This window comes from Camellia sinensis, chromosome 5 (genome assembly GCF_055761805.1).
Source record: "Camellia sinensis isolate YWXY chromosome 5, ASM5576180v1, whole genome shotgun sequence".
In the NCBI taxonomy this organism is placed as follows: domain Eukaryota; kingdom Viridiplantae; phylum Streptophyta; class Magnoliopsida; order Ericales; family Theaceae; genus Camellia; species Camellia sinensis.
In genome coordinates this window covers 125,211,529-125,283,617 of record NC_138965.1, presented here as the reverse complement: position 1 = coordinate 125,283,617, position 72,089 = coordinate 125,211,529, and the positions used below count along the sequence as shown (strand labels likewise).

Below are 72,089 nucleotides of genomic sequence, written 5' to 3'. Positions count from 1 at the left end.
TAAGCATGGTTATGTTCCCCATCATGTATTGAACTCAGGGAAGCATGGCCCTCGATCCTCGAGCCATCAATTGTGCATGATAGCCCAAGAGATCAAGCTTGCCATTTGATGTAAAAATTCATGCAACACACAAATGAGGACCGAGACCCTATCATGTCGAAGTCAAAGGCCCCGGTGACCGAGAGTTAAGGCACGTTGCATCACTTATAGTATGAACGCTCCTTAACCCTCACACTTGGTTTGACACCCCAAACCAAGTAATGCAATGCATGTTATGCAAACATGACTCAAAAAAAAAAGAAAAAAAGAAACAACATGAGATTAAGATGCAAGGCATGCCAAATGCCATGCAACTACTATGGCAAGTATGCAATGCTAGGCATGCAAGATGCAAATGCAATGCAAACATGGACGATTTAAGCAATAGGATCATCATGTTACAACACCTAATGAAGCAATCATGCAACAAACATGAAATAAGCATGCAATGGTGGACTTAAACCATAAAGGGGTTGACCTCAATCCACCCCAAAACAGTGGCCAAAAGTGCCCAAAATGATGGACAAACACTCATGCCAACATGCAAGCCAATGGACCTAAGGCTAAGGCACAAAAAGGGGCAGTTTACTTCTACCAATATGACCATTCATGGCATGAATTAGATAAGTAAAAACAGAATTTTAACATGCAAAAATGGACTTCAAAACCCACTAATATGGCAACTTAAGTGGCTCCAATGAGATGCATGCACCAAAACTCATTTCTAGGCATAAAATGGTACACCCTCAAAGCATGAAAGAGGTCACATATGCAAGCAGACAAACATGATTTATGGACTGAAATACGATCCTAAATGATGCCAAATCATGAGGATGGTCTAAGCTACGCATGCTAGAGGCCAACATACTCAAGGCTTACAAGCCAAAACACAAAGAGAGGACACCAAACATGGCAAGCATGACTAAAACAGATGGCCAACAGGTCTTAAACATGGTAAAGTAATGCCAATACCTTCATGAAATTAGGCTAATACATGCAAGAATCATGACCTAAACACAAGATGTATTTCTAGGCCAAATAGAGGAATGTAAAGCAAGTATATTAAGCATGCAAAAGGGCACAAATCCGACCAAAAACAGATATAATATGTGACCTAAAGACACCCAAAAAGCTCTGAAATAGGGCCTAAATCAATCAAGCATACATGTTGCCCTTTTAGCCAAAAGGCAAGGAAATGAGGCAATTAAGGGAGAGGGGTGTCCCTCCCCTATACAAGACTTCAAACCACCTTCCTCACCACTGAAAATCCACTGGTTTTCAGTGGTGAGAAGACCAAGACACTCAAGCAAACAAAGCCTCACAAATGAGGCACCAAAAAGGCCAAATAAGGCCTAAGAGGGTGAGTTTGAATTCAAACCACAAAACACCCTCAATGAAAGTTCTTAAGCATGAAAATATAAGATTTTTTTATGTTATACACAAAACTTAAATCAGCAAGCAAGATAGGTAAAAAACTAGTGCAAGTTTGGGGAAACTAAAGCAAAGTGATTACCCTTGAAAAACCTTTGAAGAACAGTTGGTCCAGCCCTCTTTTCTTGATCAAAATCAGTCCAAAAACTCAAGAATCAACCCTCAAAGTGACTCAATCTCGGAGCAAGGTGTAATGGTGAGTGTATTAGTGCAAAAATAAGGTAAAAATACACTTTTGGGCTACCAAACACATACTAAGGAAGGAGAGAGAGGGAAATATACAGAGATGATGTATCTATATGTATAAGCTCTGGTTTTCCCTTCAAACTTGCCAACCTAGAACAAGGAGAAGACCTTTCCTCTTATAAAAGTCCCCCTTGCAAAGCTTATAAAACAAGCTTGCTTAGGGGGAAATCCCTCCATACACGTGTATGGAGGGGAACAGAGTGGGTGCCAGCTATCACAGCTGGCCCAAAATATCTACATAAAGTAGATGAACAGTAGTAGGCTGCTCAAAATTGCCATTTTGACAAAATGGAGTGCCGACCGGCAGCAAGGAATGCCGACTGGCAATATACATTGCCGATGGCAACAAAATACCAGCCGGTAGCCTCTGGCCATGGCCGGTGATGTGTGGGGATGCCTCACAAGGCATTCCCTGCCCCTCTAGGGCAAAACACAAGTGTTTGGTGCAAAACCAGTCACTAAACAGTCGAGTCGAGAGATCCTGAGGCAAGGCGCGCAAGCCGAGACCTCCGGGAACTCAAGACGAACACAAACATGGATGATCACCGGGTGTTCAAACGGTGACGTCCAAGTCTTGAGGACGGTCAAAAATGGGGTGTCTACAGTTGCCCCTCTTTGACAGAACTCGAAAGTCATAACAATGACGGGAGTGAATGTCAAAGCCCAGAGACGACTCATTTTTGACAAGGCCGAAGACTTAGACAAACATGCAAGACAGGCAAGATATGCGCCCGAGGGCAGGGGCAAAATGCAAGACAATGCACAAAGCCGAACATAACTTATGATCATGCAAAGAAAGCTGTAACGAAGCACACATGCAACATTTTTAAGCTAGCATACACCAAACTACACTACAATGCAGAAAGGATGTAATAGAATTATGTAATTCTCGATACGTCTCACTCGAAGGATACAATACCTGTGTGGCTCGTCTGGTCGCACCAACCTCAAATGAACCGTACATACAATATCGTGCCTGTAAAGAAAACAAACTTAACAGGTGCAATTATCGTTAGCAATATGCATAATAGTGTACTCGAAATGCGTGACAACACAAAGCAAATGGGAAGCATAACGATGCTGTGAAGGTATAGACATGTAAGTGGAGCATACGGTCTACGCAGGCATCGAAATTGATCATAAGCATGCGGTCTGTGCAAGTAATGAAATTGAATGTAAGAATGCGGTCTACGCAAGTAAGACATACGGTCTACGCAAGCAATGAAATTGATTACAAATATGTGGTCTACGCAAGCAAAACATGCGGTCTATGCAAGTAATGAAATTGAACAAACATGCGGTCTACGCAAGTAAAACATGCGGTCCACGCAAGTAATGAAATTGATTAAAAACATGCGGTCTACGCAGGCAAAACATGCGGTCTACGCAAGTAATGAATTTGAACAAACATGCGGTCTACGCAAGCAAAACATGCGGTCTACGCAAGTAATGAATTTGAACAAACATGCGGTCTACGCAAGCAAAACATGCGGTCTACGCAAGTAATGAATTGAACAAACATACGGTCTACGCAGGTAGTGTAATTAAACAAACATGCGGTCTACGCAAGCAAAACATGCGGTCTACGCAAGTAATGAATTGAACAAACATACGGTCTACGCAGGTAGTGTAATTAAACAAACATGCGGTCTACGCAATCAAAAGATGCGGTCTACGCCAGTAATGAAATTTGAATAATCATGCGGTCCATGCAATCAAAACATGCGGTCTACGCAAGGAAAACATGCGATCTACGCAAGGAAGACATGCGGTCTACGCAGGTAATGAAATTGAACAAGCATGCGGTCTACGCAAGCAAAACATGCGGTCTACGCAAGTAATGAAATTAAACAAACATGCGGTCTACGTAATCAAAACATACGGTCTACGCAGGTAATGAAATTGAACGTACATGCGGTCTACGCAAGTAATGAAATTGAACGTACGTGCGGTCTACGCAAGCAAAACATGCGGTCTACGCAAGTAATGAATTGAACAAATATGCGGTCTACGCAAGCAAAACATGCGGTCTACGCAAGTAATGAATTGAACAAATATGCGGTCTACGCAAGCAAAACATGCGGTTTATGCAAGTAATGAATTAAACAAATATGCGGTCCACGTAAGTAAAACATGCGGTCTACGCAAGTAATGAATTGAACAAATATGCGGTCTACGCAAGCAGTACATGCGGTCTACGCAAGTAGTAAATTGAACAAATATGCGGTCTGCACAAGCAATACATGCGGTCTACGCAAGTAGTGAATTGAGAAGAGTTGAATGTACACATGTAAGTAAAACATGTTATTCACGATGCTGGAATGTAAAGTGCTGTAACACAGCATAATTGAAACAATTTTGTGGAATTCACAAGACATGAAAAGGATACGGGACGGGACGTTCCTCGTACGTATCGAGCATTGCTCGCAGAAGTTGTGGCCTGAGGTCAACTCGAAGGTTCTCGTTTCAAAAGTGTGCTTTCCCGCATTGTCTCAAGTGATGAAGGTGCCAAACTGTGTAGTTAACCCGAACAAAGGTGCGGAAGGTGCGTTGATCGCAAGGGGAGTTTTATTGGTATCAGTTCCGACACTTTGCTACCCTGCCATTCTATGCTTTACTTTCCTTTTTACTTGTAGTTTAAGCACATTGCACTGCCTCGGGCAGGTTTTAGTTCTTTCTCAAAATTTCATATTTTGCAAAACACGTGACGGGAATGAAACAACCATTTTGTTCAAAAGATGTTGCATTTGTAAATGTTCTATGCATCGCATCGCAAGGTACCACACCACAATGTGAACGAAACTGAACCTATTTTGAACACTGAATATTTGCATCGTAATAATCAGGTAGTGAACCGACTTACAACTCAATAAGCAAAACAAAGACATGATATAACCAAACAAGTGTGGGTGCAACTCGATAAACAAATCAAAAACTCAAAGAGAGTGAAATACAACTCGATAAGCAAATGTTCAATGACTTGATAAGCAGACAGGTGTGACCCCGCAAGAATCGATCACCGGGGGAGGGATCGGAGGTGGTGGAGTTCCCCAATCCCTAGCATAAACAGCTCAGGGAACCAGGAGGAAGCCCATCAGTTAGGGGTAGAGGCCATCGGCCGCAAGGAATGGCCACCGGCCATAAAATTGTTCGGTCGGCAAAAGATAATGGTCGGTCGGCAGAATATTTGGCCGGCCGGCTGTTAATGAGGGAATCACCAGAATGTTGACACCTGTCCTCCACCCAACCTTATCTCCTACAAAAGACCCCAGCTTCGTAGTTTTTCTCAATTCCACACTGATTTGCTCTAATGGAAGAGTTTCTTGCTCGAAATCTCATAGTTTGGATTGCTAGCTTGGATGGCTCGGAAAAGCTGAATTTCCGGGGTTTCGGCATAAATGCACTATTCACTCTGGGTCGTACCCCATTGCACCTCCCGTTTCTTCATGCCGCGGAAAGGTTTTGGAATCCGGTGACGCATGTCTTTAGCTTCGCTGGGCAAGAGATATGTCCTACCTTTGAAGATTTCCGAGCCCTAATGGAGTCCGAGCGCGACGAGGAGCTCCTGCCCCAACTTAATTTTGGCCATGCCCAATCCTTAGGGCGAATGTGTGGACTCAGTATGCGTGACGCTCGGTCTCTGATTTGTGACGGGATGCTGGATATTCTGAGTTTGATCGATCGGTTTTCTGTTGCCGGTGATCGCAACAACCATCATTGGCAAGGCTTCCGGCGACACGCCCTCTGTTTGTACATGCTATCTCATTGTCTATTCGTCTCAGGCTCCGCAGGGTCTAGTGTCCAGCTGACCGAGGTTGCCCAAAGCTTGAAGGAGGGCAAGAGCTGTATTGCCATGACTCTGGCTGAGACGTTGATGGGCTTAGACGCCTTTTATCGTCATGAGACGACCAGATTAGCAGGGAGTCCACTATTACTGCAGGTAATGTTTCCTACCCAATCTCACATTTGTATTGCTTACATCACTCGGCCCTCAAGCTCGGTCTTTTCTTACAAAACCCTATTCTCACTTTTCTCTCCTCGTACATCTCTCTATTCTTTATTCTCTCATTTTTCATCCCTCCCCAGGTATGGTTGATGGACAAACTGCAAGTTGTGGACTCTTGCCCAGCGTATTCAGCTCGCGGCTACTTCTTCCGACACCGTCTAGTCAATGCCCTGGATGAGGGATGGTGGTTCGCTTGGATGTGCCGCTTGTCCACAGACCGTATTGCTTGGCGGTGCCCTTGGCTGAGCCTTCCGGCAATGAGTTACAATATGCCCCGGCAGACTGGGATTCAATTGATTGGTCTCACTCACTGGGTATTCTACTTCCCATTTTAGATTCGACGCCAACTCGGCCATGATCAGACTTGCCCACCAGAGGGGATAGAGTATCCTGCTGCATTCCCAGCCCGAGGCGCACAGCTTGCTTGGCAGGCCACTACGTGGAGGACGAGAGAACTCCTGGCCCCCGCTCCTACTTTCAGTTGCACTTTGTCTGATGAGTGCTTGGATTGGCTTAATGAGGAGGCACAGGTCGGGCCCACCTTGGCATCAGAGGCTTCGACCAGCTCTGGGAGGGGGCGCAGGAGCACCTGACTTGACTATGCCCCGGATTTATTACTTTATTAGTACTTTCAAGTTTTCTTTATGAATGTAATAAAAAGCAACTTTGATTGTATGCAAGAGCAGGAGGACTCTGTTTTGAAATCAATGAAATTGAAGGTTGTGGTACTGAAAATTTTCCGCTTTGGTCCAAAAATGGTCAAAGTTGTAAAAAGATTATTTTGAACAAAGTCAGCTTTTATTAAAACTTCTCAAAATCATTTTCGATGTGGATCAGAACTGGACACGCCTGAGATCTGTCACCGAGATGCACAACCCCGGATCCCTCCAACTGGAAAGTTGCCCCTAGTCTGAAGAGTACCGCGGCACTGCATGGCAACGGAAAGTTGCCCCTAGTCTGAAGAGCATTGCACTAGAGATCATAACCAAACCCTTGAATGCTGAATAGACAAAGATGACCGAGATGATCAAATGGACAAAGTTGATCGGGGAAAAAGGTTATGGCTGAACTCCAGGATGAAGTTGCCTACGTATCCCAAAGATGGGAATCAAGCCTTACGTAGTTCAGGCTTAGGTTCGCTCGAGTATTTTTACTCTCCTTTTACGCTCTAACTTTTGCCAAGGTCGCCCTTTGCGGGTTTTCAACCTTGCGAGCTCAGTTTTTATATTTTCCAATTTTTTTATGCTCTAACTTTTGCCTAGGTCGCCCTTTCGGGTTTTCGGCCTAGCGAGCCTCTCAGGGGTAATATTTCTTCAACTTGTCCATGTTAATCGGTTGGGAAAATTCCAGGCCATCTAGGTCCATCAGAACCACAGCTCCACCTGACCAGATAGCTTTGATGATGTAGGGACCAGTCTAATTAGGTCTGAACTTGCCCCTTGGGTCGTGGATGGGAGCTCGGTTGTCCTTGAGCACCAAATCTCCTTCCTTTAGATTCCTGGACTTAACTTTCTTGTTGAAAGCCCGGGCAATTCTGCGTTGATAACTTTGAACATGGTACAATGCTTTCAATCTTCTCTCATCAAAGAGCATGAGTTCCTCAAACCTGCTCTGCTGCCAATCTGCTTCGGCTATTTGACACTCAGCCAATACTCGTAATGACGGAACCTCAACTTCGATAGGTAGAACGGCCTCCATCCCATAAACTAATGAATACGGAGTCGCTCCGGTAGAAGTTCTAATTGAAGTCCTGTAGCCCCACAGAGCAAACAGCAGCTTATCTGGCCAATCCTGGTAGGTTTCCACCATCTTCCGTAGTATATGCTTGATGTTCTTATTGGCGGCCTCAACTGCTCCGTTGGTTTGCGGCCGGTATGTGGATGACTTATGAAAAGCCACATTATATTTCTCCAACAAGTCAATTACTTCCTTCTTAAAGTGGGAACCATTGTCCGAAATAATCTCGTTCGGGACCCCGTAGCGACAGATGATGTTGTTTCTGATAAACTTTGCAACGTGCGACGCCTTCAACACGGCATATGATTGGGCCTTGACCCACTTTGTGAAATAATCTATTGCGACCAAAATAAACTCATGCCCATTCGACCCTTTTGGAGTAACAGCCCTGATCACATCAATTCTCCAAACTGAAAATGGCCATGGCGAAGTCATGCTATACAGTTTTGACAGCGGGATGTTCATGCGGTTCGCATGGATTTGACACTTGTGGCATCGCCGAACAAAACTGATGCAATCCTCCTCCATGGTGGACCAGTAGTAACCCTGTCTGAGGATTTTCCGTGCTAGCATTACTCCGTTCATCTGCGCACCGCACTCTCCCCCATGGATGGCCTCCATCAGGCGCTTCGATTCTTCGGCTTCGACACATAGCTTGTGCATTCCCAGATGGCCTCTCTTATACAGCTTACCCCCACAGATGATGAACTGAACGGCCATTCTTCTGATTTCCCTTTTACCCTTGGCATTTACCCCTGGCGGATATGCTTCCTTCTCCAAGAAGTTCCAAATGTCCTAATACGAGGAGTTTTCGTCCTGAACTTCATCTATGGCGGAAATTGACTCATATGCTGGTGCAAACTTCTAGTCTATAATGACTGGACGCATCCGGACTCCGGACGGGATGTCTATCATGGAAGATAGAGTTGCTAGTGAATCTGCGAACCTGTTGTTCTCCCTCACTAGGTGGGTGAAATTTAGCTTCTCAAACCGAGGAATTAACAAGTCCAAGGTCTGGTGGTAAATTATCATTTTCTCCTCTTTGACTTTCCAATCTCCTTTTGCTTGAGACACAACAAGGTTTGAGTCCCCAATGACGTCCAACCGCCTTGCCCCTAGTTCTAGGGCTGCTTCTAGGCCGGCAATGCATGCCTCATATTCTGCTTCATTGTTCGAGACTTTGAACCGGAGCTTGAATGCTAAGGGGATACGGGAATCGTCAGGCGCTATCAGTAACACTCCTATCCCATACCCGTACTGGTTTGACGCTCTGTCAAAGTACATCGTCCAAGTTTCATCTTCGACGTGCAGAATGGCTTCATCTGGGAACAGGTACTCAACCGCCTCATCCCCTTCAACCGGGTGGTTGGCAAGGAACTCCGCTACCGCTCTTCCTTTTACTGACTTGCGTGTCACATACTTCAGATCAAATTCAGAAAGCAACAGCAGCCAACGACCTAGCCTACCCGTAAGTACCGGTTTCTCGAAAAGATATTTGATGGGATCCAAGCGTGAAACCAACATTACGAAGTGAGCTAACAGGTAGTGCCGTAGTTTCCTGGTAGCCCATACCAAGGCCAAACAAGCCTTCTCCAGCGGAGTGTAGCGGGTCTCGTAATCCAGCATCTTCTTGCTTAGATAGTAGATGCCCCTTTCCACTTTGTCCTCTGACTCTTGTGCGAGCATGCAGCCCATGGTAGTCTCAGTTACTGAAAGGTACAATATCAACGGTCTCCCCTGCTCTGGTGGTGACAACACGGGCGGGTTCTGTAAATATTCTTTGATCTGTTCAAAAGCTGCTTGACATCGGCCGTCCCATTGGAATTTACTTCCTTTCTTCAGGAGACCAAAGAGTGGTTCACAAGCCAAGGTTAATTTGGAAATAAACCGTCTTATGAATTTCACTTTACCTAGAAAGCCTCGCACCTCCTTTTCAGTCCTTGGTGGCGGCATTTCTAAGATGGCCTTAATTTTGGAAGGGTCGACTTCGATGCCCCTTTGTGTAATCAGAAACCCCAGCATTTTTCCCGCTGTAACACCGAACGTACACTTCTGAGGATTTAGCCGCAACCGAAATTCTCTGATCCTTTGGAAAAACTTTTGCAAGGCGGTGTAGTGGCCTTCTCTTTCTTTGGACTTGACAATCATGTCATCCACGTACACCTCAACCTCTTTGTGGATCATATCGTGCAGTATTGTGGTCGCAGCCCGTTGATATGTGGCTCCAGCATTCTTCAACCCAAACAGCATCACTCTGTAACAGTATGTCCCCCACGGGGTGGTGAAACCAGTCTTCTCCCGGTCTTCGGGTGCCATCACTATCTGATTGTAACCTGAGAAGCTATCCATGAACGAAAGCAAAGCGTGCCCCGCTGTAAAATCCACCAACTCATCAATATGCTGCAGGGGAAAGTCGTCCTTCGGACTAGCTCTATTCAAATCCCTGAAATCCACGTATACTCGGATCTTGCCATCCTTCTTTGGCACTGGAACAATATTGGCCAACCAAGTCAGGTATTCGGATACCAACAGGAAGCCTGCATCAATTTGCTTGGTGACCTCTTCCTTAATTTTGATGGCCCAGTCCGGACGAATCCTTTTGAGCTTCTGTTTGATCGGTCGGGCCTCGGGGTCGAGAGGGATCCGGTGATGTACAATCTCAGGATCGATTCTAGGCATGTCTTCGTAGGACCACGTGAAAACATCTTTGAAATCTTTTAATAAAGCGACTAAGCTCTCGCGTTCCTCCGAAGACAACGTGGACCCGATCTGGACCAGCTGCGGGTCCTTCTCAGTACCAACATTCACAGTAGTGATTTCATCCATTAAGGGTTTAACAAATCTTTCCTGCTCTTGATCAATTAATCGTTGCAAAACTGGAGGAATTTCTTCCTCGTCGTTTTCATCAAAATTTTGAAAATCCTGATTTAAGCAATAAATCAAAGGCACAGAAAAAACTCAGAAACCACATCCACATCATTCTCATTAAATACTTTCAAGCCGTCCAATTCTTCTGTTACAACAAACTCAAAAGAGAAAGAAAAAGACGACCTAGACAGGACTGTGGCATCCGGGTTATCACTCCTAGGAATACCGGACTCAGACTTAGTTGAGCTAGAACCTGATTCCGACTCACAAGACTCGGTGGAATCAGATTCCGGCTCACTACCTGACTCGGTGCTGCTTGATAAAAATCCCTCTTCATATTGCCAGACGAGAGAGGGTGCGATGGATGCATCCAAAATAGTTGACGGCAGGCCCGCAGCCGTTTCATTCCCAATCATGCATACCGGGAAGCTGTCCCCCAAGCACATCTGTTCGATCGGAGGATCTAAAAGTAGACATGCCAGCGCTACCCCCATTTCATTTTCAGCGTCCTCGGACGGCACTTCCTTGCTCTGTTCAGCCTCAGCCGATAGATCTGCCTGCTCTTCGGCAATGTCATTCTCAGGTAACTGCAGGTCAAAGAAAATCTCAAACCCCAGTACACGCTTCCTCTCCACGTTCAACCACGGCTCTGGGAAGCCACAGAACGGAAAGTCCTCCCCCTCCTGGACGAAGCGTCCGTTCAGGGTACCCTGAATAGGCCGGTGCATTAAGTCAAAGGGCTTCCCCATCTGTTTCGCTCTGGCTCTTCTGGCCATTTCCTTTCCTTTCCTTATCCAGTCCTCTTTGGTGGGTAGATAACCCAATCCAAAGGTATGGGGGTTGTGTGGCACTTCGGCCAATGCTGCGATGCTCTTCCGGCCGCTCTTTCCCAATCCCATCCCGGGGATGTGTTGGAGCTTGTTCATGAGGTAGACCGCTTGAGCACTGACATATACTCCTTCATTAGCTGCCATGATGTCCTGTACAACCCGAGCCTCAGCCAAGGTAAAACCTGATATGAACACATCTTCCATACCGTGCTCGATTTCCAGAACAGGCGTAGATACCTCCGGCGGTGGATGAATTGATGAATTTCCAAAAACAATGGCTACTCCCTTCCCATAGGGGTATTTCACCACTTGATGCAGGGTGGAGGAGACTGCCTTTACCTGATGCAGCCACGGCCGCCCCAAAAGCAGGTTGAACGTTGCAGGAACCTCCAAGACATGGAAATCTATCTCATGCTCTCCTGGCCCAACCTTTGTTTGAATCTTAACTGTTCCCATTACTTCCCGGCTCGTGTTATCATACGCCCAGATCACCTGGGCCGTTGGCACAAAATTCACGATTTTCAAACCGATCGCGTAGGCTGTCCTTGCCGGACAGACGTTGATGGTGGACCCTGTGTCGACAAGCACCACAGGTATCCATTTATCTCTGCACTCCACGGAGATGTAGAGTGGCTTGTTATGGTTCGCACTCTCGGGTGGTAGTTCTTTGTCAGAAAAGGTCAGCATCGGGGTAGCTCCTCCCGAAAAGACTAGGCCCACCAGCTGTTCAGGCGTGGTGCCTATAGAAAGCTTGGCTTTGTCCATGGCTGAAAGGATAGCCTGCCTATGTACTCGAGAAGCCATAAGCAGCCCCCAGATGGAGATGTCTGCTTGTATCTTCTTCAATTGTCTCAATACGACCTCATCCTCAAGTTGCTTTTCCTTTTGCTTTTCTGCCTCCCTATCTTTTCCAGACGCCTCTGGTTGATCTAGGTGTGGAGGCTTGAAATACCGTCCACTCCTAGTCATGTGATCGACTTCACCGATATACCAGGTATCATCTGGTTGGTTACTCTCCCAATCTTCGTCTGTGTGGGCAAGACATAGATCATCGTCTTCCCACCACATTCCATCTGCAGCCGACAGGCACCTGTCCGGTTCTGGCATGACTATTCTCATACTCGCAGTACCTTCTATCCCTATGCTCACGGCATTTTCCATTTCTGTGTTTATAGCAGTCTCAGTCCCCACATGGGCTTTTGCCTTCCTGATTCTCTCAGAATCTTTGAATCTTTCCTGTCCCGACTGTGTCAATGCAGCCGACTGTTCAATAATCCCCGTACTCGAAATGCTCCAATCCCGAGCGAAATTCTCGACACCGGCGCTCTCCGGCGATGCACTCTTTCTTCAACCCTTCCGGCTGTCACTGATATTCTTGCCCCTGCCGGGCCTTGTTGTGGCTGAAACTCTTCCACCACATCTGGTTGATCGTCTAACCATCTCGTAGCCTTTGTTGATTCCTCATAATCAAACCAGTTGACGGCTAAGTCCTCTGGATCTTGGTTACTGTAAAACTGGAGCTTGGCAAGGTCTTCTTCCACAGCCGTTACATCATCCGTTCCTTGTCCTGGACTGTCCCCTTGGATCACACACAGCTCCCCCTCTATTGGTAGTTCCATATCTGGCCTGTCCTGGTCTATTGACAAAATGTAGTCACTCAGACTATAAGCATTCCCAACACCACTCCCAAATTCCGCAGACTCTGGCTCAACAACCCCCTTCTCCTTTGGAGTCTTCTCTCTCATGTTCTCAATAGTCACCACCGTTGGCTTAGGTTGGGCTAGGGAGATGTCCATCATGCACAAATCGGTGCAATCGGGAAGGAACACTTTCGGCTTGGGCAAGTGGGAAGGGGTGATATAGATGCTAGGATCGTAAGGCATGACCCCAGCTTGGATGAAGTTGACTCTTTTGGGTGGTGGAGTTTGGTTATGTGTGGGGAGAGGGTTTGTAGTAACGTTGGGTTTCTCAGGAGGCAAAATCACCCCGTTATCGATGAGATCTTGAATCTCATGACGCAATCGGAAGCACAGGTCGGTGTCATGACCGTGCTGTTGGTGAAATGCACAATATTTGGCAGGGTTGTGGGTAGCGGGGAGTCTTTCTGGTAAGGGCCGCGGCTCTAGGGGCTTCAGATGCCCCTTTCTGATTAAGACCCCCAAAGCTTTGGACAGGGGCATATAAAGTGGAGCGAAGGTTCTGGTGTTTTTGGGTGGGTATTTGACTATTTGTGGGTTACTTCCGGACGCACCGGAGAATGGTGCGGCTGCCATAGTTCTTGGGGGAGGGTTGGTGGTGACCATACTTACTTCGGAGGTCCTGGTAGTTGTAATGCCACTTGGGCCTGCATTAGTGTTACGATTGAAAGTTCTACAGGGTTGCTCCCGGTCATTATCAATCAATCCTTGCTTTAAGGCATCCTCAATCTGCACCCCCATTTCATGTAAATCAGAAAAGGTAGGGAAGGGAAGTACAATCATCTTTTGCATCAACTTCGGCTGAAGATTGCGCACAATCATCTGAATCTGGTCTTTGTCTGTGGGCCTTAAGGTCATCATCAAAGCCTTGGCCCACCATCTGGTTACGAATTCTGAGAAGCTCTCTTTGGGTTCTTGCCTCGTTGTCTCGAGATCCCGGGTTGTAATCTCGATTTGTGTATTGTATGAGTACTGCAAGATGAAGGCCTCAGCCATCTCGTCCCAACTTCTCTTGACGTCATCCTCCAATTTGGCATACCATATGGCCGCTACACCCGATAGGGTCCGGCCAAATAGAGACAGCTTCTGCAGTCTCGTGAGGCCCATTGGCCTTAGGATGTCTAAAAACAATCTTAGGTGCACCATGGGGTCTCCAGACCCATCAAATCGATCAATGTGCGGCATCTTGAATCTGTCAGGCAGCGTCACGGCTGCGTCGGTATACCCATCTTCGATGTCAGGGATGGTCTTGACTCCCTGGGATCTTTTGAACAGCTTTTCGAGTTTGCTCAGCTTCAATGCTGTGGGATCTGTCTCGAACTCGAAAGGAGAGTCCGGTGGGTTGGTGGGTGTTTTGGATAACTGGGGTTGGATTTGGGGTAGGATCGGGGGTGGAGGTGGTCCAATGGGAATGTCCGTATCATTCTGAACAATAGTTGTCTCCCCGAGGGTAGGCATTCCTGGCAGGGGAGGAACTTGTTGCGAAGCAGATGCTCCGTTTTGCTGTTGTAACCTCGTGATTAACTCTGCTTGTTCGCTCACAACCGTGGCCTGCTGCTTGGCGAACTCTGCCTGCCGAACAGCATCCTGCTGCATCATTTTCATGCTCTCTTGGAGTTGGCGCACCATCTCCTCTAAGCTAGCCATACTATTCTGCTCTGGTTGAATTATTGGTATATGTTCCGTCTCTGTAGGTGAAACAGGACCCTGATCCCTACTGAACTCAGGTGGGGTAGATAAGGCCCTCTGAACTGACTGTTGAACTGATGCCCTCTGCCTAGCTGTCCTCCGTCTAGTAACCGGGGGTAGGGAGTGGTACACTAGTTGTTCGTCTACCAGATCCTCAGATCGATGGAGCCGACGACCTCTAATCCAGAGTGCTTGGGGAATATCTACCGGGTTGGAAGCAATGGTGCTAAGCTACCTAGTAAAAAGATAAATAAAGCAGTAAATAAACAAACAATCGGACAGCATAACGGCATAAAATAAACACATACAACGCGCAGTTGGGTATTCGTAATACACAGATGGTAAGCCGAACACACTGTTCGTTGATACTGATCACTGTTCCCCAGAATCACTGTTCCCAAAAATTGAACCTGATACCCGCAGATAACTGATTCTCAAAACACTGAACTGGTGCCCGCAAGCCTGATGCCCAAACTCGCAAACTGATACATGCACCCTGTAGAGACACACTCTAACAACACATAACAAATAATTGAGAGCCAAAACACCCCTATGGAGGGGTAAGGTTTCCCTGTCCTATTTTGTCAGGAGCTAGGGTTTCACTACACACGTAGCGGTTTTTCAAACAACCTAACATCGGGTAAGCAACCTGTCCTAGCTTGGAATGGTCACTATGGATTTCGATATGCACTAGGTCGAATGGTCAAAAAGGGTGCCCCGGTAAAACTGGGGTTTGTGTTCCCATGCTGTCAGAGCCCATAACCGGTCAGCCTTATGGTCATGCCTTGACAAGACAAGCCTCCGGCAAACCGTTCAGGAATGGCAGATGGCAAGCACAGTGTCCTAGGCGCACCAATGCACATGCAATGCAAAGAGACACATAAATGAAGTCAAAACAAGATATCACGAGTTTGAGTCAAGCTCTCTAAATTCCCCAGCGGAGTCGCCAGAAACTGTAGACGCGCCCGCGGGCCTCGTGCTACAGTTCGGACTCGATTTGTGTCACGGTTCTTAATCTGAACCAAAGAGTCCAAATCCGGCAAATCGTTTTGAGAAACAGATTTTTGAAAAGAAGTGCCAAACATGGACTGCTTTTCCAGATACAGAGTCGCCACCTAAATATTTTAAAATGGGAGAATTTAGGAAACCCTGACTCGGTGCCGAAGGCCACGTGTCCGTCATCACCAGAGTTGCCTCGGCTCGGGAACTTCGGTACGATCGGGGAAGATCAGCTATGAGCACCCCCTCTCGCCCGGTCCGAAGACCGGCCTCTACTAACCATGATATCCAGTTTTGAAAACGTTATGTGTTCTTATTCCATTTATTAGCCTAGAATTACTATGTTATGCGCACAGCACACAAGTATAGACTAGATTGCCTAATTTGGGAATAAACATTGCATATCCGTTTGTTTTGAAAAACACTTTGGAATTTGCTACTCGCAAGTAGGCTAAAATACGGATTTCAACGAGTTTTTCCAACTCAGACAATCCAACCTTCACCCACAGGCATTCAAACAGTTTGTCACATAAGCATCTAGCCACATGGTAAGTATGTTGTCATGATAGCATTCACACGCATGCGAGATGCTAAAGCATAAATACTTACATCGTACTCCATGCCTAAAACAATAAACTAGTTAGCCAACATGCATGGTCCTAGTTCATGTCAAATTGCCTAATGCAACACATACAGGATGCAATCAGAGTAGGCTCGGCTAACCTAAGCATGGCATGTGAAATGCAGTCAATTGATGCACGTATTCAATTTGGAATTGAAGTACAAATGCAGTTAGCGTGATGTACCGAGCCTGATGCATGCAATACAAGATGCATGAATGCACGCATGCATAGCATAAGGTATGCTAATTTTAAATATGCCCTAGTCTACCATCATAAGCAGGTAAATAAAAGGGAAGAAAGACGTGGGGTTGGAAGACATACACACACTCACGCACACTTATTACACAATTGCCCTCACTCGGAGGGTCCAAATAAATATTACAGTCCGAATAATAAACAAATAAATTATTACAAAATTTCTAATTTACTTAATAGAATGAATGCAAAAGGAAGAAAGGCGGCCACAGCCCCCGCCCATTATTGCCTCTGTTTTCACTGCCTTGCTTCTCTGAAAAAAAATCCAAAATTCTGGGACAGATTCCTTGCACACTACAAAATACCATCGGCTGGAGGAAATTCCCACCGGCAATGTATAATTTCCATCGGCTGCTGATGGAGTTATCGGCCATTCACCAATGGCTGGTCGGCACTTAATTCTGCCGGTCGGCAGAAACTTCCTGCAGAAGACAGTTTTGACAACAACAGAGGACAGACAGCATATGGCATGGGATTTCAGGCACATGTAAGCATGGTCATGTTCCCCATCATGTATTGAACTCAGGGAAGCATGGCCCTCGATCCTCGAGCCATCAATTGTGCATGATAGCCCAAGAGATCAAGCTTGCCATTTGATGTAAAAATGCATGCAACATACAAATGAGGACCGAGACCCTATCATGTCGAAGTCAAAGGCCCCGGTGACCGAGAGTTAAGGCACGTTGCATCACTTATAGTATGAACGCTCCTTAACCCTCACACTTGGTTTGACACCCCAAACCAAGTAATGCAATGCATGTTATGCAAACATGACTCAAAAAAAAAAAAAAAAACATGAGATTAAGATGCAAGGCATGCCAAATGCCATGCAACTACTATGGCAAGTATGCAATGCTAGGCATGCAAGATGCAAATGCAATGCAAACATGGACGATTTAAGCAATAGGATCATCATGTTACAACACCTAATGAAGCAATCATGCAACAAACATGAAACAAGCATGCAATGGTGGACTTAAACCATAAAGGGGCAGACCTCAATCCACCCCAAAACAGTGGCCAAAAGTGCCCAAAATGATGGACAAACACTCATGCCAACATGCAAGCCAATGGACCTAAGGCTAAGGCACAAAAAGGGGCACTTTACTTCTACCAATATGACCACTCATAGCATGAATTAGACAAGTAAAAACAGAATTTTAACATGCAAAAATGGACTTCAAAACCCACTAATATGGCAGCTTAAGTGGCTCCAATGAGATGCATGCACCAAAACTCATTTCTAGGCATAAAATGGTACACCCTCAAAGCATGAAAGAGGTCACATATGCAAGCATACAAACATGATTTATGGACTGAAATATGATCCTAAATGATGCCAAATCATGAGGATGGTCTAAGCTACGCATGCTAGAGGCCAACATACTCAAGGCTTACAAGCCAAAACACAAAGAGAGGACACCAAACATGGAAAGCATGACTAAAACAAATGGCCAACAGGTCTTAAGCATGGTAAAGTAATGCCAATACCTTCATGAAATTAGGCTAATACATGCAAGAATCATGACCTAAACACAAGATGTATTTCTAGGCCAAATAGAGGAATGTAAAGCAAGTATATTAAGCATGCAAAAGGGCACAAATCCGACCAAAAATAGAGATAATATGTGACCTAAAGACACCCAAAAAGCTCTGAAATAGGGCCAAAATCAATCAAGCATACATGTTGCCCTTTTAGCCAAAAGGCAAGGAAATGAGGCAATGAAGGGAGAGGGGTGTCCCTCCCCTATACAAGACTTCAAACCACCTTCCTCACCATTGAAAATCCATTGGTTTTCAGTGGTGAGAAGACCAAGACACTCAAGCAAACAAAGCCTCACAAATGAGGCACCAAAAAGGCCAAATAAGGCCTAAGAGGGTGAGTTTGAACTCAACCCACAAAACACCCTAATGAAAGTTCTTAAGCATGAAAATATAAGCTTTTTTTTATGTTATACACAAAACTTAAATCAGCAAGCAAGATAGGTAAAAAACTAGTGCAAGTTTGGGGAAACTAAAGCAAAGTGATTACCCTTGAAGAACCTTTGAAGAACAGTTGGTCCAGCCCTCTTTTCTTGATCAAAATCAGTCCAAAAACTCAAGAATCAGCCCTCAAAGTGACTCAATCTCGGAGCAAGGTGTAATGGTGTGTGTATTAGTGCAAAAATAAGGTAAAAATACACTTTTGGGCTACCAAACACACACTAAGGAAGGAGAGAGAGGGAAATATAGAGAGATGATGTATCTATATGTATAAGCTCTGGTTTTCCCTTCAAACTTGCCAACCTAGAACAAGGAGAAGACCTTTCCTCTTATAGAAGTCCCCCTTGCAAAGCTTACAAAACAAGCTTGCTTAGGGGGAAATCCCTCCATACACGTGTATGGAGGGGAACAGAGTGGGTGCCAGCTATCACAGCTAGCACAAAATATCTACATAAAGTAGATGAACAGTAGTCGGCTGCTCAAAATTGCCATTTTGACAAAATGGAGTGCCGACCGGCAGCAAGGAATGCCGATCGGCAATATACATTGCCGATGGAAACAAAATACCAGACGGTGGCCTCTGGCCATGGTCGGTGATGTGTGGGGATGCCTCACAAGGCATTCCCTGCCCCTCTAGGGCAAAACACAAGTGTTTGGTGCAAAACCAGTCACTAAACAGTCGAGTCGAGAGATCCTGAGGCAAGGCGCGCAAGCCGAGACCTCCGGGAACTCAAGACGAACACAAACATGGATGATCACCGGGTGTTCAAACGGTGACGTCCAAGTCTTGAGGACGGTCAAAAATGGGGTGTCTACAATTACCACTGCCACCACCATCATGCCACCATAACTACCACGCCCACCACGCCATTGCCTCAGCCATCGCTGTGGTTACCGCAACCAACACAGCCACCGCCACTACCACCACCACCGCCATAACCATCATATTATCACCACTACCACCACAATATAAAAATTAAAATATGCAATTTGAAAATAATAAATTTGTAATGGCTCGAGTCCGAGGCTGACCTATTTTATGTTATTGGGTTAGGACACAAGGTTTTCCCAAGTACCTGTGGAGTAGTAGCCTAGACTTTCTGTCTTGGGCAGGTCGCTCCGGCGACCACAAGGCTTGTGGCCATGATGGCCTACCTTGAAGGCCATGCCCGTGATGGGTTACGATTGGCCGCGACCAAAACTGGGGTTCAGGTCTTTTTATGGGGAGTGAGTACATTGCCCACATTGGGTCGCGTTGTCAAGCTGCGAGTAGAAGGGTTGTTCCGACGGTCAAGGTGGTTGCACTCGCAGCCTACTGAGGTGGCAAGTCCGTAGTCGTGATGGTTTAGACTGCGGCCACGATGGTTCATGTATTTATGTCCATCAATGTGCTAAAAAGTCACTTTTTGAGATCTTTCATCTCTTTTCTCTCTCTTGTTCACCATAATTGAGCTCCCAAACTCTTCTATCCTGATTTTCATCTCTTTTGAGTGATTTCTTAACCCTAGTTCTATAGACCAAAATGTAAAGGGTTGCGAGAGTTTCATTTTAATCTGAGTGGATCGTGTTTTCGTCACCGTAGATTTTTTCGGCTTTCTCTTCATCGTCTCAAGAGGTAGGGATTTCCCTATTCCTTTTCAATACCTTGTCTATAGATAGACATGTGGTAGATTTTATTACATAAAAATCAAATCCATTATGGGTTTCTTTGAAAATCATGAAAGGGGATCTAGGGTTTGATATTTGGAGTTGAAATTGTTAAATAGATTGTTGTTTGATTAATTGGGGAGTAGTTTAACATGTTTGTGTTGAGAGGGAGAAAAAAATCCTAATTTAATATTATTGACTTAATGAATTAAAAAGGTGTAAATGTGAATAATGGTTGTGTTTTGTTTAATATGGATTGTGTAAATTTGTTAATTGCCAAAAATGAAAATTAATCATGATACTAGAATTGTTTTGGATTTTAATAATGTTAAGTCGAGTTGGGTTATGGCTTTGATATCCATAGATTTTAGTTTACGAAATGAAGAGAATGGATCTTGGATAAAAATTTGAGTATAGTAATTGGAAAAATGAGAAAGTGGATTTTGAAAAGAGAATGAAATCACAACACATTCTAAATTTAGAAATGAACTTGAAGTTGGATTATGAGCATTTTATTTAGTAATGTTGTTGTTGGACTTAAGGTCTAATGAAAATTGGATCATTATATTATGGGTAATAAGTACATGTGTTTAGAGGTTTTGTCCTTAGTCATCGGTAGAGGATGACACTATTGTGTTGAATAGATTATGTGTATGTATTACACTTGTGTTATTTGTGCTCTTAACATGTTGTGATGGTTGGCAATGTTTATTGCGCTGAGAATGAGAGGTACCATTACCTTCCAGCTAGTGTTTGGAGAATTGGTTGCGCTTAGAATGAGAGGTACCGATATCTTCTAGCTAGCGCCTGGAGAACTTGGCAGAGATACCATTACCTGCCAACCAGTGTTTGGTAAATTGACATTTCATTATGGAAATGTGCATCCTTGGCTTACCGTGCTTAAGGTAGGTAGAGTAGAGTTTTGTTTATAATTATTGTCTTAGTATATCTGTATATATCATGTGTTATGATGGTTATGGTTCAGGAAGGCCGGGTTGTCTTATATGTTGAGTAGGTAGTTGTTGGATGTTTGTTGTTTTCATTTTCGTGTTAGATGTTTATGTGTACATGTGGGCGTATCAAATTAATTGTTGAAAGTATCCCTTTAACTTGGGCTTAAAGCCCGAAAATGTGATAAACGTATTGGAGACGAACGTAAGTCATGTATTGAGTTTGTGAATAATATGAAGAAATCGAATTTTTGTGATCATGTTTTGTAACATCCCCAAATTATTACAATAAATCCAATCCTTAAAACAAAATGTTGATAGAAATAATATGCTTTCATTTATCAGAATTAGTATTACAAAAGATAACACGTGTAGTATACATTCATTAATGTTCATCCTGAATCTATAGCATGTACCACCAGTTAATAATCAACAAAAATAAATAGCCTACGGGCTTACACCTTTCCAACACATTGCTTGGTTACAACAAAAGAGGGTGTCATAAACTCTGTACATATAAAGCCCTTGACTTTAATAAACATTGAGCACAAAACAACAAAATAGAGCATCCAGCTCCTAGGTCCTCCCAAGCTACGTCCTTAGAGGAAGCATGTCACCGGTACTTGAAAATCGTTTCTCAAAGCAGGGTGAGCCAAAACCCAGTAGAAACAATCTAACACAGTGTGTGAGAATTAACGGGATACAAGTATGATGCACATTTTCATTGACCTACAACAAAATCCTTATAACTTTCTACAAAACCATGGTATGCCAAACTCACATTTCATTCCATTCATTTTAGTTCGATATATATATATATATCCACTACATTTAATCTACTCAATAGAGCATATACCTTACAGGATTCTAACAAATTAAAATCATCACACAATACATTCACTTCTATTTTCCATTTTATGGAAATTTCGTCCACGGGAATCGGCACCCATGTATACAAATGGCTTTCGGGACTTTCACCCTGGACACATAGGCCAACTTAGTTCAATCACGTCCATCCCCTTTTTTCTCCTCAAAACATGGAGTACATCCCATTTCTCCTCCCAAATATCATATATATACAATGTATATCATTCATAATCATATTCAATGATAATGGTTAAAGGATTAGTTTCAATTCGCCTAATCCACATACAATGTCTACAACAATCAAGACTATCCTCCACCGATAACCCGAAACAGTTATCTCTAAACAGATATACAATCTTTATAGCAGATAATTCAACAAATATCCATAGGTGAGTGGTTAAACAAATCCAAGAACACCATTCATGTATACATCCTCCCAATTTCACATTTCCCTTACCAATTTCATTATTTGTACAAAATAATTATCCAAGACGTTTTAAGGAAAAACTCCTCATTTTCCAAATATCAACGCAAAGGCAAAACATGATAACCTCATATCCAAACCCCATAATCATTTATATAACACCCACATAGAAAACCCTCCTTTCAAACTTGAACGCAAACCCTAGGTTTGCTCAAAACATCCCCAAATCCCACCATCTTTGCACAACGACCTATAACCAGGTTAAAACCCATATTAAGGTGCAAAGAGTCCCCACCTCAATTTTAGAAGACCAATGGAGCAAGCACGAAACTCCAACGACGCCAAAACCAAATTTCAATCGGATCAAAGTAAAGCTCCCAAGATGCTCTACCCTTTTTCCAAAGGCACTAGGGCGGAGAGATCAACGGATCTAGGAGAAAATGTAGAGAGAGAGAGTCTCACTATAGTGTTTTTGGAAGAAAAGATATGAAAAAGTGATGTAAAAAGTCATTTTCGCGATCTGATATATGCACAGTCCGCTCGAGCGCAAGATTTGAAGTTTGAGCGTCTGACACAGAAAGTTGTTTTGCTCGAGCACAAAAAGTCCCACTTGAGAACAAAATACACACCTCCAATACTACTGCAGACAACAGACAAACCGCTCAAGCGCAAGAAAGACCCCTTGAGCGCCCACCCGCTCGAGCGTAGGAAACACCGCTCGAGCGTGAAGAACACCCCTCTAATACTTTTGTAGACTACAAAGTACCGAGAGTTTGGAAACCCTGCTCGAGCATAGAAAGGGCCGCTTGAGCGGAGAACCAAAATTCTGGGCAACACAAGGTTTGAAAACCAAGCAACCAACCTATTCCAAACATACTCAACATGTCCAGATAACCAAATTTAGGTAAGAATAAGGAGAAAAGACAATGAACAACATTCATAAACTATAAATCCGAGTCCGGACTAGCACAAGCATCGGGTCAAAACAGGGATCACTATAACCTTCCCCCCTTAAAGAATTTCATCCCCGAAATTTCAAATCAAGCTCAAAATCATTATTATCCATTCTTTCCAACTCGATACACAAGTTCTAATATCAAGCGTACCAATTACAATTCTCAAAACATTTACAATGTTTAAATCAAACCCAAGTTCTTTTTCCAAACTGTACTCAATATATATACAATGCTCCCAAAAGTGATACAACACACACAATATTCCATATTCTTAAAACATATACAATGTTTATATTGAATTCATGTTTCCATACTCCCATAACATATACAATGTTATTACATTTCATTAACATAATCAAAATCTCAATACATGCTCAGGCACCCACAAACAAGTCTGGATATTTCTCTTGGACTTCCAATTCATGCTTCCACGTCGCTTCCTCGACCTCGTGATGTTTCCACAATACCTTTACTAAGGGAATTGTCTTGCCTTACAAGACTTCATCCCGGGTATCCAACACTCTCAGCGATCTCTCCTCATACAAGACATCCTCATCTACCTCTAAGTCGGTCCAATCTAATACATGCGATGGATCCGGTTCATATTTCCAAAGCATACTAATAAAAAACACATCATGGACTTCGGAAAGTTATGGCAGCAATGCCAAATGATAAGCAACCTCTCTGTGACGACCCTGACCTCCAAACTAGTACATTATATAATTTAAATAAGTTTAATTGCATGATTATGTGCTTGATTGTGTGATTATGTGTTTAATTCTATAATTATCTATTGATATATGGAATATCTGTTTAAATCGATAACTTAGAGTCGGAAATTGAAAGCTTAGATGACTTCAGAAGCTGAAATTGACTAGCCCAATAGGCTAATTGGAATATTTAGAATTTTATGGTGACTTCAATTGAAATTTGATTTGGATCAAAATAATTAGAGTAAACTGATTGAATTAGTTAGAGTTAAGCCTAATTCATTAATCTTAACCACATTTAATTAGGCTAACTTAATCTCATCTTATATAAGGCTCAATTTAAGCTTTGAACTCATTTTATACACTCTTGGGCTGAGATTTCAGAGAGAGAGAGAGAGGAGAGTTGAACTCAACACTTAGAGAGAGGAAGAAGAGATTGTAGAGAATTGTGGAAGATTGAAGGGTTGGAGCTACAACACACTTGGATTCACACAATAGGTATGAGATTCATCCTAAATTCTTAGAATTGAACCATGTAGAAACTAAGTTCATGGAGTTATAGAATCATTAGAATGAATTTGAAAAGGTTGAACATGAGTTGTTATGAATAGGATGAATTGGAGTTGAATTACACACATGCATGCATAATTTGAGTTTGAATTCATGAAGATCCTACATGCATGGCACATTTACACCTTATTTTGGAGAATCCTTCATGTTTTCATGCTTCTCATGCCACTTGATCATATTTTGAACACGTTTTGAAGAAATATGCATCCAATTTGAATTAAACATTATTTTACAAGTTGAAATTGAAATAAATGGTTGAGAATTGCCATGATTATGAATAAATGGTCTCAATTGGAAGTGTTTTCATGTTATATAGTGATTCTCCATGTTTTTGTGCCAAAAACCCAAGATTTGAGACTTTGAATATCAAGTTTGAACTTCAAACACAGTTCTGGGAATTCCAGAATTTGTGTTGTCTGCTCGAGCGAGGGAGTCCACACAAGAGCATAGAATTCGAGCTCCCAGAAGTTTTCTAAAATTTTATAGTCCACTCGAGCGACCAAAGTGGTGCTCGAGCGAGGACCCCTTTTTCTCAGTCTTCCGCTTGAGCAACCATCGAGCGGGAAATTCACGTATCCAGTACTTTTGTAGACCGCTCAAGCGACGAAAGCTACGCTCGAGCGACCACCCTTGTTTTTGGACCCCCGCTTGAGCGAAGGAAGTCATGCTCAAGCGGAGACCCTGTTTTCAGCAAAATTTTATCGACTCTTCTAAGTGCATATTTGCATCCTCATGCCACTCCAAGCATTCTTAGGCACCATTTGGACTCCGTTAATCATGCAATAAGTTAGAGATGCATAAAGATAATTGAATTAAAATGAAATGGAATTTCATTCGTACTTTGTTATGTGCTTCGTTTAGGTGGACGTCGAGGCTAAGTGTCACCGCAAACCACTGTGAGTAATAACCTTATAAAGATATGTTCAAATTATCTTCACTTTTGAAAATGGTATTGCTATGAAAATCGATATGTGATTGATTGAATGAATTCTTAAAATGATTTGATGATCGATAGCATGGCTTGTTGAAATATTATGACCTTTAATGAATGAAGTTCTGTTTTGAAACCATATTGTGGCTTCCATTGAATATAGGCCCTTGCCTGGGGATAACAATACCATGGCTATAGGCCCTTGCCTGGGGGTAACAATACCATGGCTATAGGCCCTTGCCTGGGGGTAACAGTACCATGGCTATAGGCCCTTGCCTGGGGGTAACAATTCCATGGCTATAGGCCCTTGCCTGGGGGTAATAGTACCATGGTTGGGCCCTTGCCTGGGGGTAACAATATCATGGCTAGTATGATACATCATCATTGGAATGAAATTGTCACTTCATGGATGTACCACCGATAATGGTATTAATGGCTTTTGTTACTACAAAGAGATGCTTTTATGGCTAATCAAAATGTTTTGTTGTGAATTCGATCTATTATTGCGAATTCCTGCCCTGAAAATGATTTAAGATTCATTACGGAACTGTAAGACATGCTTTTGTACTATTATCGAACTTCATTCATTTAACCTCTTTATTCTGTTATTACTAATTGGGCTTTAACTCACTATTTATTTATATATGTAATTGTAGGTAGGAAAACAGAGTATCAAGGTTAGATAGCCTCGAGTTTACCCGGGTCAGCCTTTTGTGGAGCTTCCAAGTGAAGTAGTCAGGCTTGTGTGGAGCCATGTTTGTCAAACCCCTTTTGTGTGGATTTATGGTTTTGTATTTGTACATAGTTGGGGTTGTATTTCTGTAAGACATGAATTGTACTCATGTTTGATGTAACTTGAAACGAAGCCTTGCTTGACATGTTTGTTCTCCTCATATATGCACGGCTCAATGGATGAATTTTATAACACTTTAGACTTCTGCTAAGCCCTGTATTTTATTTTTGAAGGTTTATTTGTATGGAGGCCGTAGGTAATCCATGATTACTAGCCGGTCATGACGCCGAACCTATAGGGGCGGGTTTGGGTTGCGACACTCTCCAACTCGCTTAAGGATCTCAAAAGGCCCAATGAATCGAGGGGACAACTTCCCACTCTTTCCAAACCTCATCACACCCCTCCTAGGTGATATTTTCAAGAACACATGATCCCCTACCTCAAAAGACAAGGGTCTTCTCCTACGGTTGGCATAACTTTTCTAACGACTTTGGGCCGTAACCAACCTTTTATAGATAAGTGCAACTTTCTTTGTCGTTTCCCAAACCAACTTTGGGCCCATCAAATGTGCATCACCCACCTCAACCCAATACATAGGGGATCTACACGGTCGGCTATACAAGGCCTCAAATGGTGCCATGCCAATGTTCGACTGGAAGCTATTGTTATAGGCAAACTCTACCAAGGGCAAGTGCCTCTTCCACGAACCCTTAAAACCGAGGACACAACCCTGAAGCATACCAAAATCTGAATGGTACGCTCTGACTGTCTGTCAGTTTGAGGATGATACGCTGTGCTAAAAGTCAGTCTAGTGCCCAAGGAAACCTGTAAGCTCTGCCACAACCGAGCTGTAAAACGCGGATCTCTATCTGATATAATCGTTACTGGGGACCCATGCAACCTCACTATGTCCCGAATATACAACTCGGCAAGGAAATCTACTGAGTCACTCACATGCATAGGTATAAAGTGCACTGACTTGGTCAACCGGTCAACTAACACCCAAATGGCATCACTATCCCATTGAGTTCTAGGAAGACCCACATCGAAATCCATCGTAACATGCTCTCATTTCTACTTGGCTATAGGCAAGGGTTGCAACAAACTTGCTGGCCTCTGATGTTCGGCCTTCATTTGCTAACAAGTAAGGCACCTCAATACAAACACCACCACATCATTCTTCATACACCTCCACCAAAACTGGCGGCTACTGTCGTGATACATCTTTGTGCCTCCTGGATGCACCGCAAGGCATAAATGGTGAAACTCTCGAAGTACTTCCTCTCAGCAAGACTCCAGTACGAACAATTGGTCATGGTATCTCACACTTTGGTCAGGATACACATTCAAGCCCTTCTCTACCTTTCCATTGGACATCTTCTCCCGGAGGGATTCCACCTCAAGGTCACCCCTTTATGCTTCTATCACTTGATTCACACGTGTAGGTTCTGCAACTATCATGAATAAGGTTGCAGACTCAATGGACTCACCAAGATGTAAGTCAAACTCTCCAAGAGAACCTAACATCTCCCATTCCCGGATGGCAATACAAGCTATGTTGCTAATAGATTTCCTACTCAAAGCATCGACCACGATATTGGCCTTCCCCGGATGATAATGCAGCTCGAAGTCATAGTCCTCTATGAACTCCATCCACCTCCTTTGCCTCAAATTCAAGTCTTTCTATGTAAACAGATACTTTAGACTCCTGTGCCCAGACAATATCTCAAATCTCTCACCATACAGATAGTGCCTCCAAATCTTTATGGCAAAGATCACCGCCGCTAACTCTAAGTCGTGAATAAGGTAGTTCCCCTCATGTGTTTTCAACTGTCGTGAGCCATAGGCTACTACCTTCCCCTGTTGCATCAAAACACAACCCAAGCCTTCCCACGAGGCATCATAGTATACTGAATAGCTCAAACCCCTCTCCGGAATAATCAAAACTGGAGCAGTGGCCAGCCTAACTTTAAGTTCTTGGAATGATTTCTCATAGGTCTCACTCCACACGAATTTTATCCCTTTTCTCGTCAGCTTAGTCAATGGCGAGGTTAGTGTAGAGAAATCTTTCACAAAATCGGCAGTAATACCCGGCCAACCTCAAGAAACTACGGATCTCGAAGTATTCTTAAGTTGTTTCAGTCTTGAACCGCCTCTATCTTGGATGAGTCTACAGTCACCCCTTCCCCAGATATTACATGGCCTAAGAACTTAACCTCTTTCAGTTAAAACTCACATTTTCCAAACTTAGCATATAACTTGTGTGCTCTAAGTAACTTATGTACTACCCGCAAGTGTTCCTCGTGTTCCTCTTCAGAGAGTGAATAAATCAGGATGTCGTCCACAAAGACGAGTACAAAACGATCTAGAAACTCACGGAAAATTCGATTCATCAAATCCATAAACATGGCCAGTGCATTAGTGAGCCAAAAAGGCATCACTAGGAACTCATAATAGCCATACCACGTACGGAATACTGTCTTTGGGATGTCCTCCCCCCTCACTCTCAACTGGTGATAGCCCGATCTCAAGTTTATCTTCGAGAAGCAACAAGACCCCTTCAATTGATCAAACATATCATCTATACGAGATATTGGGTACTTGTTCTTGATAGTTACCCGGTTCAACTTTCGATAATCTATACAAAGCCGCAACATACCATCTTTCTTTTTGGCAAACAGAGACGGTGCTTCCCAAGTTGAAGCACTAGGGCAGATGAAACCCTTATCCAACAATTCCTGGAGTTGAATCTTCAACTCACTCAATTTGGCAGGTGCAAACCTATATTGTGCCATAGAAATCAGTGTCGTAACGGGCATTAATTCAATAGAGAACTCGATCTCTCGGTGAGGTGGTAAACTAGTAAGATTCTTGGGAAAGACATCCAAGTATTCACAAACCACTCTTGGCAACTCAACCGGGCCTCATCACACTCACTACTTAAGAAACTAGCAACCAGACGACTAAGTTCACTCTGCCCACGCAGAACATACACTGGTGATAAGACTCTGCCAACCCGGTCCCCCAAAAAATGGAAACAATCCCCGTTCAAGGTACATATAGTAACCCTCTAACGGTAACAATATATAGCAGCCCGGTATGAAGACAACCAGTCCATACCCAATATAACAACAAAACAAGACATATCCATCAATATAAATGAAAATGAGAGTTGGCGATCAGCAACCTCTATATCATAACCCCGACACCCTTGCTTCAGAACTGACTCACCCCCAATAGGTGACACCACACAAATAGGAGATGCTAATTGGGCCGACTCTAACCCCAAAATCGATGCAAATGCATATGAGATAAAAGAATGCAATGCACCCGTATCAATCAACACATTGGCAACTGAATTGCAAAACAGGAAGGTACCTCTCACAACAGAAGGCACTGGTACTAGATCTGGCGTGGTAACAGTGTACACACGCCCTGTAGGCCTCTGATCTATCTTTTCGCTCCTCGGAGCATAAGACTGATGCATTAACTGAGCCGAAGAGGCTCCCTAATTAACCATCGAGGCCTATGTTGACAGTGCTAGCTAATGGCTCTGTGTCTGCCTCGAACCAAATGCGCCAGGTGTGCCACCCAACTATGGGCAAAACCTCTTCATGTGCCCCGTCTGCCCATACTGATAATAAGTGAGCAGTTGGCCTTTCCCTTGACTCTGGCTCTGAGAACGAGCTGAAGACGATGCAAGTCGCTACCATCCTTCTCTCTGCGGTAAACTGGAAACTTGTGGTCCAACTAACCACACTTGAAACAAGTGAAATCCCCATGACCACCTCTCCCACAACCCGAACTCGGTACTGGAAACATAGAACTCAACTATGCTCCCTAGGACTGCTTGAGATTAGAATCTCTCTGCCTTTTGTTGTCCCCTTGGGCATCCTGACTCTTCCTGGAGCCGCTCATCCTCTTCTTCTCCATCTGTATCATGGTCTCAAGATGAGCCACCGCCCCCACAAGGCGTCCGTAATCTCTAATCATCGAACTGACCACCTTAAACCTTAGCTTGGTCCTCAACCTCTTCTCAAACTCCAAGCAACGACATTCCTCAGTCACCATAAGCTCTGGTGCAAACCTAGACAAGCTAGCAAATGTGGCTTTGAACTCTGCCACAGGTGTGTTCAACTGCACTAGCTTAGAAAACTGGTCTCTCAACTTCTCCTTAACTGTGGAAAGTAGAAACTTCTCCTAGAAAGCATCGACGAAAGCCTCCCAAGTCTCTTCAATGCGCTCCTGTACATACTCCCACCATGATCCACGTCTCCCTTCAGCTGGAAGGATGCCAAGGTCACTCTCAAACCTTCGTCTTCGATGCCGAGCATCTCAAACGTCTTTACCATCTGCTCCAACCACTCATTCGCATTCAGTGGCTTCTTGGGATCTCCCAAGAACTTATCCAAATTCGCCCGGAAGAACTCCTGCGTCAGAAAGGATGGCCTTGTCTCAGCTACTTGGGCCTGGACTTGATTCTCAGCCCTAACAATGTCCATGGATTCCCTCAATGCTCCGGCCATTTCTCGGGCTAAGACGCCCATGGCCTGCTGACCAACTGGTCGGTCACGTTGGCCTGACCAACACCCTCTTCCTGTGCTAGAATATCATTCAATATTGGCATCTCCTATCTTCTAAGCCTACCATGCCTACCACCGCGTCTACGTCTTGACATCCTAATAAAGTAACAAAAGAAATTAGCACATTTACAAATGTGCCGAAGCTAACTCACTCACGTCCTAATACGGTGGACAACAGTAATCCACTCCACGTAAGCACGTATTCACATAAATACATATGAATTTCATCTCCGAATAATGACCATCCCGCGGCATTGCCAGAGTTCCAATTAGAAACAACAGCGATCAAGTGCTCTTCTAATAGGACTTCTAGGAACCTGTGGACTCAATCAACATCCTGGAAATTTAATCTCATATCCATATAATCACATAAGCATGTTATCATATAAGCACATATCATTCACACTTAAGTCCCTAGCAAGCAAGACAAACCCATTGTGGTACTAACCACTTCCCACATACCCAAAGTATTCAAACCCAGTACACTCTGATACCAAGTTGTAATGCCCCCAAATTATTACAATAAATCAAATCATTAAAACAGAATGTTGATAGAAATAATATGCTTTTATTTATCAAAGTTTGTATTACAAAAGATAACACATGTAGTATATATTCATTAATGTTCATCCAGAATCTATAGCATGTTGTGGACTCACCTTTTTCCTCACCCCGCCTTTCGGAAAGGGTTTGAAAAGAAGACCTCACAGTTCGGACTCCCGTGGTTCTGAATCTAGTCTCACAAGTACAATGTAAAACTGATAAACACCAAAGAGTCCAAATCCAACAAACCTTTTTGGAAAATCTATTTTAAATCAAATAATGCCAAAATTGGACTACTTTGTCAGATACAGAGTGGCCACCTAAATATTTTATTTTTAGAAAATTTAGGAAACCCTAACTTGTGCCAAAGGCCACGTGTCCGTCATCACCAAAGTTGCATCGGCTCGAGAACTTAGGTACGAGAGGGAAAGGTCCTGAAATGAGCACCCCCGCTCGCCCGATCAAAGATCGGCCTTTACTAATCATGATATGTTCTTTTATAAACATTATGTGTTCTTATTGCGGTTTTTAGGCTAACTTTACTATGTGACGCGCACAAGCAAGTATAGACTAGTCGCAAAACTTGGAACAATTCAACTTCATGTTTGTTTGCAAAAATGGTTTGAATTTGCCACCCTCAAGTGGGCTTAAAATGCACATTTGCCACCAAACATAGTGGCTTAAAACAGGATTTGCCACAACAAAGTGGGCTTAAAACTCACATTCGTTAAATTGTTCCAATTCAAACAACAAGCCTTCATCCATAAGCATTCATGCAGTTTAGCAAGTAAGCACATAGCCTCATGGCAAGCATGCGAAACATGGCAATATGGCAATCACACTCGTGCAAGTATACTAAAATGCAAAAACTTACCGAGTACTCCAAGCCAAAACAAAAAGTAGTTAGACAGATGCATGATCCTAACTATGTTAAGATGCCTAATGCAACACATGCAATAATGCAATCAAATTGGCTCGGCTATTTAATCATGATATTTGCAACACTTTGATAGCATGCATTGAAACACGTATTCAAGGAAGTATTGAATCTGCAATGCAATTTGAATGATGCGCCGAGCCTCGGTGCATGCAAGACAAATGAATGGATACAAACATGCAAGCATAAGGTATGCTAATTGAAACATGATCCCTAAACTAACCATCAAAAATGGTTAAATAAAAGGGAGAAAGACGTGGGGTTGGAAGACATGCACACGCACGCACACTTATTACAACATTACGCCCTCACGAAGGAGGGTCTGAATGAATAAGCACTAACTAGCTACGCTAAGCTAATTATTACAAAAAAAAACTAATTAACTAATTCTAGTTAACTATTTACAACAATTGAAACAAATTAACTAACCTATTCTAAGCTAATTAATTGTTACAAATTAAATTAAGCTAATTAATTACAAAACAGATTATTAATTAACTAAATAGTTACAACTAACTATCTAAACTAACTAATTATTATAACTCCAAATAATTAGATACAACTAATTAGATTAATTAAATATTACAACATAATTAATTATGCTAATGAAACAACTGAATGCATTTAATATGAACTTCAAGGAAGATGGATGGAGAGTGCATGTGCATCGCCTGAAAGCTGCTCTGTCTGCCCAGATTGCCTCTGTTCCACCTTCAGCCATTGCCTCTATTTCTGCAGAATTGCTTTGCTAACCAAACACCAAGGGCCGGCCGTGCATCACTGAAGCCCGGCCGGGCCTTCACAGGGCCAGCCATGCATTGATTTTGTGTACATTTTTGTTCTGTGCTCCAAGGTGAAACAGGGCAGATAGAGCATTTTTCAAGCTCTGTTTGCCCTCCCTTCGTTCTCTATCATAGGAAGGCCTCAAGAGAAGAAAGGACTCATTTCTAAAGACATCAATGAGCAATTGATTGCTTGATGCTTGAGGACATGATTTTGGACAAATGTTGATAAAAATGCAAAGAATAGGACCACCTCTCCCCCTTGTCATAGTATGAACTCAAAGAAGAAGGTTGCAACGCTTCAAGGATCATCAAAATGATATGGATTAGCATATGACGACTCTTGACACAAGTAACTTGGCATAACGTCTGACTAAGTTTAAGCAAATTAAAGCCATTTTCTTTAAGTGAGTTGAGCCAAGTTTTAAACCAATTGATTTAGTCCTTGCCATTCATTAGTCCATTTGTCCATGGTGATTAAGTCCTTTAAAAGGAGAGATGCGTCAAATGGGAAGTAATTCTTAACATGAAAGAGAGATTACACCGTTGACAATGAATCTCCATAGAGGTTAAGCCATTATGCGCAAAACTCTAGTTCATGTGTTGAATAACCATCAACCATTTGAAACAACTCTCAAATGAAAGTAATAAATGGTAAGTTGATTATTAAAGTGAGGCTCTTAACATGGAAATTAAGCAAAGAAGTGCTTAGAATAACATGCAACAAGCTACATATATGAACATATGAGACAACAAACAAGTTAATCAAAGCATAAGCTACTTAAATAAATTAAAATAGCCCTAAAACAGCCCGTAATAGGCAAAAAAAAAAGTAGCTAAAACATGTTTAAATGAGCAAAAAAGATAGGCAAAAACAAAAAGATACAAAGCTAGTAAACAAAGCTAAGGAGGGGTGGCTAACCCCTCCACTTTTGGGACTTCTAAAACATATTTTAGCTTCTGAAAATAGTCCAAAAACAGTCCAAAAATAGCCTCAAAACAGTGGCTAAAATCAAATTAAAAGAGCACCAAAAGATAGGGAAGAACAATGAGGTACAAAACTAGTAAGCAAGACTAAGGAGGGGTGGCTAACCCCTCCACTTTTGGAACCTTTAAATCACATTTTTTAGCCTTTTGAAACTCTGAAAATCAGTATATAAAGACAAGAAAAATAGAGGAGGAGAGTAGAAGAAGATGAAAGAAGAAGCTATACCTTTGAAAGAGAGGTAGGCTCTTACTTAACAAACTTGATTCCAACACCCTTAAGTCTATGAAACTTAGGTTGAAATCTCAGCAAAAAGCTCCAAGAACAAGCTCCAATGATGTATGTATTGTGTATGTATATCTAAAAAGAGGTTTGAGGGTCCAAGAAGGAAGGAAGAGGAAGGAGGGTCTTTTTAGCTCTTCAAAGCCTTTGGAAAATTTTGCCTACGTTCTAGGTTATGAAGATATGTTGTAAATTCTCTACAAGAAAGCTTCAAATCCAAGCTTTAATGGTTTATGAAGGATGAAAGTTGATTTGGAGAAGAAAAGAGGCTTGAAGGTTCAAGGAGGTTCATCAATGTCAAAGCCTCTTGGAAGGTTTTTCTAACCTTGAATTCTAAATGCAAGAGCTCTACTTGTAGAATTTGAGCCAAAAATATCAAAAATATCTTCAAACAAAGATATTTGTTCAATTCTTGCCAGCTGTCTATCTGACACCACTAAGACTCGGGCGGCCTTCCAAACACACAGCCGAGCCTAAAAGGAGTGCTCGAGAGAAGTTTTCATCAAAGCCTGCCCGGGCATCGGTGAAGCCCGGCTGGTTATACATAGACCCGGCCAGCCCTCAAAATCTGCATTCAGGCCCAACTTCAAACTGACATATCTCCTTCATCCGAACTCTTTGGCCCGTCATTCTTGAATCTAAATTGAAGCCCTAGAAGTCTACTTTCCTACGAAGGTAGCCTCACATCAAAATTCTAAGTGTTCTAAAAGATATGCCTATTTTAGTGAAGGTTGCTCAGTTTTGGATTAACCAGATTGATGCCTATCTTCAACTAGCTAGGTTTCTTCCCTCCCCTCCAATTGTCTCCAACTCCAAACCTATCAATAAGATGTTTTGAAAGATTTTTGAAAGAGTTCACTCCCTTCCATTGATTTCCACTTTGTCCTTGTTTGGTTTACCGAAAAGTGCAATTTTTAACGAAATGCGAGCCTCGGAACATCGTAGAAATATTTTCAAAAATATTTTGAAAGAGAGGGTTTTGAGGTCTAAAATAGTTTGGCCCAAATGGGATGCAAGGTTTGGGATTAGAGCTTGAATCCAAATTTCTTCACTGAGAATTCAAAAGATTGCACAGTGTAACTTTCATCATCGGGTGTTCGGAATCAAGCGCCCAAATCTTAAAGGCGGTCAAAAATGGGGTGTCTACACATGTACTATCAGTTAATAATCAACAAAAATAAATGCCCTATGGGCTTACACCTTTCCAAGACATTGCTTGATTACAACAAAAAAGGGTGTCATAAACTCTGTACATATAAAGCCCTTGACTTGAATAAACATTGAGTACAAAACAACAAAATAGAGCATCCAGCTCCTAGGTCCTCCCAAGCTACCTCATTGAAGGAAGCATGTCATCGGTACTTGAAAATGGTATCCCAAAGTAGGGTGAGCCAAAGCCCAGTAGAAACAATTTAACACAGTATATGAGAATTAATGAGATATAAGTATGATGCACATTTTCATTGTCCTACCACAAAATCTCTATAACTTTCTCCATAACCATGGTATGCCAAACTTACATTTCATTCCATTCATTTTAGTCCAATATATATATATATATATATATCCACTACATTTAATCTACTCAACAGAGGAAACACCTTACAGGTTTTTAACAAATTAAAATCATCACATAATACATTTACTTATATTTGCCATTTTATGGAAATTTCGTCCGCGGGAATCGGCACCCATGTATACAAATGGTTTTCGGGACTTTCACCCTGGACACACATGCCAACTTAGTTCAATTGAGTCCATCCCATTTCTTCTCCTCCAAACATGGAGTACATCCTCTTTCTCCTCCTAAATATCATACATATACAATGTATATCATTCATAATCATATTCAATGATAATGGTTAAAGGATTACTTTCAATTCGCCTAATCCATATACAATGTCTACAACAATCAAGACTATCCTCTACCGATTGCCCAAAACAGTTATCTCTAAACAAATGTGCAATCTTTGTAACAGATAATTCATCAAATTTTCATAAGTGAGTGATTAAACAAATCTAACAACACCATTCATGTATACATCCTCCCAATTTCACATTCCCCATACCAATTTCATTATTTGCACAAAATAATTATCTCAGACATTTTAAGGCAAAACTCCTCATTTTCCAAATATCAACACAAAGGCCAAAATCAACTATTTTGACACATGATAACCTTATATCCAAACTCTATAATCATTTATATAACAGCCACATAGAAAACCCTCCTTTCAAACTTGAACCCAAACCCTAGGTTTGCTCAAAACATCCCCAAATTCCACCATCTTCGCACAATGACCTATAACCAAGTTAAAATCCATATTAAGGTGGAGAGAGTCCCTACCTCAATTTTAGAAGACCAATAGAGCAAGCACAAAACTCCAACGACGCCGAAACCAAATTTCAATCGGATCAAAGTGAAGCTCCCAAGATGCTCTACCCTTTTTCCAAAGGCACTAGGGCGGAGAGATCAACGGATCTAGGAGAAAATGTAGAGAGAGAAAGTATTTTAAAGAGAGAGAGTCTCACTTTAGTGTTTTTGGAAGAAAAGATCTGAAAAAGTGATGTAAAAAATCATTTTCACAATCTGATATACACACAGTCCGCTTGAGCACAAGATTTGATGCTCAAGCGTCAAATACAAAAATTTGTTCTGCTCGAGCGTAGAATACACACCTCCAGTACTATTGCAGACAATAGGCAAACCGCTCGAACGCAAGAAAGATAGCCCAAGCGCCCACCCGCTCGAGCGTAGGAAACGCCGCTCGAGCGTGAAAAACACCTCTCCAGTACTTTTGCAGACGTGCAAAGCACTGAAAGTTTGCAAAGCCCGCTCAAGCGCAGAAAGGGCCACTCGAGCGGAGGACCAAAATTTTGGGCAACACAAGGTTTGAAAACCAAGCAACCAACCTGTTCCAAACACACTCAACGCGTCCAAATAACCAAATTTAAGTAAGAATAAGGAGAAAAGAAAATGAACAACATTTAGAAACCCTAAATCCACGTCCGGACTACCACAAGCGTCGGGTCAAAACTATATCGCTATATGTTTCAAAAACAAAATGGTTGTTATGTGATATTTTTGAAATAGACAATGAGAAGGAAATGTGAACCGTCTATATTGTTGAAAGACTTGGATGATTTTGAGAAAAGTACTTAAGTAAATATACCATGGTTACAAACCGTCACATTATTTATATAGTATGAGTTGAAGCATTCTTGATCATAGTTATCTCTAAGTTGTTATTGTTTTGGATCATGTTGGGATCCTTACTAGATTTTATGTTAATCCCATGTTGCTAATCTTTTTTTAGGTGAATGTCAAGAAGTGTATCAAGATCGAGGATCTTCTTTATTTGGTGGTCATGGGGCCTTTTATTTGTTGGCGGAATGCCGTTTTTGTAAAAGTGTTGAACCTTTCCTTTTATATGTAATGATGTGAGCCTACAGGCAACTTATTTAATAGTATCTCTTATTGCATTCATTATGCATTCGAAAGAGGGAATCTTCATTTATTTATCGTTGTTAATGTATAGAACTTCCGTATGTTATCTCTGAAATTGTATTATAATAATGAATTTGGTAATGACATCTGTGAAATAAAAAGTGGGGCGTTACAAAATTTCAAATTTAATCTTATACATATCAAACAACTTATTTTTAATTCAGCATTTAAATTTTTATCAAACAACTTTTCATCTTTAAAAAATCAGTATTCAGTTTTCAATACTTTAATTTTAAGTTTTCAGTTTTCAACTTTCAGCTTTATCAAACACCACCTTAGAGCTCAAATAAATAATGCCTTAGTGTACATTGGTGTGTAAGTTTTGTGTGTTATTATATTGAGAGTTGTTTCAATAGGTCATTAGGTATCTAAATATAATAGTGTCTAGAGTTACGATATGAGATAGGAAACGAAACAGATCTATGTTGAGCCTGATCTAAAGAATGAAAGGTTGAGGGTAGCTACCTCTAAAAACTGAAAACTTGTCAATGCTCGAGTCCTACGCTGGCTACGTTTAGGTAACGGTCAAAACCTTTAGATACTATTCTTATTTTGAAAGCAAAATGGGTCTAAAATTAAACAATTCAAATTGTAAGAATATGAGTGGTATTAAGAATGGAAGTTTAGCTAAGTTTCTCCTCCTCCCTTCTGTCAGCTCTAGATCTTCCTTGTTTCTCCTCCTCTACCTTTCGCCGTAGCTGCCACCACCACATCGCCACCATAATTGCCAAATTGAATGACCAAATTGAAACTAGACTTAAACTGTAGAGGACCATATTGTTTAAATTAAAACTATAGAAACTAAAAGGGCGAATTACAGTAACGGTCCCTATAATTTGAGTATTGTATCACTTTGGCCCCTAACTTTTCAACTGTGACACATTTGATTCTGAATTTTAAATCTCATTCCAAATAAGAACAATTGAAGATACTATTGCTGAATTTCAAGAGCAAAGTTGTCAATTTGATAAAATATAAACTAATTTGACAAATATAAATGTCAAAAAAATATTTTTTTAATTTTTAAAAATATTTGTACCCACTAAAAATAAAATTATATAAAATTGATAATTTTTTTAGACATTTATTTATTTATTTATTTTTATCAAATTAATTTTTATTATGTGTTTGGACGATGATAATGTAATGGGTGGTTGTTTTTATTTTCATTAAATTAGTTTCTATTTTTTCAAAAATCAAATATGGCGACAACTTTGATATTATTATTAAACCAACCTATTAAATAAAAGGGTAAATTCCAAACACACCCCCTGAGGTTTACTTAAATTACAAATTATCCCTTATGATTCTAGAAATTACATTATGCCCCCTAAGATTTCTAATTTCATAACAAATAGGTCATTTTATTTATAAATCAACAAGTTATTTAACAGTTTTTAATAATGTTAAAATTTTATTTCAATTAATAATTCAGATAATTTTATTATTGTATAGGTGAATAGTTAGAAATTCATTTTTTAATTAATTTTGTTAAATAAAAATTCTGACAGGAAGGTATTTGTAATTTTTCAAACTACAGGGGGCAATTTGTAATTTAAGAAAACCTTAGGGGGTGCATTTGTAAGTTACCCTAAATAAAAATATCCAAAACTAAAAATATTTCATATATTAAATATATCAATTACACATTAAAAGTCTAATAACCACCCATTACATGATCATTATCCAAACACATAATAAAAATTAATTTGGTAAAATAAATAAATAAATAAATATCTAAAAGATTTATTAATTTTACATAATTTTATCTTTGGTGTGTAGAAATTATTTTTAAAAATTCAAAAATATTTTTTCGACATTTATTTTTGTCAAATTAGTTTATATTTGATCAAATTGATGACTTTGCCCTTTAAATTTAACAATGGTATCTTCAATTGACCTTATTTGGAATAATATTTAAAATTTAGAGTCAAATGTGTGACAATTGAAAAGTCGGGGATCAAAGTGACATGAGTTCCAAACTATAGGGACTGTTAGTGTAATTTGCCTAAACTAAAATAAAATTTGAATTAAATTATAGAGTGAAAAGTGTAAGTAGCCCTAATTTAATTTTAATGAATTCATTTTAAATACCAAAATTTTGTTACTGCATGCCATGTCAGTTTGTACAAAATATTTTTTGCGTAGCCTTTTTATCTTTATTTTTATTTTAACTATTATTGTAACAAGAAAGGGAAGAAATTGTCACCAGCTCATAAATCAGTGCACCCCAATCATGTTTGTGAGTGGCATTGCATTTGTGAAGTCCTTTTCTCACTAAACTGACTCTTGAGTTCCCTTTCCAATAAGCATAGGGTATCCTATCAATCCACTTCACTCTGTGGTTGCCTTCTTCTAGATCCTTCTTAAAGGTTTCCCATAGCTTTATCTTCAACTCTGGCCTGCCAAACACAATATTTATTGGAATATTGTTACTGAATTACTCTATATAAACATTTAAATGTATATTAATATATATTTTTGCTGATCCAAAAAAAAAATTTAAACACATATATATAAAGAATGATATGTTTTATTTATAAAATGATCACTACCGTGCTATTATGATAAATGTGTTTTGAAAAAATAAAAATAAAATGAATAGTATTTTCCAAACATTAATGCTACCTAATGTTGTTAAATAGATGTCACCATATTTTTTTTAACCTCTTTTGAGAATCTATATAATAAATGTTATGGGTACATATCCAACTCGCCATTTTAAAAAAATAATAATAATAATAATAAAAATAATTGATGAATGCATTATTTTTAGATGAGTTGGACTTCTCTCCAATGCACTAGCTATGGAATATTTGTGGGTCCTACAATACGTGAGGTCTATTGTGAGGTCCATAGGTCTCTCATGACCGATGCACTAGACAGGAGAGATAGCGAATCTAATATTTGTGCATCGTGTTTAAGGTTTGTCAATCTGACAATATCAATAAGATACACAGGTCTCTCGCAATCAATGGACTAGACCGAAGAGATAGTGTATACAACATCTATGCATTACATTTGTCATGTGCAACAATATTATTATTACATAAGGAAATAAGGAAAAAAAAGCTTTACCAACCCCAAAAGGATCAATCAGGAAAAACAATGTCCAAAGTTGAATTACTTCCACAGTAATGAAGCATTGGAGGCACTTTCTTGGCGATCACTGGGTTGTCATCACACTCAAACATGAAATCCAAGTCTAGTAACTTACCAGGATACAATCTCAACGACTGCAATACGCCCTACACAGTGTACACATCTCTTGTTTGGTACACCCACCTCAACTTCTTCACATAAACTCTTCCATTCACTATCACTATTCTCATATGTGGGTTGCTTTCAGCGCTTTCCACCATTTGTTTGGTGATTCCTTTTTCCTTCCATGGATTTAAGTCTTGTTGGATCCACCGAAAGTACTTTGGGCACGCCTTGGATGATGATGATTCTTCATCTTTGACTACAACTGGAGAATTTTCCGGGCATGTGATGGAACAGTTGATCCCAATTGGAGATGTGGTGGAAGTTATGGAGGGTAGAAATGTCTTTTGCAACGAAATGTCTGTATTAGGGGACTGGAAAGACAAGTAACAAGAAAGTATAAATTATCACACAGGTCTAAAATGATATGTGACTATTTGTCCGTCTAATGGTCTTTTGTGATTTGTCTACTATTATTTTTTTATTAATATTTCAAAATGGCAAACGCAAGGAGTGACTGGAGGAGGGAGAGGGATACGTGACTATTTGTCCGTCTAATGGTCTTTTGTGATTTGTCTACTAGTATTTTTTTATTAATATTCCAAAATGGCAAACGCAAGGAGTGACTGGAGGAGGGAGAGGGAGAGGGAGAGGGAGAGGGGTGGGGGGGGGGGGGCGCGTCGCTGTTACATCCATCTATATAAGCTCAACTAGTATATGTAGATTTGTTACTAGATTTATAAGTTGTAAAGACTTGACCCCTCCACCCATGACTCAACTTTGTCATTTTGTTTGAAACATTGAGTTACAGTCATGCTATATATAATACACAATAGATATATCATACATAATTTTCGTTTAAATTATTGTTAATTATGAATTATTGTGGTGTTTATTTATAGGCCATGATGGTGATGGAACTAACAAATTATAAAATCAAAATTAATTACATCTCATTATAATATTTTGATTATGTTTCAAAGTAATATTTGGTATGACCCGTCGTGGTGGTTTTTGTTAAGACCAAAATGACCTTCAATTATGACTTTAATTAGTGTGATTATAACTAATATGAAATGTATTTATATGTTATTATTTTTTTATCTTATATTTTGTATAAAGTGTAAATGAAATCTATAGTTTTTTTTTTTTTTTTTTTTTTTTTTTTAATGTTATACATTTGGTCCCCTCTTAACAAATTTTTTGCGTCCGCCAAGACCATGTAAAAATTTAATTGAACATAGGCTAGTGTGAAACTTTCAAAAAATGAAATAATATGCATTTCGTAAGTCATAACTAAAATAAAAAATAAAAAGGAAAATACCATTCATTGAGAGTTGGAGAAAAATATTTACATATTAATAATAAAATTTGCTACATTAAAAGTCCGAACTCATAAATTTTTTCATGGAATTGATATTTATTTTTTTAACTAACCACTGATTTGTTATTACTCCAATAAAAAATGATCAACTCTGTCATTTACAATAATTTATGATAGATTTTATTTTTTAATAGTTCGTTAGGGTGTCTGTTGTCCTCGTTCATAAGGCTTTTCTCTTATCCTAAAATATTTCCACACAACAACCTGCATTAAAATAATTAATTTTTTAATTGAGAATTGGAACATTGTGGGATGAATGGCATTTACATTTTAGTGATGGAAATCGGGAAAACTAATGAAACTAATAATTAAAATATTTACATTTGTTAATTAATGAAATATGGTACCTAACATCCTTTCTCTTAGGAAACTAAATTAGGCATTATTAAGAGGTGAAATACCAATAAATCTTAAATAGTAATCTTATAAATTTTTTTATTTTATTTTTATTTTTTATTTTTTTGTTTTATGAACCCAAATGGCTCAAATGTGAGTTTTTTTTTTTCATAATGTTAAAATTATTAAATGTAACACTTCAAAAAAACTCTCTAGTGTATTTTTTCCAAACATAACACTCCAATCTAACACACACACACAAAAATTTAGTATACTTTTTCTAAACGTAACAATCCAATCAATATAACATACTAAAAAACTCCTTAGTATACTTTTCTCAAACATAACAACCTAACATTCTAAAAAAAAATATTTAGTGTATTTTTTTCAAAACGTAACATTCTAATCAATGTAACACACAAAAACTCTTAGTATACTTTTCCCAAACTTGTGACTCCAATGTAACACACTAAAGAATTTCTTAGTATACTTTTCTCAAACGTAACAGCGTAACATTCCACAAATACCCTTTAGTATATATATATATATATATATATATATATTTGTTACAAACGTAACGCTCCAATCAATATAATATGCAAAAACTCCTTAGTGCATTTTTTTTTCTCTAAACATAGCACTCTAATATAACACCAGAAAACCAAACTAACAGAAATGTAGATTTTCACGCTCGACAACTAACACTTCAACCACCAATTTGTCCAAAAAGAGTCTTTCACACCTCACCTTCTATTCCCACCCAAAAATGAATCAAAAAATTTGAAAAATGAATTATAAAAAGGCATTCACTTAAACTCAAATGACACCAAATTAAATAAATATAACTTTCTAAAATAAAAATGATTAATTGGTTAATAAGAAAACTCTTAGAACTAAATGGATCAACATTCAAACATATGGGATTTATGGATAAACTTTCCTTATCAATAACTACTTAGAAAATGATTGCAGAAGAAAATTGTCTTCAAATTTTTTAAATTGGTCTCTTCCAATTATCTGTTTTCACTAGCCTCCCACCTCTCCACTTGCTTTGCTAGATTTGATTTCCTCTCAAGAAAAGATTGAAGAGTTGTAGGATCATAAGGTGGAGGCATGGTACATGGGCTCGTATCCGCTGGACCGCTCACCCTAGAACTCATCTTAAACGTCTTCTCCAACTCGGGTCCAGAACATGCCATTGTCTCTAAGCACACTTCAACTGATCCTTCTGGTACAGTTGGTTTGTATTTCAAAAGTTTTCCATATTCATATAGCAAATGAAACATGTAGTCATATACATTCTTCATTTTTAACTCCTCTTGAATGAACTTGCTCCCAGCCTTTCCAATCTCCTGAACCTGTGAATCATAATGGAGACACACATTACAATACTTGGTAAAAAAATAAAAAAAAAAACCTTTTAAATTAGTATCAATCCTATGAACTATGAAAAAATATGTAAAAATTTATTCAAAACTTGAATGTAATGTGGGCCACATTCAGGTGAATTTATTTTATGCATTTTTGTACTCGATCAATAGGAAAAAAGCAACACACATTATAATTTAGACATTAATCGATCCCATCACATTATAATAACATCATAATATTACAAAGTAAGGGAGGGGACTTGAACATCTAACTTCTCCTGAGAGAGTGTAGGAGAGAGTGTAGGAGTGATGCCATCATGTCCAAAGGCCATTGGCACAAAGCGATTACATGTTTAAACTACTGATAATCTACTAATGATATTAAATTTTTAGACAAATTACAGAAATGATCCCTATAGTTTACCCGTGGTTTCATTTTGATCCCTCTACTTCTAATTGCGTCAATTTTGCCCCTACAGTTTGGTTTTTGGCTCTATGTGGTCCAATAGTTAACAGTTGTTGGGTTTTTGGACGGAAACTCACGCGTGCCTTGCATGCACATGACTTGCAAGGGCAAGGTTGTCATTTCGATACCCCCCACCCATTTTCCTCAATTCTGCAACTGATACAGGGCATATATATGTACATGATATATTACGTATGTGGGTTGAGGGCAAGATGAAGAAGAGGAGAGAAAGAAAATGGAATCAATCTGTTGCCAATGTAAGTTGAGGGCTTGAGTATGAACATCTTGGACTGAGAATAATTCTTCAAAAAGGTTTCTTGGTTGTCCTTGATATGGAGTAAGTTAATATATATATATATATATATATATATTTCCTTTGTTGAATCATGCTCTTTTGAATTTTTTTGGTAGTTTAATAAATGCAGATATGGAGTAAGTGAAAATATATATATTTATCCTTTGTTGAATCATTCTCGTTTAAATTTTATGTTGTTTGATAAATGCAGACTATGAGTGCTTGTGGGTTCTTCATGTGGGTTGATCCTCCTTCTGGTGCCCGAGTTTAAGAGGTGATTAATGAATTACTTAGAAGAATTGGGGTCATTGAAGACCAGGTCTAATTGCATAGAGGAAGAGAAATGAAGCTGCTGATCTTTGTCGTGATGTCATGGATATTTTTCTTATGGTGCAACCTCACAACAGAGCAAGATGGTGAAGTTGCTGGTAGCAACAATGACAATGATTCGACATAAACTAGGTTGCTTTCTTTTTTGTGTATTTGGGAATGGGAATGAGAATTGTAGATGTAGGTGTTTCATGTTTTAATGTTTTGAATTTGGATTGTGTTAGTTTTGTGATCAATGCTAGAATAGCATATGCAATGATAACCATGTGTAATGTTGTCTGAATGGCTAAATGAAATGGTTTTTGTATTTTTGTGAATTGCAATGCCATTTGAACATTATGTATTGAATTTTGTGAGCTTTGTGATCAATTTTAGACTGCAATTGGATTACATACAAATGTATAATGTATTGTGATTTGGTAATATTGACTGGCATTTCCAAAAGATAGAACAATACAATGACAAAAGTCAATAAGAATATGTTAGCTATATTGTGTTTTGATGATTAATTAGATTATGTTTTGATTTTAATATTGACTGGCATTTCCAAAAGATAGAACAATACAATGACAAAAGGTAATAAGAATATGTTAGCCATATTGTGTTTTGATGATTAATTAGATTATGTTTTGATTTTGTTCATGATAAATTAAATTGATCGATATAATATATTTTATCCATATGAATTTAATCTATTTTCTTCTGATGCTACCATGTTCTTGGAGGCCAATATGCAGCTTAAACATGCCCAAAACAGAATCAGAACTGAGCCAAAATAGCACCAGCACTGAAGCATGATTTGGCCAGCCGTACAGGTCTTTTGGCTAGCCGACAGATATTTTGGCTGGCTTGGATAGATTTTGGACAGGCAAAAGAAGGAAATTTGGTAGTAGCGGTCGTTCGGGAGGATGACTGGCCATGGTATTTTGGCCCAAATTTGCACCAGTTCAGTTATGGGGGGTGTCGAAATGACAACTTTGCCCTAGCAAGTCCCGTGCGTGCAAGGCACGATGGGGCTTCCGTCCAAAAGCCCAACGACTATCAACTATCGGACCACATAGAGCCAAAAACCAAACTGTAAGGACGAAATTTATGCAATTAGAAGTAGAGGAACCAAAATGAAACTATTGGTAAACTATAGGGACCATTTCTATAATTTGTCTTAAATTTTTAGTGATTTTAACACGTGATAACTTGATATGTTACTTCTTGTAAATAAGGTGAGTTTTATCTACTTTTTCAAGAATACCACATTAGCTATTTGCCCATCTAATTGTACGAAATTATGTATTTTCATGGTTCATTTAAAAAAAAAAAAAAAAAAAAAAAGAAGAAGAAGAAAAAGAAAAAGAAAAAGAATAATATAAGAAAATCATAAAATACTATTGATTGGCTATGCAACCATATGGTGTTTGAAAAAATTAGATCATTTATGTTGTAACTATAACCCATATAGCAAAAATGCAATGAACAGAAAATAAAATATTAGTAGGCTCAACGGTTTAAACTGTTAAGCCCAATGAACTAATTTGCAATAAATATTTTTAGTTGGTAATTGCGAATCTTGTATTATAGAGAAATTTAATTACCTTTTGCGGGTGTTTGTTTCCCCAGTTGACTGCAGACTTGATAGATTTGCACATATTGTTCTCGTTGATTGGCCAGTAGTGAATTGAGGGTAATAAACTTCTTGTGAAGAAATCGTAGTAATGCGGTGTAACCAGCAGACTCATAGAATCACATGCAAGAATATATTTTTCGCTCACAGACCACGCATTTCCTTCAGCATAAATCTTGTATCTGTGTGACATTAGTTTTAAAAAAAATGAGAGGAATGATGAAAAGGAATGAAATAAAATATTTGGTACAAGATTTTATTGTTAGGGGTTAAACCTTTTGTACGCAGGGACGAAATTAAAATTTTATTATTGAATGGTCAAAAGACGAATAAATTATTTTTTCAAGATACACATAAACATAAATGTATGTACAATATAAATTATATGTACATAGAAAAAAAATTAAACACTATAGAAGCCATCTCTAATAAGATGAAGAAGTTTATTGGTGTAAAATAGAACAAAAATGCTAGATGAAAGAATAATAAGAGATATATTTTTTATACTGGAGTCATTTTATGCTTTTTTTATAGTGAAATTCATCAATGATTAATTTTGTACCATACTTAGCATTAAAAACAATAAATGACTAACAATAATAAGGCCTTGTTTAAGAATATATTATTTTTATAATTTTTTAACTTTTTATGAAAAGATACGTAGAAAAATAGAAAAAAAAAAATGTGATCACTTATAGTGATTTTTTTGATTTTTTAATTAAAACTAAAAATTATCAAACAAGATCAAGTGTCTAAATAAACTATTTAAAATGAGTTAAAATAACTCTAATTTTTTTTTTTCCTAGATTTTTTTTTTTAGATCGGTGTTAAAATGGCTATTAGAATGAGGTATTCAATGAGTAACTATCACTTATGAATACATGGATCAAATTCTAACAAAAAGAATATGAGAATTAAAAAATTGAATATCTCTTACACTATTGTGTCCTCATCTTGAAAGAGAATAGAGAGAGAAAAAAAAAAATATATATATATATATATATATATATAGAATGTGTAGGAGTTATTTTGGGCTCATTAGTTTTCTGTGTTGGAGAGAAAATATGAAAGAAGTTTTTGTCTACAACAAAAACAAATAAAATAACAAATTAAAAAAAAAAAAATTGGTTTAACACTAGCATTACTAATTTAACCTCAATAATATTGTGCAATATTACCAATTTATCTTCAAGCTTAGGCCTAGCCAAGCTATAGCTTCGTCTCTTTTATGTTATGCACGAGAAGCAAGTTATACTGTGCAAGTACTATACTGTGCAAATACAACTCAAAGTAAGACATCAGGCTAGATAAGATAGTGTCTCATTTACCAAAGCAATTCGAAATTTAAGGCACAAATGCTAAAATAAATAAGGATTTAGTTTCCTACCTATGAGTGCATTGTTCTGCTAAATCCGTACTTTTATACCTCTCTTTACGTGCAAGTTCCCAATCCTGCAAAATTGCTAAATGCAATGAAATTGAGATCTAAAAAATAAAAGATAAATTATATAAATAGTTTTTATAGTTTACACGATATGTTAATTTGGTCTATATAATTTTAATTTGCTCAATTTTGTCCCTTAATTTAACGGATTGTATCATTTTAATTTAATAAATAACAGTTGTTAAGCTAATTTAACGGAAGGTTAAACAATGTGCCAATTTGGTATACATGGACTAAATTGACACATCATGTAAAGTACAGATACCAAATTGATACATTGTTTAACCTTCCGTTAAATTAACTTAACAACCATTATCTATTAAATTAAAAAGACATAATCCGTTAAATTAAGAGGTAAATTCGAACAAATTAAAAATACAGAGACTAAATTAACACATTGTGTAAACTACATGGATTATTTGCATAATTTCCCTAAATAAAAATAAAAAGAAAATAAGAAACAGAGTATTATTCAAAAAGAGGATAGTGATATATTTGGAATTTCAATACATTTTCTTAGAAATATATCCTAGAACTATGTTGTGTCTGCTAAAGCATAGTTTACTTTTCCTTTTTTTTTTTGTTTTTTTTTACTCGGTCCCCGTGTCTTGCACATATTGTCTGCTTTGGCATTCTGACTACACGGTTTTGTTTCTCTCCCGCTGGGGGAAAAGGCCTATGCAAGGTAAGAGGAGTCAGCCTACTTATAAGGTGGGAAAGTAGTCCCCTCACAGACCGATGTGGGACTTCCCGCACAATAGCCCCCAGTCGCGCTGGCTCTGGTCACCCCGGAAGGAGTTCCCACAGACGGCGCCAAATAAAACCACCGGTCCTCGTGCCTTGCACATATTGTCTGCTTTGACATTCCGACCGCACGGTTTTGTTCCTCCCCCACTGGGGGAAAAGACCTATGCAAAGTAAGAGGAGCCAGCCTGCTTATAAGGTGAGAAAGTAGTCTCTCACAGACCGATGTGGGATTTCCCGCACATGAGATGTTCTTTAAAGTTTGAAATCTTAATTCTCACTCCTTTGTGTTTAGTGGTAGAAATATCATGTAAGAATAATAGTAGTGCCCAGCCCGGTTATAACATTACTTACTAATAATACAGCCCGGCTATAAATGCACCATTTTTTACTATATTTTTTATTCCTTGCTCATAAAAACCAGATTCACATCAAATTGATTATGTGAGACCCACTTCCAGTTGATTATGACAGTGTAAAAGTTCGGAATCATCCTTTATATTTTCAACTCTTAAATTTTAAAATGTTGGTAATACGATCAAATTAAAACACGAAGTGAAATTTGGGCATTTAAATATTTTCCATAAAATTTGAAGGATCAAAATGAATTTTTATAAAAATAAAGGGTGAGAAGTTAATTTTACATCGATTTAAGGATTGTCTAATTTTGTAACAAGAAAGGGAAGAAATTGTTACCAAATCGTAAATGAGAGCACGCCAATCATGTCTGTCAGTGAGATTGCATTTGAGAAGTTCATTTCTGACTAGACCTGTTCTTGGGTTCCCTTTCCAATAAGCATAGGGTATCCTATCAATCCACTTCACTCTCTTGTTGCCTTCTTCTAGATCCTTCCTAAGGGTTTCCCATGGCTTTATGTGGATCTCCGGCCTGCCATTTCCAAAAATATTCAAGAATATTACTTAGATTAGAAATTTATAAATTTTATTTTAAAATATTAATATTTATTCAAATTCATTCTATATATAAATTTTACAATATTCTGATTCAATCTCTATCATGCATTCAAATTTTAGGTACAAATAAGTCCCAATTTTAAATTCACAGGCTTATTGCAAAAATATAAAAGAAATTGTTACTGCAATAGTTTATGATTTAAAATACACCTGTCTATATAAATAATATTGTAAATTCAAAAAAAATGTTAAGAATTTAAAATGTAGAGATCAGATTCATTCTGAATGTGATCCTAACCATACTAATTTAAAATTTATAATATAAGTTCAAATTTTGTACGCTTTTTAAGTTTTTTTTTTGGGTATGTAATTTTTTTTAAACAATTATTTATCTCACTGCACATATGTCACCAATTTTTTAATCTGATGTGAGTTTTTACATAACAAAGGAAAATATTATACATAATTTGATTGCTTGAATGATTTTTTTAGTCACTAAACACAAAAATAGAAGTTGTACGTAATTTTTATTAATATGTACTTTGTTACTTTTGTGTCTGATGATTAAAAAATAAAATGAAAAATTTATTTATACATAACATTACTCATTCTATCTAAAAAATAATTATTAATTCATTAGTTTCTAGATGAGTCAGCCTCCCTAATACACAAACTCTGAGAAGCTTGTAGATCTCAACACTTTGGGTCCATTATGGGCCCAAAAGTTTCTCATACACAATGCATTAGAACAGAGAGATAGTAGATCCAACATTTATACATTACATTTCTTGAACATGTTACCTATTTTCATAGTAAATATTATGTAAAGAGTTATGATAATCTATAATTTAAAAATAAAATTGTATATTTTTGTGATAATATTACGTATTTTGTGATTTAATAATGTTTGATGAAAACATGTGCAATGGATAATTTTATTTATGAATCACAAATTATCATAAGTTTATTAGATAGTTACATAACATTTGTCATAAAAATACGTAATATATACTTAAAAAAATACGTAATAATGTACCTATGTTGTGGTAGTGACTCTTTAAAGAGCTATATACCAAAGAGATTTCAATAACAATATTACTCCTACTTAAAAACAATTAATAAGTAAATAAAAAGAGAAACTTTACCAACCCCAAAAGGACCAATCAGGAAAAACTATATCAAAGGTTGAATCACCCCCACAATAGTGAAACATTGGAGTCACATTGTTGGCATTTGATCCACCATAGTCACTCTTTTGAATCACTGGTTGATCTCCGCACTCAAACATGATATCTAAATCTGGTAACTTTCCAGGGTATAACCTCAACAGTTGCAATATGCCCCAAATATTGAACACATCTCTTGTTTGAAACACCCACTTCAACTTCTTCCAATATACTCTTCCATTCACTACTACTATTCTTATGTATGCTTTGCTCCCAGCACTTTCCACCATTTCTTTAGTGATTCCTTTTTCCTTCCATGGATTTAGGTCTTGGTGGATCCATCGAAAGTACTCCGGGCATGTCCCGGACGACGATGAGGATTCGTCTGATTTGTTTGTTGCTGAAGAATGAGTCGGACATGTGATGGAACAGTTGATTCCGTGCAGATATGTATCAGAACTATTAGAGGGTAGAATTGTCTTTTGAAGTGAAATACCTGAAATAGTAGGCTGGAAAAAAACTAATAAGAAAGATAGAAATATATATACACACCAGTGGTTGGTAAAAGCACGATGTGTTTACAGTTTTGTATTTAAAATTTTGAATAGTTTGATAATTAAGAAAAACTTATTTGTAATAATTTCAGACAGTTTCATGAATGAGAAAAATTATCTTACAAGTTATTTTAGATGTGATAGTTACTATTGGATTGTAAAAAAGTAAACAAAGAAAGAGACAAAAGGAGTAATGGAATCGATATATACTTTCACAAGTCATTACTAAAGAGGGAAGAAGTGTAAATTGTAGAGTATAATATCCCGATCAAACAGCCAGCGAAGGGGATGAGCAGAATAGGGAGTCTATTGGACACGGCTCAACTAGGAGACTTTTGGAACAACTGTAGTGAAGAAGGGGTTTTGAGCCAATCCGATCCCGTCTGTCTTGGATTCCTTACCCAAGTGAGAACTGTGCCCTGCGCTGAAAGAGTGGACTTACATCACCTTTTTCCTTGTACCCCCACTTCACGCTGTGATTATGTTAGTTTGATCTTTATAGTTTAATTGAATTAATTTTATTTTTGAAAATTTCGTATTGTGTCAATTTAGTCAAATTGATAATATCTTTTAGCAATTAGACTAAAATCAAAAGGTATAATAATTCATTCACTCATTCTCCCAAAGTATATTGAAAGATTTCCGAGAAGCTTCTACTTACACCACATACAAAAAATTGCTTACACCCTTTTCTTAATTACATCCTCTTTCAAATTTGGGATTTTACACTTTATTTCATTACACTCTCCTTAATCCCAAAAGTATCCCCATCCCCAACATCTCATCCTCTCTTTACATCATTAGTATTCCAAATCGTAACTCAATAACCACCTCTCCTCCATTTCAATCACCTCCAATGGCCTTTCCCACACCGCAACCACCACCCCTGTAACCCCCAACTACCACGACCGACAATTTTGCTGTCCCCCAACCACCTCAATTTGGGGTTTTATTTTTTTAAATCTTAATACTTTTTGGTAATTTTGTTTAGGGATATAATTGTAATAAAATAAAATAAAAAATAAGGGGGTAAGGAGAAAATTTTGTTGTGTAAAGGCTCCTAGATTTTCATCCAATTTAAATAGTTCATTCCATTTTTAATGGACTATTTTATTCTTGATTTTTGTTTGATTTCTTAACAGTTGTTATCATTTGGACAAAATGCACACAATTTCAAAAAAATAAGGAACAAAATTTATAAAATTGATAAAATTAAGAGAACCAAATTAACACAAGCAAAAAATTATAGGGACTGTGGGTTTTATTTGACCAAAAAAAAAAAAAAAAACAAATGGCCAACCACGTCATTTTCATGAATTTATGATAGATATTATTTTGCATAATTAGTTAAGTGTCACTATCCTCATTTCTCTCAGGTCCCATATCTTAAATTCTCTCTTCACAATAGTGTTAAAAGAATTTCCTTTGTCATCAATTTATAAGTTAGCTTTTTATTAGCTTTATTTATTTATTTTTATTTTTTTTAAATTATGTCAAAAGATTTTACTTTTAAAGTTGGTCTAGACTAGACAATCCTCAAAATTATTTCTTTATTTATTTTTAAGTTCACTAAAAATGAAAATTAACCAAATTTTGTTGAAATTTTTTATGAAAAAAAGTTTAAATTTTTTGAACTTTTTTAAAAAAATTTAAATTTATAGAAATGTCTAAAAAAAGAAAACATAAAAAATGACCAAGCTAAAGGAATCCTAAAATTTTTAATTGAGAGTTGTGGCATCCTTGTGTTTGGTTAGTACTTGAAAGATAGAGACTGAGAGGATGGAAATAAAGATTCTCCTGTAACTATTAAATTAACAACATACATGCAACTGAAGGGATGGTTATTTGTGGGGTCACTTTTGTAAAAGCATCATTTTTAAAGTTTTCAAAAGTCATTATTATTATGGAAAAATCACAAATTAAAGTACATGATTAAATATTACATACTTTTTATTAAAATATTTTTAAATTACAAAAATATGTAATTTTATTTTTAAATTATAAAATATGATAACATTATCACAAGATTGCGTAATATTTATTAAAAAATATATAACAAAATAAATAATCAGATACATACATACAGAACGTTTGTTAAAGGAGGTGATTATTCCAACCTTTAGGTATTGATATTGTTGCTGCATCGTTCAAATAGTTTTCTAATAGGAAGAAGACGAATTCTATGACTAAAGTTTATTTTTTTTAATTGGAGAATATTGTTCGGTTTATATGGATTTATTACGGAATTTATATCAATAATTTGAACCATTTAATATGTAGTGTTCTTTGAATATTTCATCCTTAAAAAAAATCACGTTAATCAGATATTGAATGTCACTTGATCAAATTACATTTGCATCAACAATTTATTATTAAATTATAATTACCGTTAACACAATATAATTTGATCATGTGTTTATTGATATACAATAAACATGAGGTTTTACATATTAACAATTTCGATTATTAATATAAATTTTATAATGAGCCATAAGACCCAACAACACCCTCTGAAAAGTTTAGCTTTTTGATTTTTTAACATGGGTTAAAAAGCTTAGTTTGGGAAGATTTTTTGACTTTTTGACTTTTTTCGTAAGAGAAAAGTGTAATGATTATGAGTTAGATGTGATATTTTATTTGTTTTGACTAAAATAACCTATTTTATCTTTTGTGACTATTTTAACCACAAATCAACTTGCCAAACACCACCTTAATATTGCTCATTAAGCTAATATTGCCCAAAAAGAAGTTTTTCCTTCACTAATAGCAGTGTTTTGGTTTACTTATTTTACATGTAACCACAATCCCAATTCCCAAGGTAGATTCATGGAATATTCATATATGATAGTGAGTTGAACAAAAAGAAATGGATTGGCAACACGTTTGATTTTTAGATGAATTTAAAAATTAAAAAAATTTAACATATATTTGTAAAAATAAAAATAAAAATTTATTACGGACAAAATTTTGGAAAAAAATATGAATTGTTTAAATGAAATCTCTTTCACACACACACAACTTTTGAACCGATTCTTACAAAATAAATTTTGAATAACTACAATTACTAATAAACTAAAGGTATGAGTTAAGTTTAAAAAACACCAGCAAAAATCAAATTCTCTAGTTTTTTACTCACCCAGATATTCAGGACTTGTTTAGTTTGCATCTCAAAATACAAATTTTAAGAAAAATTTTCAAAAGTTTGTTTGATTTAAATTTTAAAATTTTTTTTTTCCAAAATCACACACACTCTCTCTTCTTTACACATCAATCAATCACTTTTTCTCTCTCCCTCCTCTTTTCAATTATTTTTTTTCTTACACACATCTATTTAGCTATAACAAAATATCAAATCATCTCAAACTATCAAACTATAAAACTATTTTCAAAATATACAACCAAACAAATCAAAAAAATTTCTAAACTCTAGGAATTTTTTTTTTTTTTTTTGAAAATTTATCTCATAATACAAGCTAAACACACGCTCAATGTCTGTTATTGGCATCTCTACACTTTGTAGCCTCTTCTTTTGATTCATGGTGAGTTATATGATGTTAATTCAAGGGTGCATGGAGAAAAAGCAATATATAAGAGAAGAAAAGAAATGGATTGGTGATTTTTCCGGAAAATGAGGTTGTGGAAGAGAAACTTACAGGGACAACATCAATCCAAAGGAGGGATATAAAGGCACCAATCAAGAGGATGAGGAAGACCATGATGGAAGCTCTCACTGGAGCTCCGGCCTTCATCGGCAGCTCAACCATCTTTGATAGAAACACACTGCATATCCTTGCTCCATGCAACAGATAACCATGGTTTGCATGATGAATATTTTCTTCTTCCATAGCCAAATTTTCTTTCCTCCAAACATTTCCCTTCACCACCCCCACCACCACTACTACTAGCCTTTTACCTTAAGATCATCAATCAACAACGTCTTTTAGACTCCATTGACTTGACTTATTAAACCAAGAATTGAATAAATCAAAAAAATTAATTGTTGCCATCAATAGGGAAAAAAAATGGAATGAATAAAGAATTATGCTATATGTACCAATTAATATACTAACTAGTGTACCAATTGATGATGGGATATAATTTAAGAAGTTTTTAAGATTTGTAATGTAATTAATAAATAAAATTAATAATAATATCATAACTAATTTTAATACATTAATTAATACACTAATTAATATATGTAACACCACCAATGAATAAAATCAACATCTAGGGTCAATAATGGTGAGCAAACCAGTTTATGTTGTTGCAATGTGTGGTGCAAATTTTTTTTTATTTTTATTATTTGCAATTGGGCATCTCTACCTAAAAGTCCTCTCTCTCTCTCTCTCTCTCTCTCTATATATATATATAAGAAAAATAAAATTTTTAGGGAGAAGCATTTTAGGAGATCCAAACCCTTATTTTAAAATTATTAAATTTTTTTAATTTTAAACAATTAAGAAAATTCTCATTAGTTAGCTTCTATTTATCTTTTATTTTACAATCACATATCAGGAAAAGAAAGAAAAAATAAATTGTTTCACTTACATAAAATGAATCTTATGCTCTTATTTATGTAAGTAAAATGAGATTTTTAGTAAGAAGCCTTATGATCAATATCTCATACTCATTTTTTTTATTACCTTAATTTTAAACAATTAAAAAAATTCTCATTGAATAGTTTTCATTTAACTTTTATTTTACAATCTCACATAGACGCTTTGATTTTAAAAATAATTTTGTATAAGATTTTGAAACTCTCATAATATTTAATTTAAAAATAATTACAATCATACATCAAGAAAAGAAAGAAAAAATGAGTTATTTCATTTATATAAAGTGTTACAATCCCACATCGAGAAAAGAAAAAAAAAAGTGAGTTTTTTCACTTATATAAAGTGAATCTTATAAATGGAGTTTTGAGGGAGAAGCCTTTTAGAAGCTCCAAACCCTCATTCTAAAATTATTAAATTTTCTTAATTTTAAAGAATTCAGAAAATTTTTATTGGCTAGCTTCCATTTACCTTTTATTTTAAAATCCTACACCGGGAAAAAAAAAGAAAAAAGAAAAGGTGAATTGTTTCATTTACTAAAAGTGAATCTTATGCTCCAATTTATATAACTTATTGAATTTTCTTAATTTTAAACACTTAAGAAAATTTCCATTGGCTAGCTTCTATTTAACTCTTATTTTACAATCCTACATCGGGAAAAGAAGAAAAAAAAAATGAATTGTTTCATTTATATAAAATGAATCTTATACTCCTATTTACATAAGCAAACGGAGATTTTTAGTGAGAAGCCTTATAATCAATACCCTTTTTCTTTTCTTTTTTTAATTTTCTTAATTTTAAACAATTAAGAAAATTTCTGTTGGCTAGCTTTCATTTGACTTTTATTTTACAATTCCACAGAGAGATTTTGATTTTAAAAATAATTTTGTATGAGATTTTGAAACTATCATAATATTTAACTTTAAAATAATTACAATCCCACATCGAGAAAATAAAGAAAAAATGAGTTATTTCACTTTTATAAAGTGAATCTTATACTCTCATTTAATATTATAATATAGTATATGTTTCAGTTCAAGATAGTTTAAATTTTGAAATAAAATTTAAAACTTTTAATTAATTAATTTTGTTATAAATTGGTTGATCTTTTGACTTAACCGATTAGGCTGAATCATTTTCGGTTTGATTGATTCATTGATTTAACCATAGTTTTAGCTGTTTTATCAAAATATATTGCTTTGATTTATTTGATTTGAAATAAACTAAGATTGACCTAATGAAAAATTGAAGGATCGAGATTGCTTGATTAGAAGTGAACTGCTCATTCAAACAACTGTTAACTTTTATTTTACAATCTCATATACTGTTACGTATGTTTCAGTTCAAAACAGTTTAAATTTTAAAATTAAAATAAAAATTTAAAACCTTTAATTAATTGATTTTTGTATAAGTTGGTTGGTCCTTTGACCTAGCCGATAGATTGAACCGTTTTCAGTTTGATTAGTTTGCTAGTTTAACTGCGATTTTAGCGATTTTATTAAAATAAATTTGTTAGATTTGTTTGATTCCAAATAAATTAAAGACCTAATTAGAGATTAAACTGCTAAGATTGCTTGACGTGAAATAAACTTCCCGTCCAAACATTTGTTCACTTTTATTTTACACAATCCCACATCGAGAAAAGAAGACAAAAGTTAGTTATTTCACTTATATTATATAAGAAAAAAGGAATTTTTAAAATGAAGTTTTCTAGGAGTTCCAAACCGTCATTATAAAATTATAAAATTTTCTTAATTTTAAACAATTAAAAAAAATTTCATTGGCTAGCTTCCATTTAACTTTTATTTTATAATCCCATATCGGAAAAAGAAGGTAAAAGTGAATTGTTTCACTTACATAAAGTGAATCTTATGCTCCCATTTATATAAATTATTGAATTTTCTTAATTTTAAACAATTAAGAAAATCCTTATTGGTTAGTTTTCATTTAACTTTTACTAGCATGTCACCCGTACTCTGCACGTGATAAAATAATATATTATTTTTTAAAAATACAATAATTATATTTAATTTTTTTATATTTTGTCTCTCATAAATAAAATTTTATATTTAAGTTTAAGGATTTTGTTTCAAATGTTCATTTACTATAATATATAATATAAATAGATTAAAATTGTTGTATCGACAATTAATAATTAAAATTATACTTTGTTATTTAAAAAAAAAAATGACATAGTTCTAATGCTTCACTATTTTAGAATAAAAATATATAAATTTTAAAAAATTGTCATATTGGTTTTTGAAAGAGAAATAATTAAAGAAAATTTTAAAAGTTTAATGAGTAAGAAAGAATCATTATAATGCCCCGAAATAAATACAATAAACCATTCACGATGATAAGTAATTAACAATATAAATTAGAGTATAATATCCTTCAATTACATAAGACTCAGTTATATAAAAGCGTGGCACATGCGAATATACATTTATAAGTCCTAACCCTGAATTTACAGCATGTGTCAACAACAAGGATATGAAATAGAAGTAAAACAGATAATTGAATTGCCCTAAAAGCTATAACTTTCCAAGATTATACTTGGTTACATCAAAATAGATTTAAATCCAATATAGATAAAGCTCGAGACTTGTACAAAATAATTACAACAAGTAAGCAAAATGAAACTATTGCCTTGGCGGAAGCATCTCACCAACACCTGAAAATAATTTTCCCACATAGGGTGAGCTAAAACCCAATAGAAACAATCCCACACAAAGTATGAATCTTAACAAAGATATAAGAGTGAAATGCATGTGTGTAGCTCGACTTTTCGTGCTCCTTTCATATATGAATAGCCCTACAGTTCGGACTCTCGTGGTTCTGAATCTGATTTCACAAGTGTAATGTGAAATAGATAAACACCAAAGAGTCCAAATCCGACAAATCTTTTGAAAAATCGATTTTAAATAAAAAATGTCAAAAATGGACTACTTTGTTAGATATTGAGTCGCCACCTAAATATTTTTGAGAAATTTAGGAAACCTATGACTCGTGCCAAAGGCCATATGTCTGTCATCACAAAGATTGTCTCGGCTCAGGAACTTAGGTACGAGAGGGGAAGGTCATGAATTGAGCACCCCACTCGCTCGATCAAAGATCGGCCTCTACTAATCGTGATGTGAATTTTATTTACATTATATGCTCTTGTTTCCATTATTAGGCTATTATTACTATGTGTTGCACACAAGTATAGACTTATTTGCAAGAATTGAAACATTTGATTTCATGTTTGTTTTGAAAATTGTTTCGAATATGTACCACTTGAAAAAGTGATCGCATATGAACATTACTCAAATTATTCCAATTCAAGCAATTAGCCTTCATCTACAGGCATTCAAGCAGATACATCATTTAAGCACTTAGTCTCATAGCAAGCATACTAGACATGTAAACAATCACATTTATGAAATATGCTAAAGCAAACAATGCTCATCTCATACTCCAAGACAAGCCAAAAGAAACAAAAGAGTTAGAAAACATGTATGCTCCTAACTAATGCAATATGACTAATGCAACACTATGCGATATGCAACCAATAGGCTCGGCTACTAATTACGTCATGTGAGTCAATTTGACAGCGTGTGGTTTAAGTACCTTTTCAGGGAAGTATTTAAACGACAATGCTTTGTTAGAATGATAAGCCGAGCCTCAATGCATGCAAGACAAGTGAATGTAAATATGGAGTATGCTAAAAGAAACATGATGTTTCTAAACTACCCATCATAAGCAAGTAAATAAAAGGGAGAAAGACGTAGGGTTGGAAGACATACAGATTATTACATGTTTGGCCCTCCCACAGGGGGGTCCGAATGAATAATCCTAGCTAATTAACTAATTAACTAACTATTACAAACCCAAATGAATAAATTAGCTAAGCTAGTTAACTAATTATTACAACAACAAATTTAACTAATTATTCTAGCTAATTAAATAAATACAACACATAATTAACTAGCTCATTCTAAGCATAACACTAATACTATTACAACATCACTTCACGGATCCCGAGGATCGAGGGAGAGCTCATGCATGGATATGGATTTCAACTTGATAATGCTCTCTATTTTGTTATTGAAATGCCTTTGTTGCACAACCACAGTTGAAAAAATGCACTGTTTTGCACCTCAGCTTCTGCTCTGCTCTACTAGAAAAAGGGCATTGTCTGCCTTGAAAAAGTGGGTGATAACCCAAAAGTAGTGGCCCGTAGGCCACTTATAGTGGGCTCCCGTCTAGAAGAAGTGGTCTGCCGACCACTGGTGCTGGTTCTCTCCTGCAGCAACAGAGGACAAACAGAGCACAAACTAGATATTCTAAGGGGATGTTTGTCCACCCTACCTCTTCTTATCATGAAATAGGTCAAAGGAAGGGTAGGCTTGATTCGCCAATCATCAATCGATGCAATTTTATTACGTGATGACTTAGAAATCAAGGGACACAATTTAATAAATGCACAATTAAAAGACTCTCAAACTCCCTTCCCTATCATGGATTGATCAAGAGACGTGGTTGACATTGACTCTTGAACCATTTACATCACTAATAAGTATGAAACGACTCAAGACTCAATACGTTCAATTAACGTCCGATTGGATCCAAGTTGATTGTATTATCTTGCATCACTTTTAATCCCAATTTTATTACTTCATTTTAATTACCATCCATTCCTTAATCAATTAAGTCCAAAAATGAGTTTTAAGTCCTCTAATGGAAAGGAGTACCAAACCAAGTGTTGCTTTAAGCATGAGAGAAGCGTCATGTCATTGGTAATGAACCCCCAAAGGGATTAAACCATTAAGCACAATACCTCAATCTCAAGCTTAAACAAACAAGTAGTTTGAAACAACTTTCAAAGCAAAGAAAAAGCCAAGAAAGGAAGGAGGTTGCAAAGGTGATTAGATATGAATACAAGCATGGAAAGCAAGAAATAAGCACTATCAACTCAAATAGGTTGGTAGCTAAGGCCTAAACCACCAAACCTATGAGAACTATTACACTACAAGCATGCTACACAAAGGTCAAATGTAATGAACGACTAAAAACAACCCTAAAACAATGCTAAAATAGTCTAAAAAAAGTGCTGGAATTAAGCTAACAATAGCTAGAACAATAAGCTAAAATATAGAGCAAGTGAAGCTAGTAAACAAGCACAAGGAGGGGAGGCTAACCCCTCCAGTTTTGGGACTTTAAAACATGATTTTTGCCTTTGAAAAATATCTGGAAATCAGTGGTAAAAAGCTCAAAAAAAGTTGATGAGAAGGTGGGAAACACAAGGGCAAAGGCCTTAGAGACAAGGTTCAATGAAGGGCTATCAACCCCTCTACCTTAAATGGCCTTAAACCATAAGTTTCAGCCCAAAATTTTAGTGTAAAAACAGTCCAAAAACCAGTCCAAGAATAATAGAAAAAATGGCAAATAAAGATGGGAAACAAGCTAAGAATTATACCTCTTGAAGAGGGATACCCCTTTTGAGTTGCAAACCAACAAATACACACCCTCAAGAGCTAAATGCAAGCTCAAAAGTACCTCAGTCCAAATACTACAAGGTTTGGTTTAGAGTGTATAAGCAAAGAGTGAAGAACTTCAAAGAGAGAGAGAGAATTATAGACAGAGAAAAATTTTTGCTCCAAATTTTTCTACCCTTTACAACAGGAGGGGAGGTCCTCTATATATAGAAAACCATGAGACTCCCTCAAAAATATCCATACAGGCATGTATGGATTGATGCATGCACCTGTGGAAATAGCTAGCACATTTGGCAAAAATATCTGAAAAAACAGGCAAGTGGCCGGCAACCCACTAATAGTGGCTGGCAGGCCACATTACTGGCCGGTAGTCCACAATAGTGGCTGGTAATCCACACAAATGGGTCAGCAGGTCACAGGATGTTTAGGCTTGAAAAACTACTGTTTTGGTTCAAAAGCAAGGCAAGAGGTTCATAAGGTTTTGAGGCTTAAAGCTGAGGTATTCTGCTAAGGACTTCGAGCATTTGACAAGCGTACGCATTCACCATTGGGTGTGCAATCGGTGGCACCCAAGTCGTAAGGGCGGTCAAAAATGGGGTGTCTACAGTTGCCCCTCTTTGACAGAACTCGATGTCATGAAGTGACGTGAGTGAATTTTAAAGCCCGAAGACATCCATTTTGACATAACCGTAAGACTTAGGCAAACAATCAAGACATAAATAAAATTGGTGGAGCTCGCAAGCTGTCTACGTATCCCTTTGCAGGGAATCAAACCAGCATAGTTCTTGGGCAAGATGTAAATGATATGCATGGAAAAAACTTTGAAAGCTGGACTCACACGCTTCGCGAAGCTGGCTATTTTCAAAACTCATGATCATGCAAGACGATGCAATAAGCAATAAAAGATGCAATAAGCAATAACAAGAAAACAACATATGAATAGATGAGCTTCAAGCTCAAATCGAAATAGGTTCCACGCGGGAAAAACTAAATGCACACTCTAACCATGCTGAAACAATGAAAAGAGGAGAGACAAACACTGTTCAAGGTCGCATTTCACGCGTCCTGAGAAAAAAGCAAAACCACTCAAGGTCGCGTTCCACGCGCCTTGAGATAACGAAAACCGCTCGGGGTCGTGTTTCACACACGTTCCAAGGTAAAACCCACCCAGGGCCGTGCTTTACGTGTCCTGATATAAAAGAAAAACCACTCTGGGTCCCGTTCCATGCGTCCTAAGATAAAACTAAAACTGCTTAGGGTTACATTCCACGCATCCTGAGATAACAAAAGCTGCTTGGGGTCATGTTTCACACGCGTCCCAAGGTAAAACCTGCCCAGGGCCGCATTTCATGCTTCCTGAGATAAAATCAAAACCATTCAAGGTCGTATTCCATGCGTCCTGAGATAAAACCCTCCCAAGGCCGCGTTTCTTGCATCCTGAGATAAAAGGAAAACCGCTTAGGGTCGCGTTCCATGCGTCCTAAGATAAAACCCGCCCAGGGCTGCATTTCATGCATCCTGAGATACTTTAATCACGCTAAAATCGTGAGAAGAAAAACCGCTTGGGGTTGCGTTTTACGTGTCTCAAGATAAAACCCGCCCAGGACCACGCTTCACGTGTCCTGAGAAACTCTAATCACTCCGAAATCGTGAGAAGAGGAGAAAAACCGCTCGGGGTCGTGTTTCATGGGTCCCAAGATAAAACCCGCCTAGGGTCATGCTTCACATATCCTGAGATACTCTAATCATGCTGAAATAGTGAGAAGAGGAGAAAAACCGCTCAGGGTCGTGTTTCATACGCGTCCTGAGATAAAACCCGCACAGGGTTGCGTTTCACGCGTCCTGAGATATAGAGAAAAGGTACAAGACCATACAATAAATAGACAATTTAGTGAAAGTGTGCGATAGATGCATAAGGTGAACATGTGCGACAAATGCACAAAGTGAACAAGTGCGAGAGATGCACAAAGTGAACAAGTGTGATAGATGCACAAAGTGAACAAGTGCGAGAGATGCACAAAGTGAGCAAGTGTGACAGATGCACAAAGTGAGCAAGTGCGATAGATGCACAAAGTGAACAACTGCAATAGATGCACAAAGTGAACAAGTGGAACACATGCACAAAGTGAACAAGTGCAAAAAATGCACAAAGTGAATAAGTGCGATAGATGCACAAACTGAGCAAGTGCGATAGATACACAAAGTGAACAAGTGCGATAGATGTACAAAGTGAACAAGTGTGATAGATACACAAAGTGAGCAAGTGCGATAGATGCACAAAGTGAGCAAGTCTGATAGATGCACAAAGTAAACAAGATTACAAATCAATACAGTGACAACGCATGTTCCATGCAATATAGACAACCGTTGTCCAATGTTAATTAAAAGCATGTTTTATGCAAGAAACAAGATGTATGTTCTATGCAAAACTAAAAGCATATTCTATGCATGAATCATGAACGATGCAGGGCACACATGCAACATAAGTGTATATGAAACGCTCATTCTATGCAATAGAAGATAACAAAGATGTATTTTGATAGAAAGAATAAAAATGATAGTCGGCGACAACCTCTGATTTTCCCTTCAGAGGCTTTACAACATGCTCAAAAAGGATACATCCTATTCATATTGCCAAATGGAGAACATTCGCGCGCCAAAACACAACGAGTATTGGAAACGGAACAATCATAACACGGTTTCGAGTCCCTCAAGAACCAGTATGGACCCCAAAAAAGAACCTCTCATACACTGCTAGGGAAAAAGAGAGACCAAGTAGTATTGGGCCACAAATAAGGATCGCCGGCCACCAGTGAAGCTTGCCGGCCACTAATGCAAAAATGGGGGCAGATTTGTCCTTTTGCCTCAGGTTCACTTTAAAACACAACCACACCTCACTTTCCACACACCCACACATCCGAAATCTTCTTCCCTCTCTCTCTAGGTGCTTTCTCTCTCTAAATTCGTGCTTTATACGTGTTTTCCAACGCCCCACAGAAACTTTATTCGCAAAACACCCTTGATTTTCTACATTTTGAACCGATCAGATTTTGTTTTCATTGATCTTTTTGCATTTTCACCACTTCGGGCTTGTTTCCCTCGAGTTTCTCTCAGGTTTTGCGAAGTTTCCTAGGTTTTGAATTTTTCTCCCATTTTCTCGCTCTTAAGGTTGACTTTTTCCAAATTTTCCCTATTTTCTTCATTTTTCACCCACTTTTCATCCACTTTCCAGATGGCCGATGATATTCCACATGACGGTGCTCCTCCTGAGGTTTCACCTCCATTATTACCCCATATCGGAATCGAGGAGCCAATGATTGCCGAGGCCGGCGAGACGGAGGAGGGCATTGTGGCTGACCTTAAGGTAGAGTTCGTTCCAAAGCTCGTGCCTGAGCCACTACCACTGAGGGTATGACCCTTTGATCCCATGACTTATCATCCTCACACGCACAGGTTGCCGCTTGGAGGCATCAAGTGCTTTGACGATTTTGCCGATGGTGTGCCGGAGGACATCTTGCTGAGAGAGCCTCAGTCCCACCTTTCCTATGGCGCTTATGAGGTACAAACTTTATTTTGCATGCATTCTTGCCTTTCATTTAATTGTATTTCTTACATTGCCTTGCATCCAAATGCTCTTTATTACTGTCTTTCATCTAATTCACTATTTCTTTGCCACAGGAGGACTCCCGCTCTTACAGGGGTTATGGGGCTATGACAGCAAGAGACTGGTATTATGAGCTCCCGCCAGAGGTCCGTGACCTTGTCCACGAGGCTGGCTTTGGTCTATTCTACACCGGACTCTCGCGACACCTGGCGAGCCAAGCTCTTCTCAGAGCGCTGGTGGAGAGGTTCTAGGACACCACCAACTCTTTTCACCTCTCTTCTGCTGGGGAGATGACGATGACTCCTTATGACTTTGCCATGATCACAAGCTTAGGAGTCGGAGGTGATCCGATCCCCTTTGGCATGGACATGAGCGAGTGAGAGGCAACATAGATCTACCTGCTTGGAGCGTGCCCACCTTTATACAGGTTGGTAATGGTGAGGTACAACTGGTTCGTCGAGTGCTTTTGTAGGAGTGAGCCCGAGACACTGGAGGAGGTAGAGCAGTATGTCAGGGGCTTCTTGATGTTCCTCTTCGGTATCACCTTGTTTGCGAACAGGTGGAACACCGTAGGCTTATACTTGTTAAGCGCCCTCGTGACATTGCCTCGAGTGCAGTTCTACGATTGGGGCAGAGTTCGCCTCGCCACATTCTATAGCTACATGAGCGCCACTTCTCGTATGAGGGGAGAGCGGGTCGGAGGCAACTGGAGAGCCTGGGAGGTATGCAACACACCTTTCTGCTTTTGTACTTTATGTTCAACATCTATTTATGCATTGTGCTTTCTACTTTGCACTTTCTATTTTATATTTGTTCATGCATTGTGCTTTCTGCTTTGCATTTTGTGTTTTATATCTGTTCACAACTTGCTAATAACACTGCTGCCCATTTCTCACAATTATGGGTTTATGCTTATTTCTCGGCTCTGGCTCCAGAGCCTGTCGATGAGACCCCCCCCGTGGTGCCTTACTGATGGTGATACGACGGTTAGTGCCAATGTCGGAGCTGTGATGACGTGACCTTCGCCTTCTACCGCCAATACTTCGATACGGTGGTTGCTGACGAGGTAATCCGAAACTCACAGTCATTTTTGTGTTACTACTGTTTCGATTCATACTTCGGCAACTAACAATCTATACATTCTCTGTTTGCAGATTACATGGCAGCCTTGGGCGACGATGCCGGTTGGTGTAAGGGACCAGTATGCCGGGGCTTGGGCCATATCCCGATTTTGGATTTTGTTAGAGGCCTAGTTTGCCAGGCTTGGTTTTTGAGTGAACGGTTTGTACACCAGATCGCAGGCTTGCCTGATTCGGTTGTTCTCATGTCACCTCTAGCATCCATGAAGACAGCCAATAGCCTCTCGGCTGGGGCTGTTATTCAGTTTATGGTGGGGTTGGATGCTGATTACTTCAGAGTAGAGGGCAATTATCTGAATTTCATCCAGACTCATCTCATGCCCCTTCTGACGGGCATTCGCATAGGCGATGCAGCAGGTGCCCCCTTGGCGGGTAAGGCTGCTCAGGAGGCTGAGGCCGGTGTTGGAGAGTCCCCTCCCATTGGGCAGGTTACTGGTTGGCTAGTGATTCCCACTGTGCTTACATATTGACGGCCGACCGGGTTAGCCTATTAGATCCCGATAGAGCCACCGAGGCAGGGCATGGGTATATCAGAGCCCTTGGCGCACCTCAAGTATGAACCACACTTTACCGTACTTTCCTTTTCCAGAGATTAATTATTCTAGATACTGATCATTCAAATGCACTTGTAGGCACCAACCGAGTACATAGAGGGTCTGCTTCAACTGGTTATTTCTCTGATTGGCATGGTGCAGAGGAGAGACACGGTGCTTGATCTCCATGGTATCCAGGTATCTTTTCTATTTTCCATATACATTTCACTGTTACCTTGTACTGTTATGCACCACGCTATCACATTTCCACTAATACACTGATACGCATATCGTAACATTCATACCACCATACATTGCATTGATTCACTGCACTGACACACTATACTCATGCACTATACTAATTCTGTACCTTTTGCACTCCTTCCGCATACATACACTATATATGATATGTCGACACTTGTTTTCCAAATCCCATCTGTACCGAGGACACCAGTAGCAGAGGCTCCAATGGTTGCTCCTCCGACAATAAGGAGGAGAGGTAGACAGGCCCCAGCACGCAGCCGAGGTAAGCACCAAGGTCGAGGCAAAGATAGGCGCACTCAGAGCCAGAGCATCGAGTCTGAGCCCATATTGAGCGGAGATGATACCAAGACCTGCGCCTCTGAGGAGGAGGAGGCAGTGAGTCGACACTCTGAGTCTGAGTGCGGAGGTGATGATGCAGGCTTGGGGTCAGGGAGCGGAGATGACGTCGAGGCTGGCTCTGAGGCAAGGAGCGAAGATGATGAGACCGACTTTGGCTCAGAGTCTGATTATGATAGCGATGCTAACGAAGACAGTGCCCCTAAGTCCTCTCTGAGGAAGAAGACGAAGAGGGCCTCTCGAGCTAGAGATGACTGGCGTCGATTTTTGTACTTTTTTTTTAGTTTCTTTTATTTTGGTAGTTCAACACATGTATAGCTTTAGATAGGCTTTTATTTTTTCTTTCAAAAATTTGTACCCTCTTTTCTAAAAACTATGATCGGGGGAAAACCCTGTAGTTTTAAGAAAATAGTTATTATTTTACATCATAAGCACCATATTTGCGTGAAATGAAAATGGAGTTGAATTTGAAAATGAAAAATAAAACTTGTATTGGCACAATGTTCTTAATCGGGTAATGAGCTGACCAACAACCAAAATACAAAATACAACTTGATAAACAAAGCAAAAGTAACTCAAACATAGATACGCACACTTGCTAAAACCAAAAGACTCAAAACAACACCTCAAAATAAAAAGACCAAAACAAAACTAGACTGCAAAAAATGCCAGACCCACAAGTGGACGACAGCCAGAAAAGGTGGGTTACCAGCCACTAAAAGTGGGTTGCTTGCTAGCCACTTCTGGTGAATCCACCAGAAAGCTAGCAGCTGACCTCCACTCGCAGCCTTATCTTCTACAAAAAGTCTTTCTTTGTGATTTCTTCACTAGAACCTCATTTTTGCTGCTGTTTCTTCCACAAATGGAGATATTTCTTGCCGAGAATCTCACGGATTGGATAGCCACTTTAGACGGCACGGAAAAGGTAAATTTATGAGGTTTCGGCATAAATGCACTTTTTCTGTTGAGCCATACTCCACTTTGCTTTCCGTTCCTCCATGTCGCGGCCCGATGCTGGGACTCAATTACGCATGTATTTCGCTTCGGAACATAGGAAATATGCCCGACTCTTGAAGAATTTCGAGCATTGATGGAAACCCGGTGCGATGAGGAAATCATACCTCTGTCCCATTTTGGCCACGCACAAGCTTTGGGACGGATGTGTGGGCACACATTGCACGAGGCTCGATCTTTGGCCCATGACAGAGAGCTAGCAATACCCAACTTGATTCATCGATTTTCTAACATCGGTGACAGATGAGACCTTCTTTGGCAAGGTTTTCGGCAACATGCCCTCTGTTTATGTATGCTCGCGCATTTCCTTCTTGCCCCTAGTTACGGTGAAACCAGCATTCAGTTGATCGAAGTGGCCCAATGTCTGAAAAAAAGGTAAGAGTCGTATTGGTTTGACGCTGGCCGAGATCCTGATGGGCTTAGATACTTTTCATTAGTGAGAGACCACCAGGTTTGCGGGGAGTCCACTACTTCTTCAGGTATTGTTTCCCACCCTTTCTGATATATGCCTCGCACATCACTCGACACTTATGCTTTATTTTCTCTCAAGACTCTTTCTTTACTTTTCTCTCCACGCACATCTCTCTATTCTTTAATCTATCTTATTTTTCATCCATTCCCAGGTATGGCTTATGGATAAGCTGAAGGTGGTGGACCCTTGCTCCGAATATTCAACTCGAGCTTATTTTTTCCACCAACAACTAATGGATTTTCCCAACGAGGGATGGTGGCATAATTGGATGTGTAGCAGATCTGCAGTTGACATAACTTGGCGTTGCCCTTGGCTCAATTTGGCTGAGACGAGTTACAATATGACTCGGTAGCTTGGCATACAATTGATTAGCCTCGCGCACTGCGTGTTCTACTTTTCTTTCGGATTTAGATGCCAGTTTGGGTATGATCAGACCAGCCTAGAGGAGGGGGTAGAATACCCAGCTTCATTCTCAATTCGTGGTTCCCACTTGGCTAGGTACCTTGCTTCTTGGAGGTCGAGAGAGCTTCTGGCCCCTGCCCCTAGTTTCAGTCATGCTCTTTCTGGCGAGTGCTTAGCTTGGCTCGAGGATGAGGCACATGCCGGGCTCACTTTGGGTACAGAAGCTTCCTCAAGCATGAGCAGAGGATGCAGGATCACCTGACTGTCCTATGCCCCTAGTTTATTGCTTTGACTTTTCTTTTCAAGTTTTATGATGTAAAAACAACTTTGATTTGTATTAGAGAGTTAAAGAACTTTATGTTGAAATCAATGAAATTAAAGTTGTGAGCACTAAAAATTTTCTTTTTGGTCCAAAAATGGTCTAAGTTGTAAAAGGTAAAATTTTGAACAAAATCAACTTTTATTAAAACTTTCCAAAATCATGTTCGAAAATGATCACTGCCTGACACGCACAGAATCAATCCTCAAGATGTACAACCCCAAATCAAAAGATCATAACTGCCCTTGCTTGAATACCACTACTACTCTGCATTGTAACTAGCTTTTCTTCCCAAAATGAAGATCACGGTCGAACTAACAGATGATGAACAGAGATGACCTGAAGAGAAAAACAAACAGGGCAGTTGAGCTGGAGATGGTTACGGCCGAACATCAGGATGAAGTTGCCTACGCATCCCAAAGATGGGAATCAGGCCTTACGTAGTTTGGTTCAGGTTTACTCGAGTATTAACTCTATACTTTTGCGCTCTAATTTTTGCCAAAGTCATTCTTTAAGGTTTTCAACCTTAAGCTTAGTTTTTCTTTATTTCTAATTTTTCATGCTCTAACTTTTGCCTTGGTCACCCTTTCGAGTTTTCGGCCTAGCGAGCCTCTTAGGGGTAATATTTCTTTAACTTGTACATGTTGATCGGCTGTGAAAATTCCAGGCCATCTAAGTCCATGAACATGACCACCCATCCTGACCAGATAACTTTGATGATGTAAGGACTAGTCCAATTGGGTCTGAACTTGCCCCTAGGGTCATGGATTGGAGCTGGGTTGTCTTTTAGTACCATATCTCCTTCCTTGAGATTTTGGGACTTAACTTTCTTATTAAAAGCCTTGGCAATTTTGCACTGGTAGCCCTAAACATGATACAATACCTTCAGCCTTCTCTCATCAAACAACATTAACTCCTCAAATATACTCTATTGCCAATCCGCATTCGCTATCTGACACTCAGCCATAAATCGCCGCAACGGGACTTCAATTTCAATTGGCAAAATGACTTCTATCTCATAGACGACAGAATAAGAAGTTGCCCTTATAGATGTCCGGATCGAGGTCCTGTTGCCCCAGAGTGTGAATGGCAGTTTGTCTAGGCAGTCCCTGTAGGTTTTAACCATCTTCTGTAAGATGTTCTTGATGTTCTTATTGGCGGCTTCAACAGCTCCATTGGTTTGTGGCTTGTATGTGGATGACTTATGAAAAGCCACATTGTATTTCTCTAACAAGTCTATCAACTTTTTCTTGAAGTGGGAGCCGTTATCTAATATGATCTCATTTGGAACTCCATTCCGGCAGATGATATTGTTTCTGATAAATTTGGCCACATGCGATGCCTTCAACACTGCATAGGATTGAGCTTCCACCTATTTTGTAAAGTAATCAATCGCCACCAATATATATTCATGCCCATTCAACCCTTTTGGCGAGACAACATCGATAACGTCGATTCCCCAGACTGAGAAAGGCCATGGCGAAGCCATGTTGTACAACTTTGAAGGCGGAATATTCATGCGATTGGCATGAATTTGACATTTGTGGCATCGCCATACAAAACCAATACAATCCTCCTCCATGGTGGACCAGTAATAACATTGCCTGAGAATCTTCTAGTCTAACATCACACCATTCATATGCTCCCTGCATTCTCCATCGTGGATAGCCTCCATAAGGCGCTTAGATTCCTCTTCGTCTACATACAACTCATGCATTCCCAAATGACCTCTTTTATACAGCTTACCCTTGCAGATGATAAATTGGACGACCATACGCCGTATTCCCCGTTTGTCTTTGGCATTTGCCCCTAGCGGATACACCTCATTTTCTAAAAAGTTCCAAATATCGTAATACCAAGGGTTTTTGTCTTGCACTTCATGTATCGCCGCAATAGTTTCATAAGCTAGTGTGGATTTCTGTTCGATGATAATCAGACACATTCGGACTCCAAGTGGAATGTCTACCATAGAAGATAGAGTTGCTAAAGCATCAGTGAATCGGTTGTTCTCTCTCAGTAGATGCGTGAAAGTTAACTTTTCAAACCACAGAATCAGAATATCTAGGGTTTGATGTTAAACCTTCATATTTTCTTCTTTGACCTTCCAGTCTCCGTTTGCTTGAGAAACAACCAAGTTTGAGTTCCCAATGACATCCAACCTTATTTTCCCTAGTTCTAGGGCAGTTTCTAAACCAGCAATACACGCTTCATATTCTGCTTCGTTGTTGGACACCTCAAATCGGAGCTTGAAGGCTAAGGGTATATGGGAGTTGTCAAGTGCAATCAGCAACATATCTATCTCATAATCGTACTGATTAGACGCTCTGTCAAAGTAC

The 72,089-nt window shown here is 38.7% G+C and overlaps 1 protein-coding gene across 1 annotated transcript; it reads right to left on the bottom strand.

The window, feature by feature from the left end:
• Window positions 1-43,566: 43,566 nt before the first annotated feature.
• Window positions 43,567-55,648, bottom strand: LOC114315346 (uncharacterized). The gene is made up of 6 exons (XM_028261964.2): window positions 55,291-55,648; window positions 51,063-51,592; window positions 49,699-49,891; window positions 48,202-48,266; window positions 46,786-46,996; window positions 43,567-44,093 (listed from the first exon to the last, which is right to left on the bottom strand). The coding sequence occupies exons 1-6, from the start codon at window positions 55,480-55,482 to the stop codon at window positions 43,749-43,751; spliced, it is 1,536 nt and encodes a 511-aa protein (XP_028117765.2). The 5' UTR covers window positions 55,483-55,648; the 3' UTR covers window positions 43,567-43,748.
• Window positions 55,649-72,089: the final 16,441 nt, after the last annotated feature.

Excerpts from the sequence above, each read along its gene's own strand:
- LOC114315346 (XM_028261964.2), bottom strand. The coding sequence starts at position 55,482 with ATGGAAGAAGAAAATATTCATCATGCAAACCATGGTTATCTGTTGCAT. Across the intron at positions 48,267-49,698 it reads GTGCTCTCATTTACGATTTG|GATTGGGAACTTGCACGTAA; the intron begins GTAACAATTTCT and ends GCAATTTTGCAG. Across the intron at positions 46,997-48,201 it reads GCAGAACAATGCACTCATAG|ATACAAGATTTATGCTGAAG; the intron begins GTAGGAAACTAA and ends AATGTCACACAG.